Source organism: Nansenia antarctica (assembly GCF_963989245.1).
Source record: "Nansenia antarctica genome assembly, chromosome: 14".
Taxonomy (NCBI): Eukaryota; Metazoa; Chordata; class Actinopteri; order Argentiniformes; family Microstomatidae; genus Nansenia; species Nansenia antarctica.
In genome coordinates, this window is record NC_137684.1 from 12,614,546 (window position 1) to 12,684,310 (window position 69,765).

The 69,765-nt window shown below is 44.4% G+C and overlaps 4 protein-coding genes and 1 pseudogene across 5 annotated transcripts; 4 read left to right on the top strand and 1 right to left on the bottom strand.

The window, feature by feature from the left end:
• The first annotated feature begins 4,844 nt into the window (after positions 1-4,844).
• LOC308169851 (hepatic leukemia factor-like) lies at positions 4,845-5,550 on the top strand (annotated as a pseudogene). The gene is made up of 2 exons: positions 4,845-5,031; positions 5,132-5,550. The product of its transcript is annotated as a hepatic leukemia factor-like (transcript).
• A 23,082-nt stretch (positions 5,551-28,632) lies between these two features.
• Positions 28,633-32,212, top strand: rccd1 (RCC1 domain containing 1; the record flags this gene model as incomplete). The annotated part of the gene is made up of 8 exons (XM_080544587.1): positions 28,633-28,840; positions 29,666-29,878; positions 30,325-30,490; positions 30,757-30,878; positions 31,141-31,242; positions 31,420-31,575; positions 31,706-31,735; positions 31,930-32,212. The coding sequence occupies 8 exons, from the start codon at positions 28,633-28,635 to the stop codon at positions 32,085-32,087; spliced, it is 1,155 nt and encodes a 384-aa protein (XP_080400713.1). The 3' UTR covers positions 32,088-32,212.
• Positions 32,213-32,325: 113 nt separating this feature from the next.
• On the bottom strand, positions 32,326-37,518 carry cib1 (calcium and integrin binding 1 (calmyrin)). The gene is made up of 7 exons (XM_080544933.1): positions 37,385-37,518; positions 36,146-36,180; positions 35,010-35,109; positions 34,509-34,662; positions 34,296-34,414; positions 32,691-32,779; positions 32,326-32,607 (listed from the first exon to the last, which is right to left on the bottom strand). The coding sequence occupies exons 1-7, from the start codon at positions 37,433-37,435 to the stop codon at positions 32,586-32,588; spliced, it is 570 nt and encodes a 189-aa protein (XP_080401059.1). The 5' UTR covers positions 37,436-37,518; the 3' UTR covers positions 32,326-32,585.
• Positions 37,519-38,890: 1,372 nt separating this feature from the next.
• On the top strand, positions 38,891-39,910 carry gdpgp1 (GDP-D-glucose phosphorylase 1; the record flags this gene model as incomplete). The annotated part of the gene is made up of 1 exon (XM_080544588.1): positions 38,891-39,910. One exon carries the CDS (start codon positions 38,891-38,893, stop codon positions 39,908-39,910), a length of 1,020 nt encoding a protein of 339 aa, XP_080400714.1.
• An 8,491-nt stretch (positions 39,911-48,401) lies between these two features.
• rhcgb (Rh family, C glycoprotein b) lies at positions 48,402-60,038 on the top strand (the record flags this gene model as incomplete). The annotated part of the gene is made up of 11 exons (XM_080544589.1): positions 48,402-48,418; positions 48,569-48,624; positions 52,988-53,180; positions 54,856-55,006; positions 55,137-55,284; positions 55,689-55,855; positions 56,397-56,534; positions 57,833-57,969; positions 58,504-58,628; positions 59,012-59,085; positions 59,967-60,038. 11 exons carry the CDS (start codon positions 48,402-48,404, stop codon positions 60,036-60,038), a joined length of 1,278 nt encoding a protein of 425 aa, XP_080400715.1.
• Between the last annotated feature and the right edge of the window lie 9,727 nt (positions 60,039-69,765).

Here is a 69,765-nt window from a genome sequence, read left to right on the forward strand (position 1 = left end):
ATGGTAGGGTGGAGCAACAACTCCAACCGTTGCCACTGGGGGCACGCTACTCTCGGTCGTGAACTGTCCCTGTCATTATAAAGTTTTAACATATTAAGATGACAGACGCGAGTTTTTCTCTTTCGATCGGGAGTTCTGATTACATAATCAGTTTCACTCAACTGCTTTTCAACAGTATACGGACCTGAAAACCGTGCAGACATGGAAGACCCCTGAATAGGCAATAGGGCTGGGGGAGGCAGTGACGTGATGTCGGAATGGGGACGAGGTCATTCACAATGCCCCGGAACACAGTTCTATGAGAGGCGGCCGACCAGGGAGCTGCAGCCTCTGGAAGAAACTCCCCAGGAACCCGCAGTGGCTGGCCATACACCAGCTCGGCGGACGAGGCCTGGAGATCCTCTTTGGGGGCAGAGCGAAGACCGAGCATGACCCACGGGAGGCGGTCCACCCAGCCACTGTCCATCAGGCTGGCCCGAAGAGCGGCCTTCATGTCCCGATGGAACCGCTCACAAAGTCCATTGCCCTGCGGGTGGTACGCCGTAGTGCGGTGGATCTTCACCCCCAGGTGCTCAGCAACCGTAGTCCAGAGCTCCGAGGTGAACTGGGGGCCCCTGTCGCTCGTGATGTCACCTGGTGTGCCAAAGCGGGCCACCCAGCACCCAATGAACGCCCGGGCCACCTCCGCTGCCGTAGTAGAGGCCAGGGGAACAGCTTCTGGCCACCTGGTGGTCCGGTCCACCATGGTGAGGAGGTAGGTATATCCGTGAGACGGGGGCAGGGGGCCTACCAGGTCCACATGCACGTGGTCAAAACGCCTCTCTGGCACGACAAACGGTGCCAAAGGGGCTTTGGTATGGCGGTGCACCTTAGCGCGCTGACATGCCACACACGAGCCAGCCCAGGTTCTAACGTCCCTCCGGAGGCCAGGCCAAACAAACTTAATCCCCACCAATTTAGCCGAGGCTTTCACCCCCGGGTGGGAAAGGCCGTGGATGGTGTTGAAAACCCTGCGCCGCCAGGCAGCCGGCACCATAGGACGTGGTTGGCCGGTGGAGACGTCGCAGAGGAGAGTGGCTTTGGCCGCGTCGAACACCACGTCCTCCAGCTGCAGTGCAGTAGGAGCGACCCGGTAGGCCTGAATGTCAGAGTCTGCGGCTTGGTCCGCCGCCATGGCGGCATAGTCGAGTCCTAAGTGAACAGACCCGACGACCGCCCGTGAGAGGCAGTCGGCGACGAAGTTGTCCTTGCCCGCCAAGTGCTGGATGTCCGTGGTGAACTCGGAGATCGCCGAGAGCTGACGCCCAGACCATGGCTCCGAGGTCTTGGCCATGGAGAATGTCAGTGGCTTGTGGTCCACGAAGGCGGTGAACTGGCGGCCCTCTAACAGGAATCTAAAGTGTCTGGTGGCCAGGAAAAGACCCAGCAGTTCCCTGTCAAAGGTGCTGTACTTGCGCTCGTTGTCGCGGAGCTGTTTGCTGAAGAAGGCCAGCGGCTGCCAAGCCCCGTTCACCCACTGCTCGCACACCGCCCCCACTGCATAGTCAGAGGCGTCCGTCGTGAGGGCGACCGGGGCCGTGGGAGACGGGTGCGCCAGTAGAGCAGCGTTAGCCAGCGCGTTCTTAGCAGCCCCGAAAGCCTTGTCCATCTCCGGGGACCAGTCCAACACGTCCTTGGGCCCTTTTCCCCGCAGGGTCTCGTACAAGGGACGCATGAGGTGGGCGGCATGGGGAATAAAACGGTTGTAAAAATTCACCATGCCCAGGAACTCTTGTAGAGACTGTATCGTGCGGGGACGGGGGAAACTGGTGATGGCCTCCACTCTGGCGGGAAGAGGGGCGGCTCCCTGCGGAGCGACATGGTGTCCGAGGAAGGTGATGGATGACTGCCCGAACTGGCACTTGGCTGGGTTTACAATGAGGCCGTGGGCCCTGAGCCGCTCAAACAACTGCCGGAGATGTGTCATGTGCTCCTCCATGGACACGCTGGCCACCAGAATGTCATCCAGGTAAACAAACATGAATGGCATGTCTCGGAGCACAGAGTCCATCAGGCGCTGAAACGTCTGCGCCGCCCCTTTGAGGCCAAAAGGCATTCGCAGAAACTCAAAAAGTCCAAAGGGTGTGATGACAGCCGTCTTTGGCACATCCTGCGGATGGACCGGCACCTGGTGGTACCCGCGCACCAGGTCCACCTTGGAAAAAATGACGGCCCCCGCCAGGTGGGCAGAGAAGTCCTGTATGTGTGGAACGGGGTACCGGTCGGGGGTTGTGGCGTTATTCAGGCGACGGAAATCGCCGCAGGGGCGCCAACCCCCGTCGGCCTTAGTCACCATATGTAGGGGGGAAGCCCACGGGCTCTTTGAGCGGCGCACGATGCCGAGTCGCTCCATGGTCGAAAACTCCCCTCTGGCGATTGCAAGCTTGGCCGCGTCGAGGCGTCGGGCCCGGGCATAGACTGGGGGGCCCACGGTGGTAATATGGTGCTCTACGCCGTGCTTAGCCACCTCCGCTGAGAACGTGGGTGTAGTGAGGTCAGGGAAACCGGCGAGCAGGCGTTGATATGGATCCCCGGTGGCCAGCGTGTTTGCCAGGAAAAGCGCTCCCGCCCCCCCCAGCGTACAGGGGTACGAAGCAAAAGAGAGGGCATCGATCAGGCGACAGTTCTTAATATCCACCAGCAGGTTAAAAGCACAGAGGAAGTCCGCGCCCAGAAGTGGCGTGGATACAGCAGCCATAACAAAGTCCCAGCCGAAACGGCGCCCGCCAAAACACACTTCCACATACCTGATGCCAAATGTTCGTATGGGTGTGCCATTAGCGGCGTCCATCTGGGGGCCGTGTCCGCCGGCCATGGTGTCCACTGCCTGCGCTGGCAGGATGCTGCGTTGAGCGCCTGAGTCGACCAGCAACCGCCGGCCAGATAAGGAGTCGGCGACGAACAACAGCTTGCAGTCACGGCCGGCGCCCATAGCCGCTAATGAGCGCCGGCCCTGGCGTTTCCCTGTACCCTGAAACTGCATGGCTTGCGACACTGCTTGGCCTTGGACCCAAACCTTGCATGGTAGTAACAGAGCCCGTCGTCGGCTTGGCGGCGGGCCGTCACCGCGGCCGCGGTGTCTGTATAGTCCTCCAGGGGTGGAGGTGGGGTCAAGTGGTCTGGGTGGGGCAGCAGCGCATGGATAAACTGCTGCCGGTTAGCGAGGTACACCCTGTCGGCCTCCGCAGCCAGAGAACGATAATCCTTGGTGGAGGAGAGGGGGGAACTGGCCAGTGCTGTGCGCACAGGCGCCGGGAGCTGCCGCAGGAAAATGTGTGTAAACAAGAACGAGGGATCAGCTGATCCCAGCACAGACAACATTCTCTCCATCAACTCCGACGGTTTGCCGTCGCCGAGGCCATTGAGTGACAGCAGGCGGTCTGCTTTCTCTAATTCTGACAGCTCATCTCGTTCGCTTTCGTCAGGGTCACCAATGTGGGAGTTGCAACAAAGAGACGACAGACGTAGGTTGGAGTCGAGGATGTTTACTTCTCTCACTTTCTGCTACATGCTAACATACACTCTCAGTGACAACAACAATAACCTCACACGGAACCGGCAACCCTTGCCCCTTTAACCCCCACTCTTAAAGGTACAAACCCTTCTTGGTGAATGTCTCTTAATGTGAATCACCACAAAACTATACAATAAAAATAAAAATAAATAAAAAAGCACCCATAGATTACATTCATCACTCATCCAATTTGGATCAATCTAATTTAATCCAAATTCTTACTAAGTACTTACTAAGTGCCCTACCTCTCGAACTCTGTAACCGACTAAAAGAAAATGAAAGAGAACAAAAGAGAACATCAAAAAGGTTAACAAAAAGGGAATCAAACAAACTATAACCAGCAACATAAGTTTACATACCAAACATATTAAGAGCTGCCACCTCTTGTCCTGCAGGGACTCCTCCTTCCCAATTTGGTAGTTGAGTTTGCTGAGCTCGGCCTCCAGCTTCTCTCTGTGTTTCTTAACAGCCTGGAAAGCCTCCTGGTCCTTCTTTTTTTGTAATCAGTATTTTATTGAATTTTTCAATTAACACATTTCTTGACTTATACAACTTTTGTATAAAATGGTAACAATATCACTGAATAAGTCTTGCTGTCATCAAACAGAAATAATACAGAAAAAATAACAAACTATAAAATAAAAATAAAAATGAATAAAAAAGCACCCATAGATTACATTCATCACTCATCCAATTTGTCAACTTAAGTCTTACAACCGACTAGCAATATATCTCAAGTAGCCTCCCCATTTTGCTGTGTATTGTTCAGTTCTGTCCATAGTACTGAAGGACATTTGTTCGTATGCTGCCACCTTTGCCAACTCCATAAGCCATTCCTGGAAAGACGGCTCCCCTGCGTTCCTCCAGTGTCTCATAATTATTTGTTTTCCAACCATTATACTGGTCTCAATAAATTCTGCAGCTCCACATAGAGACGTCATTTGTGGATCACTGAGAACATACAGTCTCGGACAAAACTCAAAGTTGTCCTGGGTAATGTTTTGCACCCATTCGTGGATCTTTCGCCAGTAATTTTGAATCATAGGACATTCCCAAAGTAAGTGAACCAGGGTCCCTTCCGGCCTGCAACATTTCCAGCAATCAGAATTGTCCTTGTACATTTTCCCTGCTTTTATTGAGTGTGGGACTTGTATATTATTTCGCTTCCAACACCTGACACATGACTTGAGTCGACTGTATGAAAACACAGAGACTGGGCGGGACTGCCAGAGGAAGAGAAGTTAGAATCGTACTGGCTGTGGACAGCAGCATCATTGACTTTGGTACCCACATGGTCGGCCAGACCATTTCACAGGCGTTCACCCTGACCAACCGGGGGGCCCTGGGCACCCGCTTCACCCTGGTGCCCTCCACCTGGCCCAGCCCAGCGCCCCCCCAGTCCCCAGGTCTGTCCCCTGCCTCCTCCGGCAGCTCAGAGCTCCCACAGGAGAGCAGTAGTTCAGCAGCAGCCTCTGCAGGTGAGGAGAGTCCAGCATCACGGCACTCGGGAGACCTGCAGTCAGACAGAGAGAGTCGGGTACCCCCCCCTGGGCTCAGAGCAGTCAGGACTGCTCTCAGCTCGTAACACACCCAGCCCCATTGACCCAGACTCCATCCAGGTCCCTGTGGGCTACGAGCCAGACCCGGCGGACCTGGCCCTGTCCAGCGTGCCAGGCTAGGAGATGTTTGACCCCGGCAAACGCAAGTTCTCCTACGAGGAGCTAAAGCCTCAGCCCATGATCAAAAAGTCACGCAAGATCTTCATCCCGGAGGGCCTCAAGGACGACAGGTACTGGGCCAGGCGCAGGAAGAACAATGTGGCAGCCAAGAGGTCACGGGACGCCCGGCGACTGAAGAAGAACCAGATCGCCATCCGGGCCAGCTTCCTGGAGAAGGAGAACTCGGCGCTGCGCATGGAGGTGGCAGACTTGCGGAAGGAGCTGGGTCGCACCAAGAACATTGTGGCCAAATACGAGGCCCGGCAAGGGCCACTGTGATTCTCCCAACCCCACCCCCCTCCAACCTCCCCCCCTCTGGAAGCACCCAGCCCCCCCCCCCCCCTTATCTCAATCCCTCACCCAACAGTTTGAGTGGCACCACCCCACCACAACATCCCCAGCCCCTCCTCTCCCCCATAAACTATCCGATATGATTCTGTCTCTTTAATTCTATCAATGGCTTAATTCTGTCATTGGTTTCTGTTCCTTCTCTTTTTTGCCCACTCTTCATTTATGTATGTATAAACACTAGGGGTGCAACGGTTCTCGGTTTTTTTACGGACGGTACGGTTTGCGTTCCACGGCTCAATTCACTAGTGAACCGTGACGGTTTTCGGTTTATGCTGCGATTTGGCTGCGTTCGTAAATTAGCTCTGAGAGCGCCGCAACAGTTTGAGGAAGCCCCGGATTCCTACAAGTCTGCGGTGTGGGGTCATTCAGCTTTTCCCGTTGAATACGACAATAAGGGGGGGGAAACAGTGGACAGAAATATTACTGTCTGCAAGCTCTGCTTAAAGCGTGTGCCATATGCAAATGGTTGCACCTCTAACATGAACCAGCATATTCGCCGCTACCACTCAACGATAACACTGACTGGGAGCAGGAAAGCCAGTCAGGTAGCGTCAGTGAGCAGACAGCAGTCTCTCTCTGATGCGTTCGGACAGACGTACACTACCACTTCAGAGAAACACAAAAAAATAACCAATGCAGTGGGGATGTTCATTGCAAAGGATGTGCAGCCCTTTTCGGTGGTTGGAGATTTGGGTTTTCGAAATCTGATAAAAACTCTCGAGCCCCGTTACAGTGTCCCCTCCCGTACATCATTCAGCACCAAAATAATCCCCGGTATTTACCAAACAACGCGCAGAGGCATTGAAGACGATTTGGCAAAAACTTTGCACTGACTACGGAGGGTTGTACCTCCCGGGCAACGGAGAGTTACCTCACTGTCACGGTCCACTACATGTCACCGGATTGTGAGATGAAGAGCGCAGTACTGCAAACTCGTCCACTATACGAAAGCCATACCAGCGCGCACCTGGCAGAGGAACTAACAAATGCAGTGACTGAGTGGAAGTTGGAGAGGCCAAACATAACAATTCCCGTAACAACAGACAACGCAGCAAATATCGTAAATGCGATCCATGAAGCTGGTGGACTGGGGCCACAGATCGGCTGCTTTGCGCACGTCGTAAATCTCGCCGCCAAGAAGGCAGTGGCAATAACCCCGGTGTCCCGCCTCCTGGGTAAGATCAGACATGCAGTCACTTTCTTCCACAAAAGCACCACAGCCCACCATATTCTGACAATTAAACAAGATATGTTAGACTTACCAAAACACAAATTAATCCACGATGTCGCAACTCGTTGGAATACAACACATGACATGTTGGAACGCTATGTGGAAAGTGTTACTTTTGTAGTGTGAACTTGTTTTCCTCCTGTTTGTATACGGGCTACCAGCTGTCAAGGCTAAAGTGCACTTTTACTTTCGAAAGTGTTTATTTATTTTTGGACATTTGAAAGTGTTTTTTGTTTATATACAATGATATATACATTATATACATAACATATACATGTGTATGTTAAAGTTCCATATTATGTATAAGCAAAATAAAGTAAAGTAACAGTTTGTAAATAAATAGTAGCATTTGTTTCTGAACCGAACCGTACCGAAAACCGTGACCCAAAATACCGAACCGTACCGAACCGTGGGCCAACTGAACCGTTGCACCCCTAATAAACACACACACACACACACACACACACACACACACACACACACACCCTTCCCTCTTTCAACTGCTACCTTCAAATGGTAATGAGCCAACCTACCAGCCGAGTCCCCACCTTCTCCCCTCCTTCCATAATTCATTTTGGAAATGATGCCATGGTGTCCTGCTCTTTCTTACCAGTTGATGATTACCTTACGTGATGATCAAGACTGAGACGTGTTGTAACTTGTCCTCCCTAACCGTATGTTATTCTACTGCTCTTTCCACAGTGATTATCCTACCTAATACCTACCCTTCCTCTCTTTGTTCTGTCCTGGAGAATGTCAGTCTGTATTTCGTGTTGTCTAGTATCTGTCTTTAGCTTCTATTCTCAAACAGAGGCATGCAGCATATTTCCCCAACAATTTTTAAGCTAGTCAATTCAAATGTTTTTATTTTTTATTTGTATTATTATTATTATTATTATTATTGTATTTCAGTTCATTTTCTAAATATCTCTGCAAGTGCAGTGCTGTAACACTAGGTTCATCAAATTAAGTTGTCTTGCTACTCTGTGCTTCATTGACTGCTTCATTTGTGCATTAGTACTTAAACATGCTCTCTCTCTCTCTCTCTAACCTAAACCTCTCTCTAACTATATAGGACAACTTTGAAATGGAAAACCAGCATTTCTTTGCCATCACCCTGACATTAAGCAATAATCCTGTCGAATCGTACCTTCATTAATGCATGCACCTTGTTGTCTCTTACTTGTATTTCCTATGGAAGCCTCCCTCTTGGTCCCCAGCTAACCCCAGACCCCAGGCTTATTGTATAATCATGAGTGACGCTAACATCCTTCCCCGTCACCCCCTGCCAGTCGTGAATGGTCTCTGTGTTGCAGGCCACTATCCTCCACACACCTCTCAGCTTAACCCTACTCTGCACTAATGCGTGACTCACAATGTTGCAATGTTTCTACTTCCTCACGCTAATCTTATCTGCCTGATATTAGTGTACCTTTGTTTTGGATGGAAGATATATTTTAGAAATATTCAATTGTTAATTATTATTATTACTATTATTGTCGGTATTGTTGTAGTTATTGTTATTATCATCCTCATTTTTAATGAACATTTTAGCTTGATTTCTTTCAGAACACAAACCTTAAGCTGATTGCAAAACAGTTTGCAAAGTGGTTAATTCTCTCCTTTATTTTCTTCCTTTTTTTCTTAGCATGATTAACATGAGTGGTTATTTCAAAAATCAATACAGATATCTGTAGTTTATTTTGTAGCTTTGTGTTTGCCTTGTTCGAAGATGGCTGTATGAATGTAAAAGATGTTGGGGACAAAAAGTTGGATGGTGTTGTCCGATACTGTGGTTAACCCAATCATTTTGTTTACTACAGACTCAGTACAGAAATGATATATTGGTTATAAGAGATATGTTTATATAAAAGCTATTCTATAAGTTGTTTTTTGTACAGTATTTTTCCTATACATTACTGGCTATGAATTTTAAAGGTACAGCAGATCCAGAATATTGTTAAAGAATACATATATTACTCAAAGAAAGATAGATATATTATTGTTTTGATATATTACCTATAGTAGTTTTACAGATTCATTGCAGCAGCACCTGATCCTTTGGGCATTATTGTAAAGACACTCCTGGTTGTATAGATGTAGCCTTTAGTTTTTCATGTCATGGAATCTTGCGTTCAGCTCAAGTTTCACCAATGTTCACATGAAATAAAGTTCTGAATACGGAAGATAAAAAATAAAAAAAAGAAGCAAGAGCAAAGCTTATGATGAGAGGAGTATCACTCAGAGGAAAGCATGTTACCTTTAAAGAAAACAACCCCTTCAGCCTGAAGTCTCGCATGGCTGATCAGAACACTCTTCAAATCACAATAAAAGAGCTACCTGAATCTGTGGATGACAATGTTGTGGTAGAATTCCTGACTACTGTAAAGCTGGCTGCAAGCTAGTTGAAAAAAAAAAAAACGGAAGTCCCTTCAGATTCTACGGAGCCCCTCTGGGGTCACCTAGGAGAAGAAAAAAAAAAAGAGTAATCCGTGCGCACAGTTTAGTAAACTGTGGCCTCAGATTCATAAACTGTGCGCACGGTTTAGTAAACTGTGGCCTCAGATTCAAAAACTGTGCGCACGGTTTAGTAAACTGTGGCCTCAGATTCATAAACCGTGCCCTGCCCTCAGTTTCATAATCACTCCGCACTTGCGTAAACCGGTCTCGCCTTCATTTCCCTGTATTCAACTGCAGCTGATAGCCTGGACCGCAATGGGTAAGCCAACTTCTTTGATAGTGATATAAGTTAGATAGTAAGCTTTGTGCTTTTATAATTTCCACGTTTTACTGTGCATTGTTTGCGTTTTTCATGCAAAAACCTCAGCGTTGCCAGCCACCCGTCCGGCACGATAGCCTACATAGCTTTCATCGGCGGTGTAGTCAGTTATGGGTTGCGCTGTTCTATTGTGCTTCAGTTCTTATGTTATACCGTTATTATAGTTCTTGAATTGATTGTTTGGGTCTGCTGTAGGCGCGTGGCAGATTGCACAGGGGGCCCATAGGTTTGAAATAATTTCAACATTTTAGGATTTAAAATGTAGGCCTACCCTACCCCCTCCCAAATCTGTGACTGAATCGCATATGCGCATCCACTGCGCGCTCGTACCTAGTTAGGTTTGGTATCGTTTGCAAGTGTGACGGGGTGTATCTTTTCATGAATCACTCTCAGCTGGATGGCTCACGTTCATTTATTCTGCAGAACAACAGTGCATCAATTTCTGGACACGGGACTTGCAGGGTCATCGAGCTACATTCGTCTCAGTGGTTAAGAATGCACTGCTGGAGATCACGTTACGTCCCGTGCAATTGCACTGTCCAGCTATATTTACACAGCATCCGGGTCACGGACACAGCATCCGGGTCACGGACACAGCATCCGGGTCACGGACACACCCCGGGTATACCACGTCATTAAACCCCTAGAAGGCGCAGTTTATACCTATTTTAGCTATAATTGAACTTGCCCTTTCTACTCCGTTACATACACCCCCCTTAAATTATACTAAAATGGGGCAACAGCATGAAAACCGGAGGCCAGTAAAAAAAAAACAGGAGCGAAAAAACAAACAAATGACAAAACAAAAAAACAACGTGGATCTCGAGCACTGATGTACCAAAACTCAACATTATAAATTCTTCCATAAGAAGTGTGTAAGGACAGATTGGTACCAAAACCCGTACTTATCACAGAGGAGAAAGAGATGCCATCTACATCCCACAGTTGTACATAACTTTGCCCTTACAAGAGGATCTCATGACTCTAGGTCACGACTCAGACCGGAAGCAAAATAAATAAAGAAAAAAAACTGGATGCACTACGCCCCTACATAGACGCCGCAATGAAACTAAATGCAGAACTTATGAAAGGCTCAGTACTCCCTTTAAGCATCTGCCCTGACATCTCACAAATAAGCCTATTTGGGTTCCTAACACTCCTCCCACATCTCGTGACAACTGATGGAACTTGAGCACTCTGTGAACGTGTGCAAACTACCTGCTCCGGCTCAACCTCAACTAGAATTGGAAGGTCACCATGGGCATCACATCTAGCTTCAGGTGAGTGTACTGTGTCACATACTGTGTCAGGGGGATAATCAGTGTGGCAGTCAGGTACAGAGTCATCAGGAACACTATCCAGCAACTCATCTGGTCGGTCTTCCTTCGAGGCACTCGGCACGGGCATAGTCCCTCCGTTGACTTCTTCCTCATGGATGCTCTCTGCCCCCGCGTGCTCAGGCGACTCCAAGACCCAGTCCCTGGTGCGCAACCGAGAGGCCTCTTCAACATCAGAGGTGACAGAGCCCTGAACACTGGCACAGGAAGCTATAGACTGCGACTCCTCTAGGGATGCCGGGTTCCCATCTTGTTCCTGAACTGTCAAGAAGTCAACCGGAAGCAGCATGTTCCTGTGTACAACCTTCTCTCTATTCGTGACAACATCTCTGATCCTGTACACGTTGATGTCCGATCTCACAGACACCACATCGAAAGGAGTTGATTCCCACCGGTCTGCGATCTTCCTCTTCCCTCTCTCACCTCGATTGGCAAGTAGCACTTTGTCACCAACACCCAACGGCAGTCCTCTGACCTTCCGGTTGTACAGTTTGGCGTGACGATCTTGTTCCCTGATGGCATTCCTTTGAGCGATCTGTGCTGCTTCAGAAAGATCTCTCCTCAGATGTTGCACAAACTCATGACGACTGACAACGGCATCATCCTCCAGCACATGATGAAACATGACATCCACGGGCAGCCGTGGGACCCGTCCGAACATCAGGTAGAATGGCGCGAAGCCCGTGGTCTCATGCACAGTGGAGTTGTAGCAGAAGGTCAGTGTCTGGAGCATCTGTGGCCACCTGGACTTGCTCAGTGGAGGGAGGGCCCTTATCATGCCCCCGAGGGTCCTGTTGAACCTCTCTGTGACGCCGTTGCCCATGGGGTGGTATGGAGTCGTATGGGACTTATGCACACCTGCCATCTCTAGTAGATCTTTTAGAAGCCGACTCTCAAAGTTAGCTCCCTGATCCGAATGGATTCTTTTGGGGAACCCATATATGCAAAAAAACTTGTCCCATAGACAGCGGGCAACTTGTTTCGCAGTCTGGTTCCGACAGGGGAAGGCAAGAGCTACTTTAGAAAAATGGTCCGTAACAACAAGAACATCAATGGTCTTCTTGTCGCTCTGCTCTGCGGTCCAAAAATCTATGCACACTAAGTCCATAGGAGCTGAAGTGCGGATGCTCTCAAGAGGTGCTCGGGCGTGTGGTTCAGGAGTCTTCCCCAAAATACATCTCTGACAGTGCTTCACGTGATTCTCAACATCCCTCTGCATGCCTGTCCAGAAGAATCGTTCACTGGCCAGAGAGGATGATCTTGAGCGACCCTGGTGGCCAGCAGCATCGTGGACTCCATGCAAGACTTGTCGCTTCAGAGCTTCTGGAGTGACGAACTGAAAGATCCTCTTGTCCCTGATGCGGTCTCTCTTCACACGGTAGAGGAGTCCACTACGCACTCTCAACTTCTTCCAGTGTTTCAACAGCCTGAGCACACAGCTAGACTCAGCTGTTCTCTCGTGTGCATTTGGTTTCCTATGTCGCTGCATATAAAAGAGAACCCTGCTCACTACAGCATCTTGTTGCTGGAGATTGTGTAATTGACTCTGTGGGATGGCGATGGAAGGGTCTTCCTCGGGCAATTGCAAATACTCCGGATTAATGTAGGGCAGCTGAGAAACACCCCCAGTACGGTGGACGTCCATGACAGCAGACACCTCCTCAGCACTAATGGCACCTCCAGAAGACTCAGGACTCAGGACCTCATCTGTGTCGACATCAGTGTGCTGAACACCTTGACAGTTGGTAGTCAGCCGGAAAGCGTCCTGCACCGTACCAGCCACTACTCCATTCACCTGATCCAGCAAGGACAGGTAAGGCTCCCTCACCAGGCGATGGCTCACACAGGACTTAACAAATGGCTCACGGCTCAGCGCATCAGCGACTATGTTCCTAGGCCCTGGGATATAATTCAGATCGAAATCATATGCAGCAAGTTTGGCCACCCACCTCTGTTCGCATGCATCTAACTTGGGCTTCGTTAGGATGTAGGTCAAGGGGTTGTTATCCGACCACGCTGTGAAATGCACTCCCTTCAGCCAGTGGGAAAACTTCTCGCATACAGCCCACTTCAATGCCAGGAACTCAAGTCGGTGAGCTGGATAGTTCAACTGAGCATGTGACAGCGTCCTACTAGCGAAGGCAACTGGTCTTGCAACTTTATCACCAGGCTGGAGCTGAGAGATGACGGCGCCAATCCCATCGAATGAAGCATCCACTGCTAGGATAAATGGCTTTGCGAAATCAGGATGGGCCAGGGTTACAGAATGCAGGAGATCGCGCTTCAATGTCTCGAAAGCATCCCTACACTCGGGCGTCCAGTCAGCTGGTTTGAGCTTTACAAGATTGTGACATTTCTTCACTGGTTTTCTCCCTCTGCGTGCCTTTTCTCCAGCGTTCTGTCCAGAGAGAAGCTTGAATAGGGGTCTGGCCTTAGAGGAACAATCTTCAATGAAGTGCTGATAGTAAAGCATCATGCCCAAGAAGGACCTAATCTTCTTCTGTGAAGGAGACACCCCATCACTGTCCATCAGATCGGATACCTGTACTTGGCTAATGGCTTCAACCTTTCCAGGGTCCGTCTGCACTCCTGACTCATTGATGATATGGCCGAGAAACCGTACTGATTTCCGCAGAAGATAGCACTTCTTTGGAGCCAATTTGAGATTGTTGTACTTCAAACGAGAGAAAACCATCTCTAGACGCTCGAGTGCCAGCTGTTCTGTAGGAGCGAAGACCATAACATCGTCTAGGTAGCACAATAGACTGGTGAAATTCTGATCCCCAAAGATCGAGAGCATCATCCGCATGAACGTAGCCGGGCTGTTGGACAACCCTTGAGGCATCCGGTTATATTCATGCAGGCCAAAGGGAGAGGAGAACGCAGTGTATTTCTTGTGGTCCTCATGTAAAGGCACGTTGCAGAAACCAGAGGTAAGGTCCATTGTGGAGAAGTAGGCATTACCACCTAGTGCAGCCAGCGCGTCAGCCTGATGAGGCAGCGGATGTGCGTCTTTCGTTGTCCTCGCATTAAGCCATCTGAAGTCCGTACAGATGCGCAATCCTCCATCCTTCTTCCACACAAGAACCAAGGGCGAGGCATATTCGCTGTTGGACTTACGAATTATGCCCTTCTCCTCCATGTCGTTGATGGCAGACCTCAGCTTCTCGTAGTGGTTCGGTGGCACTCTGCGGTAGGGCAGGCGAAATGGCCTCTCGTCCACCAGATGTATCTTGTGCACGAAGTCAGACGCCTCACCACAGTCCAACTTGTGGCGTGAAAAGATTGACTCGTATTTCACAACAAGCTGACAAAGCTTCTCTCTCCACAGGTCAGAGACTTCACACGCGTCCAAGTCTAGGTCGCGTAGACCAAGTTCCTCCAGTGCCTTTCTGATGTCTTCTTTGGGCCTTGCTACAGACTCACCAGTCACGGATTGTGGGGAAGACTGAATGTGGTCGGGCGGGGACAGATCTTCAGCGGCAATGCAGGGGAACACGTCCGCCAATTTGGTGTTTCGCTTCAGCACTACCGGCTCACCGGTGGGATTCACAACCTTCATAGGCAGCCATCGGTCGCCCCACATCGGCGTAACAACTCTGCCAACCAGAACTTTATTCGGTCTGCATCTGGACTGAGTTGGTTCCACAACCACCGTACTGCCCTCTGATATAGGTGCCGACACAGGGAGTCTGCCCCATACAAGATGCTCACTATTTGGCTGTAGCACCACACACTGTTGTAGCTTCAGTGTGCCAACCTTCTCAGGCACTGTCTCACCCCTCCATCTCTCTGTATTGGAAAGGAGAGAGAAGAAGTGATGACAGTCCCCATCACTGCCACCACCATGTTCAGATATCAGCCGCCAATAGCTGTCAGTCTTCCTCATCAACTCTAGGATTTTCTTGATGGCATTACTGCCTAGTATCATGTCATCGGTCTGTCCAGGCACCACAAGCATTGGGATGACCATCTTGCAGTCATACACCACCACATCGACATTGTATATTGCCTTAGGTACAACTCGGTGACCACCACATCCTATGATAATGACATCATCAGCGGGGCATCCTCTCAGATCAGGGTTACGCTGCAAGAGACGCGCCTCCGCAGCCTCGCTAAGCGTGCATGCCATAGAACCACTGTCTATCATCGCTCTAAGAGAGACATCTGCAGCGGAGACAGTGGTGTAGAATAAACTATCAGACCTTTGGACTCTGTGTAGACCTTGAAATACTACTGTCTTGTTCGAAGGCGCTCTGGAGATGAATGACTTGTACGTTGACTCACAATCAGCCATTTCATCATTTGGGGAGATATCAACAGGATCTGCACAGTCCTCCCTTGAATGCAGATCTATAAGTTTCCCTGCTGCGCCGACTGGGCACGTCCCTGCATCGGACACTTGGATCTGGGGTGTCCAGGCGAATGGCACTGGAAGCAGAGCCTCTGGTCACGGCAGTGAGTCCAAGCAGAGTGTCTAGCGTCGCCACACACAGCACACGGCAGGTTATTCAGACCCTCAATCCTGGGGGGGCTGGGTCTATACTGCTTGTTTGACATGTCCTTAGCAGGAGCAGACTTCTCCAATAGGACTTTCTCTAGCATTGAAATGATACGTTCAAAAGCCTCTGCCCCCTTGTCTGGGCGAGTATCCTGCTTTTCAGGTGAACACATATCAGTGCCTGACATCTCAACTCTGTTCACTAGCACACCCTCACTGGGCCTTTTACTCACGGCTGCGGCAGCACCGTTCGAGCACACCTGAGTGTGGAACTCGTCAAGTACATCTTGGACCTCTACAGCAGTCCACTTATCGATCGTCTTTGATCTGAAAGTCATGGCAAGCTCTTTGGATGGACAGTTCCTGATGAACATACGTGTCACCTCCAGGAGAGGGCACTCAAGTGTTTTACCTTGTTCTTTGAGGCGATCAGTGGCAACATCTGCAGCTTGATTGAGGCGTAGCCAGTAGTCATACGCATCCTCACCACTCTTCGGCAGCGTGGTGTAGAAGTCGGCTAGGGGGATAGGTGAACAGGGAACAGCAGCAAAATGCTTACGTAGAAGACCATAGATGGCCTCTGGGTTTTCAGCGACATTAATGCCACTGCTCCTCGTCCCATACTTCACTACATCCTTAGCCCTGCCCCTGAGATGGGTGAATATTTCTTCCGCCTGCTGATCTGCTCTGATGTTCGCCTTTTTCACATAACTCCTCATTATGTCTTCCCACTCACGCACATTCACTGCGTCCTTATCATCCCCTCTGAACGTTGGAGGCTCCTTCACCCTCCTGTGAGGTACCAACTGGACTTGGGACAGGTCTAGACTCTGGGTGGATGTATCAGTGGGCGTGGTCTGTACATGCGCAGTGCTAAGAGGAGGTAGCGTTGAGTCAAGGCGTGCAAGTATGCTATCTGCCAGCTGTAGACCAACATCTCTAATTATGTCACTCATCTGGCTCACTACATTAGGTAACTGGAAAGCAGAGATTGGGGATGGGGCATCACTGACCCGTGTGCTCGGTGCATGATCAATGTCGTGGCTCTGAGAAGGAACTGTGTCCCCACTAACTGAAAGGGCCCCAGCAGCATCCTGACTACCCACAACATGAACATCACCCCCCTGAACAGGACTATCATAACTCAACACTGGAATCCCCCTACCTCCACTGAGGAGGATCGCTCTACCCCTCCCAATGCTACTGCTTAGTGGCGTACTGAAACATCCTGGTCTGTGGCTCATGTTGAATTACAATTCAAGAAAACAGTACTATACAGACTAATCAGATAAAAGACCAGTAAAGAAAAATGTCACCAAAACAGCAATAAAACTAAAATAAATCACAGATCACATTCATTAATTCAACAATCCATTTGTGCATAACATCACCGAATGAACTGAGTGAAACCATACGCCGCCCACCAGACAGCACGCAGGAGCGGTCCAGCAGAGTGATCCAGTAGAGTGGTCCCGGTCAAGGTGAAGAGTTGACTTCAGGTCCACAGGTCACGGCGCCAATGTGACGGGGTGTATCTTTTCATGAATCACTCTCAGCTGGATGGCTCACGTTCATTTATTCTGCAGAACAACAGTGCATCAATTTCTGGACACGGGTCATCGAGCTACATTCGTCTCAGTGGTTAAGAATGCACTGCTGGAGATCACGTTACGTCCCGTGCAATTGCACTGTCCAGCTATATTTACACAGCATCCGGGTCACGGACACAGCATCCGGGTCACGGACACAGCGTCCGGGTCACGGACACACCCCGGGTATACCACGTCATTAAACCCCTAGAAGGCGCAGTTTATACCTATTTTAGCTATAATTGAACTTGCCCTTTCTACTCCGTTACACAAGCATACAAATGAGGCTTTGCCGTGATATCAAGCATGCAATGACTTGAAATAGCCAGCTCTTGTCAGTGCCACAATAAACACCAAGCCAAACCTTAGAAGTGTGTGCATATGTCACATGACTGCCAGCGCGATTGTCATGAAACGCAACCTAGTTTGATGCCTTGTCCATTTCGAGGTAATAGATTGGCCATCCAAACTGGGGGCGTTCATTATGAGCCGCTTGATAGTAGCCTGAGGCAGAGCCTACTCAATCCAGTATTTGCGGTGATTTGCTTTGTCTTAGTGGGAGTTTGGTGGTAGTCGGCTACACTTAAGACTACTGTAGCCTATAAAATAATGGAGTTATAAGTTATTTATAGGGGGGGGGGGGGGTCATTTGGTTTTTGTTTTTAATTAATTTTAAACTGTGCCCAATGGTAGAATTTGCCAATACACTGATAGATGTCATGGGGAAAGACTTTGTCTTCACAAAGCCTCATGTAGTGGAAATCGGTAGTATTGTATTGCCAGGTGTCATATTCAGGAGGTAAAACACAGTTTGGGTACTTGGGGTCCCTGGAGTCTCCATTCAAGGCAGAACCGCCTAGTCCTATCAATACCAAAATCTTTGTTGAGTGTACTGTATGTGCTTTGTGATATTAATATTATTATCTTCTTTGAGTATCTTCTAGTACATGTTGAGATATTGAAGAACTGATTCAATATATATATATATATATATATATATATATATATATATATACAGGGGTGCACATAACTGGTGCGCCAGTGCGCATGCGTCGCCAAAATGCATGCTGCGCGGCAGATCAGCCGCATGAGGGCGCTTTTGCGCACCAAAAAAAAATAAAATAATTGATCACAAAAAAAACATCCTCTACCATGGTTGAAATTGAGGACAGTGATAATTTACAGCAGTCAAGAGAGCAGTGATGATGACGATTAAGCTTGTAGTATTTATAAATACATGCTTAGGCTGTAACTTTTTGTTGAAAAGTTGATTTCAGTGTTTACAGAACAGAGCAGTGCTTAAAGAGATCAGTTGATTTCATTGTGTTTAAAGGAGTCTGACAGACTTTCATGCTTAAAGAGCAGTCATTTGATTTTGCATTTGTTTTGCACACAATCATTTGTTCGTTCATCTTTATTTATGAATAAATGTCGTTTTGCGTTATCCATGTATCCCTTTTTCATCCATCCTGTGGGACGGGTCGTGACTCGCGAGCTCGGGGAGCACCAAGCAGCATCCCTAGGTGCTCCTCTGAGCACTGGCCCCAAAAAGTTATGTGCACCCCTGTATATATATATATATATATATATATATATATATATATATATATATATATATATAGGCAACGGTAATATATATGTGTACTTTATATATGTGTATTATCTTCAGGTAAAATGTATACCTGTAGTTCCTGTACTTGTGGAATAACACTTATTTAAACCCCCCCAAGTTAGATTTTATTTATTGCAGCATGAATAAGCATTGTTCATCTTCCCTCTTCTTTGTGCTTCTCTCTAGGCAATATTTGAGTGAAAAGCTGGACGAATCAACTCCCTCCACCCTAAGTTCTCATCAGCAGTATTTTTTCATCCTCCTATGGATAAGCTGGAGTTAATAAAACTATACTTTAACCTGGGCCTGAACTACAAGGACATTGTTCATATTTTGAGCACAAAACACAGGATTGTTCTCAGCTTGAAAACCCTCAAACGAATCCTGAAGAAGAATGGACTGTTTCATCGACATTTTGACAGCTTAACAGAAACGCTACAGTTCATAAGGGAGGAGCTCCAAGGCTCAGGGTCTCTGCATGGGTACAGGTGGATGTTCACTAAATGCAAAGAAAGGGGGTTGCGTGTACGGAAAGAAGATGTCCGCTTAATTCTCTCCACTCTTGACCCAGAGGGCACAACACTCAGAAGAAAAAGAAGATTGAGCAGACGAGCATACTTTGCCAAAGGGCCCAATTTTGTATGGCATGTTGATTCTTATGACAAATTGAAGCCTTTCGGTATATGCATCAATGGAGCTATAGACGGATTCTCCCGAAGAATGTTGTGGTTGAATGCATATTGTACCAGCAGTGACCCCAAAGTTATAGGAGGTTATTACCTGGAGACAGTAGAGGAGCTTGGTGGATGCCCCCGTATCCTGAGGGCAGATATGGGAACAGAAAACGGTACGATCCGGGATATACAACGTTACCTACGTCGCAATGATGATGATGCTCATGGTGGTAACAAAAGCTTTATATATGGTAAAAGCACGAGCAATAAAAGAATAGAGAGCTGGTGGGGCTTTCTTCGTAAAGAGTGTGTGGAGTTTTGGCTCCAACATCTTCACAGACTCAAAGATGAAGGTCAGTTTGATGGTGACTTCTTGGACAAGAACCTTATCTTATTCTGCTTCCTTGGTTTGATTCAGGTAAGTGGCATCAACAATGGATGGTGTAGACATGTATAGCCTAAAATACTCTAACCAACAGGCCTATGATTATACTTTAATAAAAGGCCTAAACTTTTCCCAGTAATCAATTTTGTAATTTGATTTGGTATTACTCTGATCATGTCCGCAGGATGAATTGGATTCAGTTAAGGAGACCTGGAACAGCCATCTGATTCGTCCATCAAGGAATGAGCTTGTTCCCCACGGTCGCCCGGATGTCATGTATACCATACCTGAATTGTATGGCACAGGCGATTATCTGTGTCAAGTGTCGGAGGAAAATCGTACCAACTGTGAAGGCGACTGTATCCACCGCCATGACATAGCTTGTGATGAGGACGTTTTCACCCTGTGCACCCACATAATGGCACAAAACTATCTCCATGTTCCTGTGGATGCATTCATGGCAATTGACCTCTACATTTCCTTGAGGGAAGAATTGTCTGCACTTGTAAATGTTGAGTGAGTGAGATTCATATGAGGACCATCACCAGGCTCTGGAATACATTCACATGGGCCAGCTCCAAGCAGCCTCTTACTCAGACTCTTATTATTTTGAAAGGGTGATGGACAAACCTGGGATGTCAGTATCTTGAGTAAAACTACAGAATAGAATGCATTTACCTTAGCAGTGGAAATTATCAAATAAATGGCAAAACAAAATTAAAGTCAAAACATTTTTGTTTAATAAATTGACTAATGTGCATGTTATTTGAGAACTCTGATATACTGTTAATATCATAACATGAAAGAAACTCAGGGTAAGCTGAACCTTAGCACTGGAAATAATCAAATAAATGACAAAGAATAATGCCACGTTTTTGTTGAATAATTGACTTGTGCATGTTATTTGAGCACCCTGATATACTGTTAATCAGAACCCTGATATGCTGTTAAACATGAAACTAACCCAGGGTAAACTGAATCCTGGCAGTGGAAATAATAAAATGAATGTACAAAAATAAATAGTCCCCATTTTTGTTGAATAATTGACGAATGTGCATGCTGTTTGAGGACCCTGATATACTGTTAATAACATAACATGAAAGAAACTCAGGGTAAGCAGAATTACGGAAAGAGAGAGAATGAAGGTGCCATTCTGCCACAACAACACCGTTTCCTGGGGACCTCCAGAGAGATGGTGAATTACCTACAGTAGAATAGAGAAGCATAACATGAGCTACATGCAGTTGTAGATGTACATACCCAATCATGTACATTGAACTCACACACCTGACACTTACCACTAAATAATGTCCATCACCCACACGTTTGCATCAAGGACGCTGGTGAACTCTTCTGCCAATTCAAGGTATGATCCATAGTTGTTTGGGACTTCTAACACACACCCACATGTGTGGGACTGGGGGCTTCTTGTAAAGGTACTCTTAGGCTCAACAAATCGGATGTGGATTTCCTTGGCAACCAGGAGGTCTGCACCTATTAAAGACAACACAAAATGGTATGGATGCCACCCATTAGTCAATTAATTGACTGATTAGTATTAGTCAATACATTTTTACAGCACTGAACAGACTTCAAAGGAATAGGTTAATACTATCAAATAACTGAAACTTTCTTGCAGAATTACCGGTGCAAAATCTGAGAAATTTCCTGAGCCGAGCTTCGCTACAGGTCCTGATGAACTTCTTCAGGAAATCCAGAATCCCCTGTTCTCTTTTGTTGAGGTTCTCATACTGTAGCTTGGCTACAACCTTCCTGCTTGTAGGAGTGAGGCTGGTCATCACTTCATCCAGTTTCAGCCCTTTCAACACAGTGCTCCAACAGTCAGCTATATATGCTGGATCCTGCACTATTTCTTTGTGTGCCACTTCAAGTAACGTCTTCCTGACATTCTCCTCGGTGACAAGACGTTTTACATGATGTGCCTCTAGGAAATCCATCCATTCCTCTGTTCCAGAAATTGATTTCAAGTCCTTCATTGCTTGCTCAGAAACGTCCTTTTCTTCAGTGGGAACTGTTTCTAAAAACTGGGTCATCATCCATGATTTTTTGTCCAAGACAGTAGAAGAGGAAGGGCTTGGCCAGTACTACAGGGAAATAATTGGCAATCTTGTAGCCTATGACCATTACTTAAGCTATGTTTTCCCATTCATCTGTCATGTCATGTCTTGTCATAGGTATTCTCACAGCGTTTCCGCAAGTGCATTTCATAACAAAGGTCTCCCAGTATTCACTTAAAGCATCACGCAGGACTCCACCAGTGTCTTCTCCCTTCTCTGTGGTACCATTGGGTAGAACCATCGCCACCTCCAAGAGAGTGTCATCAACAGATAGACGACCATCCTTACAGGCAGCATTTAACTCTTCAAACACATTTCCCCTGTGAAGCCTTAGCTTTGTGACCTTGGGAGGTTCAACTGTTGCACTTTCCAGAGGGTATGATATATTATCTAGTGGTAGGGTATCATCCAGACTGATGGTGTCATCCATGAAGGAGTAGCCTATCTGTATTTCCTCATCAACTATAATGGGGTGCCTGCTCCCTGTGGAAGCAGCTGTAGAGGTAGAAGCAGATGGAGGTGAAGAAGCAAGTCTAGGCCGAGAAGCAGTTGCAGGTGGCGATTCAAATCCAGGTAGAAAAGCAGGTAGAGAATCAAACCCTGGTGGAGAAGCAGGAGCAGAACCAAATCCAAGTGGAGAAGTAGGTGGAGAGCCAAATCCAGGTAAAAAAGCAGGTAGAGAATCGAACTCTGGTGGAGAAGCAGGAGCAGAACCAAATCCAGTTGGAGTTGCAGGCGGAGAGGCAGCTGGAGGCGGAGAAACAGCTGCAGGCGGGGAAACAGCTGCAGGCGGAGAAGGTGTTCCAGTGTCAGACCTTGCTTTACAAGATAGGTAGACTCTCAACATTTTTACTTTTAGACTTTCATACAGTTGACCCAGACTCAGCAATGGATCAAGCTCCACTTCGGTGAAGTCCCTAATTGTGAAATCAAATTCATTCAAATCACCAAGCTTACTTTTCCCGTGAGGGAAAAAAAGGGCTTTTCCTACTTCAACCAACAATGCCATTGTGGTGTTCTTTTCTGCTTTTAGGTGTCTAGTGCCGCCTCCTCTTTTCCCTTTCACTTGATTGAAAGAGCCCCCAACTTCTTCAAACAACCCCATTTGGTAAGTGCGCTTCACTTTGGAAGCATTTTTGTTCCCCCACATTTTTCCAGCGCGATCATCCCCTTCAGTGTTTTTGGTTTTGCAGGCCCGTTTTCCAGAATAAACATCTTCAGTGTTTTTAGTGCCCCGTCTTTGTTTTAGTTTGGACATCAACCTTTCTGTAGCTTTGGAGACAGTTGTGGTGGTTCCTTCAAGTGCAGCTACTTCTCTTCTGCAGTACTGCCGAATAGCTATCCGGTCTCCAATCTTGGGTACATAACTCATTAGCTCGTCATCTGTCATCCCATGGACAGCATAGCAGTCAATCTGAAAAACAAAAACATTATGGAACTTGTGCCTCTCACCCTCTTTGCATGCCCTCACCCTCTTTCCAAAGTCCTGTGTGTGTGCCCCAATCCCTTTTCCAGTCTGGAAACTACAATATTCCAACTAGAAATACTGCTTTGTGGATGTATGCCCCGCCAACAAGAGTCAGGTTGTTGTTTAGGCCTACATCCTCTGTCTAGACTCAAAAAAGTATGTTGTGAAGGCTTAATGTATTTTATTAAATGAGTCCCAAGTAGCCAATTGTGAAAACAATTCCTCAAGCCGTTCCTGAAATGTCACATTGACAAGGCCAAAAGTGAGGTCACGGTGACCTTAATCTATACCTCCTTTATAGCTAGCTAACATTGCATACCTTTTCATTGATGAACGTTGAGATAACCCTCTCATCCAACCTCCGTTGCTCACGTAAAAAGGTGATCCACTCTTTATCCAACTCATCCATTCTATCAAAGAATACAATTCAGTGACTAAAAAAAGGTATGGCATCATCACTAGCTGTAGATGGACTCAGACCTCTCCTCACCTCAACAATGTATTTGAATACCTACAGTAATAGCCTACTGTAGATTTCTGAGTTACAAAACTGAACAGTAGTGAAAAGTGAATAAACAGAGGGAAAGACAAATGGTGAGGGGTAGGGAGGCATCAGCTAAGATGGATGAGATGAGAGGAAGAATCAAAGAAACACACTTCTGACTTACAGAGCGGAAGGCTACTGGCACAAGTTCGCTGGGAACCAATTTCTGGGGAGGAAAAACAGACAAACTGCATAAGTAACCATGCAAAAGGTACAGTTAAGTGATCATCAGTTATTTTAACGTTGATTTATAATCCTAGCAACACTAAATTCAATTCCACTCAATTATATTATTCTATTTTCTCCCTATATACATAACTTAAGTAATCTTAATTTATTCAAAAATATCTAGCCCAGTCTAAGTAGCCTACATGAAATAAACATCTGTGTAGCCTAATGCAATATATTGGTAAAAATGTCTACAGAATTTCTGTGTGTCATCTATAAACGTTGCTGCTTGGGAGCTGGTAGCTAGCCAGACAATTGTCCAGACAATTATGCAACAACCTAACACTCAATGTTCTAAAGCCAGCATGTCGAAATGGCAGCATGTCGGAATGGCGAGATGTCGGAATGGCGGCATGTCGGATAGCCGACATGTAACCATTTATAGCTAACTCCCCATTTTCACTCAAAGTTTAGACTCATAAATCAATGACAGTCTACAACTAGCTACTCTTTACTCTATGATTTAGAGCACTATACCGTCGGGCTTAGATATGACATTTACAGTACCGTAGGCTACAGCTAAGCGTTGGCAGGCTGTCGGCTAACATTATCCTAGGCTAGGCTATCAACACTGCTAAAATGTCAGTGTAGGCTTGCTTCAGATTTCGGTATTCGGTTACAGTAATAGAATCCTGGATGAATGTAAATATGTGTAATTTATGTAGGTTATAACATTAGTCTACTTACCAGTTACAACAACGTGAATTTTGGGAAAGTGGGATGCTGACTGTATGAACTTGCCGAACATGCGCAGCGGACGGGCAGGAGTAGGGAGCCCTCAGTTTACGTCAGGTGCGGAGTGATTATGAAACTGAGCGCAGGGCACGGTTTATGAATCTGAGGCCACAGTTTACTAAACCGTGCGCACAGTTTATGAATCTGAGGCCACAGTTTACTAAACCGTGCGCACAGTTTATGAATCTGAGGCCACAGTTTACTAAACCGTGCGCACAGTTTATGAATCTGAGGCCACAGTTTACTAAACCGTGCGCACAGTTTATGAATCTGAGGCCACAGTTTACTCTTTTTTTTTCTTCTTCTCCTAGGTGACCCCAGAGGGGCTCCGTAAGATTCTTCAGTTCCTCCCTGTATGGATGATAAATAAGTATGGGTTCAGGCACTGGCAGACTCATGGGGGGGGAAATGGGTACTAAAATGGGCTCTACACTGAAATGCAGAAACGCTAGTGTGGTGTTGTTGATGTCAGTAGAGGGTGTGAGCTCTAGCCATTGGTAACCAAGTTAAAAAGCAGGACCAAAGAGTTAGCCCGCTGACACCACAGAATATTCAAAAATACTGTAATATATACATAAGAACTGAAATTTCAATGTGGTCCAAGAACTATGTACATTTAGCGGTTAGGCCTTCAACATGTAATTTGTACCCGCAGTAAATGTGGAGTGGTGGTCTAGTGGATAGTGAGTTGGACTTGGGATCGGAAGGTTGTGAGTTCAAATCCCGCCTGAAGCCACACCACTACTAGTGCGCCCTTGAGTAAGGCACTTAGCCCTCAGTTACTCCAGGGGGAATGTCCCTGTAATTCGTAATTGTAAGTCGCTTTGGATAAAAGCGTCTGCTAAATGGCAAAATTAAAATTAAAATTAGTAAATCTATGAGGTTCTAACCTGGGTGTACCCTGCCCACTCTCCTGAAACCCCTGTGTCTCCTGCTCAGGACCATCCAGACGGTTCCACAGGCATCTGGCTCGTTCCTTCAGATCCTCCAGGGACTTCATCAGGGATTCCTTCTTTACCTCCATCTTAAGACAGGAGGAAGCAGGCTCAGCCTGGGGGCCTGGGCCAGAGCTGGGGTCAGGACTGAGACAGGAGCTGAAACACTTGCGGTGCTGCTGTCGGAGTCATTGTCGGACTGGTAGTACCCACGCAATTCCAGGCGGGCACTACGATGCGGCATGACTGATAGGAGAGAGAGGGATGGTGGGGGGCATCAAGAGAGCGATAGAGAAACACAAGGTCGTGTTGATTTCACACACTGTTTGTATCCCCAACCACTTGGGGGTTCACTTCAGTCAGCAATTGGTTTAGAAATCCAATCACAAGTGTCTGCTGCTCATTAAAGCGTGGTACATCTAGCAAGCGCCAAGACTTAGGCCCAATCCCAATTCCCTTTTCTACCCCTATGGCTCGTTTTCGAGTGTGACTCAATTTCGAGCCAAGGCCTTCGAACAGAGCCACAAGCCGTCGGGGTTGAAATCTACCCCTGTGAAATGGGACAACCCTTCAAGACTGATACGTCATCAGTAGTATCGTAGAAAAGCATTGACGCTCGCGACTCATTCACAACTTCACTTTTACGCTATCAATCGATCAAACAAGTCATCAAATAAAAAAGATCAATGCTTCATTATCAGACCATGACAGAATAACGGCGCTCTAACCTGTATGAAACCTGTGCTTCTACCCTGCCAGTCTGCACTGATTTAGGACAACAGTGCAACAACTTCGCGGCTGAACTTTAGTTACATTTACGGCGTCATATATACCATCAATGGGAAACATGGAAAATGCATGACTTACAGCACCGATGTATTTCTATGGGGAAGGCTGTGCTTGACGATTCCATTGGACTGACGCCGGGGCAGAGGAACATGGTGACTGTCTGTCACCCTGTGACAAACGCGCAGATATGAGTGTCCTGCTTTGGTAGTCTAATAATGGAAGTGATCAGGTAGGCTACAGTCCTCTACTGCTAAACCCGAGCGCGCTGGTCTGTGGAACTTTCTATGTTAAGCATAGGCACAAGCGTAAGCACCTCGGCATAACAGCGATTGTTTTGTTATGCTTGTTAAATGTCTATAATGCATTGAAATGACATTAGTACATCAGACATGGAAATATGTCATATGCGCGACTGTCCACAAATCAGCCTGTAACGTTAGACACAGCACCTCGACATAAAAGCGATTTTTTTGGTTATGCTTGTTATAAAGAAAAGGTCTATAATGCATTGTAATGACATTAAACTAAGATAATAAGATGGTTATCATCATTTTTCAAATCTTTATTAATAAGTAATTACAGAGAAAGTAATGACATTTCCGCATTGAATAGAGCGACATAACATTTCTGTAGATGATTTGCAATGCATGCTGGAATCAAGGGGTACGGCTTCAAAGCTAGTCTGGTCCTCAAATCGCTCGAAACGAAGTCATAGCTAGCCCTCCGACGAAGTCATAGCTAGCCCTTCCCCTCTGTGAAATATGAATTGGGACACCCTACCCTAAACGTGAACGAAAGCAAAACGAAGCCATAGGGGTGAAAACGAAGCCGTAGGGGTGAATTGGGATTGGCCCTTAATACACAGTATAATGGAAGTACATTCAAGGGTAGTGAAGCAAGGAATTGTGGTCACATTAATTTGGGTCCCTGTACATACGGGCATCATGGGCAATGAGAGAGTACACAAACTAGCCAAACAAGCTGTTAAAAAAGGAAACAGACACAGAAATTCAAATATTAAAATCAGAGGGAAAGAGTATTGTGTGGAGGGAAGCCAATAGAAAGTGGCAGCAACAGTGGGATCAGGAGACAAGACAGGGTTCCCACAGGAAATCCTTGCAAGTTTGTGAATTTGAGAAAAAAAATCAAGGCCTTAAAAGTTTTGGAAAATAGACATGGGTCATTGAAAGTGCTTGAATTCCTCTCTCTCTCTCTCTCTCTCTCTCTCTCTCTCTCTCTCTCTAAAAAAAATGTTTTACGTAATTATAGTAGATAAGATATTGCTTAACATTAACTTTACACATATTTCACAATGTATTGTTTTGCTGTGCTGTGGTAGAGAGGGCAAGAGACCATCTATTCATCACATTCAAGCCTCTCTTTTTAATTGTTGCCTGTGAGCGGATAGTTCCTATTATATCAATTCTCATCTAGAATTGTCTCAAACTATGCCGTGTTGGGTCCTTGAATTTGAGGGAATTGAGTCTTGAAAGTCCTTGAAAAGTGCTTGAATTTGATGTTTCAGAAGGTGTAGGAACCCTGCAAGAGGAAGACAATTATATGCAATACAAAACAGAGTGGGTAGTGTGATAAACAGAGTGGGTAGTGTGATAAACAGAGTGGGTAGTGTGATAAACAGAGTGGGTAGTGTGATAACATCCGACGGGATTATGTGACTATTGTCATGTAAAAGAAACAGTAGAACATGTACTTGTTAACTGCAGGAAATATGCGTCAGAAAGACAGGAAATTATGGAGGGACTGAACAGATGGGGACTGACAAGAGAAGGTTTGGAGGTATTGGAGTGTGGTGGGAGTGGACAGGGCAGGAGGTGTCTGGTCAGCTTTCTCAAGAGAACTGGCCTGATAGGGAGGCTGTGACGAGATGGACAATGTAGTAACTGGATCAATCCAGCAGATGGCAGTAGTGCAACGCGAAGGATGCAAGCTGCCGTTAAACCCAACAGAAGAAGAAGAGGAAGAAGTGTTTTGATAATTTGTACCCATTTCTGACCCAATAATCTGACCCACGTGTCACCAAATAACGGTACATAAATGTATGGGTGATTTGAGCCTATTCGCGTTCATCTAGTTAGTGGGCCGCCACCCTCGAGTTGTGCCAATGAACTGGTTCGGATTTGGCTTCAATGGCTTTGGACAGATACGAGCTAACGAAAGACTGAAGGGTGAAGGAGGAAGTATTGGAGAAGATGTTCGAGTGACCAGCCCAACCCCTTTAGAAGAACCTGGACCGACCCAGGCCCGTGTCCCACACGACAACACGAGAATCAGGACAAGTTGGAGTCAAAGAGCTCGCCTGGATGGGGAAGGTAACGTTCACCCCACACGGTTCACTACAGAGCTATGGTGGCAGGGAATTCATTGCCACGCTTTTTAGTTTCAGATAGTAACAGAAGTTGCTTTAACAAAAAAAAAAATCAAGATGTATCTGTTTACATATGGGACACCCTCCCTGAAAACAATGCAGTGTTTCTCACTGGTGAATTGAGCTACCTTGTGATCCCAAAGGTAAGGAGAGTTATGTTTGTTTTTGTCTCCACTTTTCTTCCTGTATTATTTTTCTTTATTTCGTTATTAAGTTGTCTTCAACTAAAAAGTAATTAATAGAGCTACTGTATGTATGTATGTGTGTGTGTGTGTGTGTGTGTGTGTGTGTGTGTGTGTGTGTGTGTGTGTGTGTGTGTGTGTGTGTGTGTGTGTGTGTGTGTGTGTGTGTGTGTGTGTGTGTGTGTGTGTGTGTGTGTGTGTGTGTGTGCGTGCGTGCGTGCATGCGTGTGTGTATGTATGAATGTTATGGAAGTGTATTGTGTTTAAGATGAAAAACCCTAACCCCAGGAATAATAGCTACTGCATATTTGCTGTATCTAATGTGGATCCAAATAACCAAACCAAACCCTCGAGACCTCAATGAACACCAGTTAATGAAACCACGTGCATCATGTGTACCAACAATTCAAACAATTCATAGGAGTTGCAACAATGAATCAGTGATTGATTGACAGTAAGCCTATTGTAGCCTAACTAGTTACTTTCTTTCCATAGTGTGATGTAGTTGACAACGCCCTCTGCTGTGTAATAACAGTATTAAACAGGACACATCACAGACTGTATCACATAAATGTTCACCTTTTTAGGTGATGGACGGGTGTGCCTGTCCGGTTTTAGGGCAGAGCCCGGTCATGAAGGCTGTGACGGGTATGTACGGGAAAGCCGCGGGTGTCTGGATGCATACGTCACCGAGAGACACCTCATCCTGGCTTTCCCTGACAAAGTGGAGTGCTGGACCTCTGAGAGAGATGAGAAGAAACCCGTCTGGAGCAGGGAAATAACCTCCACAGAGCAAGCTGGTAGGCCTACTGTCTTGTGATTGTAAATAATAAAAAGTAAAAAATAAAAAGTCTAGGTTTAGAAGAAGGTGATAGAAGAAGGTTGTTCCTTCTATCACTGAGACTGCCAATGGCCCCGGGCCTGAGCTGGATTACTCTTCCTGCTACGCCTGGTGGATTGATGATTCACTTGCTTATTCAAATGTATTGATTGTAAGTCGTTATTTTTTTTTACATTTTTGGCATTTAGCAGACGCCTTATTCCAAAGCGACTTACAATCAATACATTTGACTAAGCAAGTGAGTCATCAATCCACCAGTCGTAGCAGGAAGAGTAATCTAGCTCAGGCCGCTTTGGAATAAGGCGTCTGCTAAATGCCAAAAATGTACATGTAATGTCGCTCTCATTATAGTTGAATATCAACAACAATGTCCTCATCTTTCTCTTTTGTCTCTGTGCATTGTAGGGCCCCCACTTGCATTCCCGTTAGTTCCAGGGGGGTACATAGCCTCCAAACCTCCTTTCTACCGTTCCCTTTCACCACAGTTGCAGGCTGTGAGCTTGGTGCTAGGGACTGACCACGCCGTCCTCCTGACCGCCTCTGGGGTTGTCTACACCTGGGGCTCTGGCAGGTAAACAGAACTGAAACTCAACTCTTCTAGGGAGTCTATTCTCTTCACCTGGCCAGTCATTTAAAAAAAGACTCAGTGTATAGTTAAATAACAATTTAAGAGATGTCAATCTTTTTCGGAACATTTGGCACATCATCAGGGAAGTAATGGAGTGTAATCAGAGCATACTGCATCAAAGGCACAGCTGACAGAACATGAGCATCGGTGCTCTCCACACAGTCAAGTCTCCATCGAATTGTCTTCTTGTGTTGATTTGGTGTTGTCAGCCATGGCCAGCTAGGACACGGGGACCTGAGTAACGAGGAGGAGCCCAGAGCAGTGGAGGCGCTGTGTGGGCTGCCTATGGGCAGCGTGGCGGCCGGGGGCTGGCACTCGGTCTGCATCAGTGGTAAGACTTTCTATGAAAGGATTCCACTTTTAAATCCCACCTCAAAACCTACCTGCTCTCCCATGCTTACAACCTCCCCTACCCCTAACCATCTCCCCTAACCCTTGTGAAACTTTATCTAGTTATCTATGGTGTCAGTTTAGTTTGTAACAAAGCAGCAGCATATGCATAGGTTATCTATCATCTACCCCACCCCTATATCATCTGAGAAAGACCCTTTCTTTCAAATGGTGCTTGTGATGATCACTAGTATTGTCCACAGCCGGAGGAGACATGTACGTGTGGGGCTGGAACGAGAGTGGCCAGCTGGGGCTTCCATCACGAGCCCTGAGAAGGGAGCAGCAGCACAAGAGCCAACACACAGGTCTGTCAAACCCTGAAGTTACAATAGATTCAAGATTCCATTAGTTAAATAGGTGTGAAAACAATTGGGGTAGCTGTGTATTTAACAGTTGAATATTGAGGGAGCATCTGTCATCATCTATCAAATGGATATTTACTCCTACATACATATTCTGAATTGCTCTAATATGGTGCTTAGATGCCAGCACATCCACGTGTGAGGAGACACAAGAGGGGGAGAGAAGTGAAGAGGTGTTCATAACCATCCAGGCCTTTCCTGCCCTGATGGACGTCACTGAGTCATGTGAGGTCAGCAAGGTCAGCTGTGGGTCGCGCCATACTGCAGCAGTCACAAGTAAGTCCCTCACCTGCAGGCCTATAATACTGCATTATATAAATAATTGATTACAAAAATAATAATAATACTGCATTATATGATGAGTGATATTCGTCAGGTGATACCAGGTGACTTGTTTATATTTCAGGCAGAGGTGATCTCTACACTTGGGGTTGGGGTAAGACCGTTATAATACTCTTAATAATCATCTATTTGTGGCTCTATAGCATTAACAGAACCATTAATTCCTAATCGATAGATATGATTTATCCCATTATAACAAGACTGTTACAATACCCTATCATCATGAGAATGAATACATCCATGCTCTTTCTTTCTTTCTTTCTTTTTTTTTTTAAATCACTGTTTCAGGTGAATATGGCCAGCTAGGACAGGGGACTGTGATCAGTTCAGATGAGCCAAGACAAGTTGAGTTCTTCAGAGATCAGCACCTGCAGGTGGTGGATGTGGCATGTGGACCATGGAACACATTTGTATCTGCAGTCAAAGTTCAACCAGCCCCACCCTAACACACATCATACCTCTGTAACCAAGGACTACATGGAGCCCACCCTAACACACATCATACCTCCGTAACCAAGGACTACATGGAGCCCACCCTAACACACATCATACCTCCGTAACCAAGGACTACATGGAATGGAAATACTGCACAGTTTTGATTCCTTGGGAGTTTGGAATGGACATATTTTGTATGATTTTTTTAAGACATATAATAGATAATAAAAAAGGCAGGTTAAGACTTGATTACTTTTATTTGAACTATTGATACAAACTTACATCTTCAAACTGTTTTTAAAAAAAAAGAAAAAAAGAAGAAAGATCTTATTGCACAGGTATTATGTATAAATACATTTTTCAAACACATTTAGAAAATCTACAGAGACACATAATTGAAACATAAAATACATAATTAAGGCACAATCTCTTAAAATATTCTTATTAAGATGAAAGTCTTCTGAGAATCAAGTGGACTTCAGAGCATCTTTTTATTCTGGTAATGGGCCTCACAGCACGATCTTAAAAGAACTGGAGAAGAATCCAAACATTAGGGGGAAGGTCATAAGCAAACACAGATGGTTGAGGCATATTCTAGTGAAACTCCCACTCACCTGACAAAGTCTGGTGATCTGGAAATGACATGTTGGAACTCTGAGAGATTCACTGTCCCATCTTTGTCAATGTCTGACTCCTCAAGAATCTGCCATTTATGGGAAGAAAACAAAAACAGCTGAGCAAGCAGATACTTTACTTACATGTTTAATAACTTGCACAGATAACTTAAACATTGTTTCTGTAACCTCTGAGATTTTACACGTGTAAATATGTGTAAATGATCTGGCTCTAAAGATATACGTATATATATATATTTTTTTTAATAGTTTCAATAGTTTTTATGTGTGTTTTCCATACTTTACCAGGTCTGGAAATGGTCAATATTATATGGGTCATTCTTTTTTATACGGTGCCATTTGGACTTCATTACTTGATGAAAAATAAATGGTTGATTTATCTATATTTTAATGTTCTATTAGATAAAGGACATATCTAGCTTGCTGAAAAACATAGTGGTCGAGCTCAGGCACCTAAATTGTATTTTATTTAGAATACCCTCTGTAGTTGAATAGGGCGAGTGTCTCCAGAACAGAGTGGACACATAACAGGGTGGACACTAACAGGGTGGACATTTTGAGTTAAAGTTAGCCTTTAGCCTGCCTGTGTTAGCATAATGGCTAGAATGACCATGAATACTTGATGAGGAATCTAATTTGCACTAAATAGTTTTTTTGAAATTATTCAATTTGATTGATCTCCTCAATATTTAGGCATAACAGGGTGGACACGTTATGGTCAACCACATTAAACTCACTGGATAAAAACATAAAAATCAGATGGTAAAAGAGGTAGAAAATCACACAGCTTACAACATTTGAAATCCCCTCCACTGATGTGATTGAGAAATATGGTTTTCTTTTAAAAGGGACATTAACACAGCATAACAGGGTGGACAGTGATCGCAGGGACAAACATACAACCTTAATTTTTGGTACAAAATTTAAAAATAATGGATAAAAACGATATTTGATTTCAATAGATATTGATCAGGAAAATGAAATAATAATAATAACATATTTGGAAATGTATATGTTTTTAATAGTTATTTTTGGGATTGAAGTTGAATGAACAACAATTGAAGTTGAATGGACATCCCAAACCCCATGCAAAATCTCATTTACATCTTTAACCAAAGCTTTTAAAATGTAGAAAACAACAACTTAGAAGCCCATATCATTGTATTCATAATAAATAACAATCGACTATACATGTCGAAAAACCTAATGGAATTAGTATGTCCAAATTTAGACAAAATACAACATGATTTGTACTGGGGACGGAAAAGGCACCGTATAAAAAAATTACCCATATACCATACTCTTCCAGACTTAATTTTAATTTTAATTTAATTTTGCCATTTAGCAGACGCTTTTATCCAAAGCGACTTACAATTACGAATTACAGGGACATTCCCCCTGGAGTAACTGAGGGCTAAGTGCCTTACCCAAGGGCACACTAGTAGTGGTGTGGCTTCAGGCGGGATTTGAACTCACAACCTTCCGATCCCAAGTCCAACTCACTATCCACTAGACCACCACTACCCCCTTCACAGACCTGACTTCACAGACCTGCGTAGGAACCCTGTAATACTGTGAACTCACGTTGTTTATGAGTTGTCTCATCTCTTCAGGGGTCAGTCTTGTGTCCTCTGTCTCACCAGTCAAGCAGTTCACCAGCTTCTCTAGGTCTCCACCATCCAGAGTGCCATCATCATCAAAGTCTAAGAAGATAAAACAATCAATGTGTAACCAGCTAAAACACTGACAACCATAAAAACCATTTAAAAAAAAAAGTATCCTCAGCAAACATAATACCGAAAATACGGAATGCGTAGTGGGATTTGATTTCCAGGGTGGCTGAATCGCTGAAGGCACTCAAGAGATCCAAAAAGTCCTCAAAGGTCAGGCTTCCGTCTTTCATGTCAGAGGTTGAGAACACGTTGCAGATCCTTTTCCTGAATGGATTAGACTAGAAGGAGGAGGTGGGTACAGAACATGACGTATCAGGAATTGTTACACTTATGTCTGTGAAGTAATGGTGTGATTACCTCTGATGACAATAGTAACAGGCCCCTTTCCACTTGTATAATAACATAAACAGCTTAACTCCACTAGACCAATACAAAGCACATAGACATACTAGGCTATATTTCCATATTACATGTTGATACAACATTAGTACAAGCATGGGCTTATTGCAGTTTTACCACAGAGAGAGATCAGGACCAAAGTGAACATACAAGTACTTTCCCTTTACCATTTTGCAACCGATTACTGAATAATACTGAGTGATAATTTAATTGGAAATATTGTCACCTTGAGCTCCGGCAGTGTCAGGATTTTATCCATTGGTATTCTGGGAGTGGGGAGGTTCCTGTCCTCTTTAGACAGAAGCTCACTGAACTTCTTGTGTGCACTAAACACGAGTGAGACAACCATTGAATGAATGAATGAATGAATGCATTTATTTCGAACATGTGTAGAGAGAAATAGTTATAACAACAAAAGACAAAACAAAAACAAGAAAAACAAAAAAAACAAAAAACACTATTTACTTCACATGTCCGAAAAGGAGTAGGAAGAAGCATAAGCTTATTTAATCCTACCCCTTCTCCAATACTCAGAGATTAATAATTAATAATCAGCAGTTGACTTCAATATAAATATATATAATTTTTTATTTTATTTTATTAAATCAAATTTATTTACTTATTTACATATTGACCAACAATAGAAAACAGATCATGTAAATAAACAAATAATCTGTGAAAACAACAACTATCAAAGCCCTTCTTCCTCCTCGTACCTGGTGAAAACCATGTTTTTATACCGCTTTTTGAACTGGGCCATTCAAAAACATTTTTAAAAAACAGCTAAAGACTGTCCTGTATAGACAGGCTTTTGGCTAACCCCAAAAGCCTGTCTTTCTGTGTCCTGTTGATATTGTTGTACACTTGTTGTTTGTTACTTGTTCTTATTTTCACTTGTTTGCCTATTTTAACCTGCTATGACTTTTGCTCGTCTATTATGTTTCTTGTATTTGTAAAGCACTTTGTGACCCCTGGTCTGCTATAGAAATACATTTTACTTTTACTTATCTTAATCTATGTTCTTAAGCAATGTATGAAAGTCCAATTTACAAGGAAGTTTGGCCAGAGTAAATACTTTGGTATGACTGGTGTAATTCCTGCACTGTTATAAACGGGTGAGCTGTCATCTTGCCAATATTGCCTTTAAATTACAAAATAATTAAATTAAGATTATAAAAACCCATCCTTTTAATATTGCATTTAAGTTACAAAATAATTAAATTAATATAATATATAATGATTAAAGCACTTTGAGCTGCAACTTTGCAGGAAAATCGCTATACAAATAAAGTTATTATTATTATTATTATGATTATCTTGTTAGAAAAGCAATAAATAACATTTAGCAATACAGCTACTTACAGTAGAATCTCTTGCTTTGTCAAAAATGTCAGCTCCTGCAGGGAGAACAAATACATGTTACTTTCAATAAACCAGTTACACGCATATCAAATAATCATAACTGTCTTATAGTCTAGCAGCAAGTCCTCAAAAAAGGCTTTAGTTTTTGAGATACCCCTACCCGAGGTAGAGCAAATGACAACAATGATTTTTCTTATCTTTAGGGTCTCCCATTAATGAAATTGATTGTTGTCAAATTTTATTTTGGGGGGGAAATATGTTTTTTGGGTTGTTCTTTAGAGCTACCCCAATCCCTGAAAAAGAGCCAAATTAGACCAGGCCGAATATGGGGAAGGTGACAAAAAAGCCCCTAACTTGAGAATGATCACTCTTTTCCTCTTCAGATTTGCTGAGGTATGAACCAGGTGGTTGTCCTACATCACCAAATAGTCAGACAACTATTTACCTAAATAAATACTGAATTATAGTCCTGTAAACTTAGCTTCAGTTTAGACGGAAATTGTACTTTTTGGTGACAGGAACATAGGACTCCATCACTTTTCTCTCATTTATCAGAAAAACAGAAATCCCTGAAAAATATATAATTATTGAATTGTCTAGGGTGCTATTGAACACTAACCAGTAGTTGTATGGAAATATCTCATACAGTTCTATTGCAAATGAGATTTCTTTAGACATAGGCCTACCTCTTACAGCCTCTTACAGATACAGTCAAATTCCGAATGGGGGATAAGTGGCATAATAGCCTATAAGTTAAGAATGCTCACTCTGATGGTCATCATATTTGGAGAGGGAAATACCAGGTGGTTGAACTACATCACCAAATAGTCAGAATAAGAGTAACCCAATAAAATAAAGTTTAGTTCTAAATTGCAAGCCTCTAAAACATAGGTGTAAATAGTACAGGTTTAATTAAAACTGGAACCTTAATTCAAAGTACAATTAAATAAAGTCCTCAAACATTAGGGGACACGTTTTGACATTCTGCACAGCAGGTGCAGAACTCTGTACAGGGAAGGCCAACAGAGAGGCACTGGCACTTTCCACTCTCTCCACACTTTGCATCTTTGCAATATACGTGAGTGATGTCTCACTTCTGTAGGTGTCATGTTCACAGTTCACAGGATCATTTTATCTTAGAAGTTATATCAAGGACGTCTCGTTGAGATTAAACAAACTCGCTTGTAAGTAAAGACTCCATTAACTCAATTCGGGAGAAGTTGATCCCCTTACACTGACCTGGTACTCTGAGAGCAGGTCCTTCCGTAACTGGCTTGCCGTCGTTCCCATGTTGCGTTTCGATGTGTAAACGTACTTCTGTTTAAGTTCTTTATGTTCAACTTGGGCGAAAACAAACAAACTTTCTGCTACGATCAACTTTTCTCACTACTTCCCCTTCCTGTACTAACTAGCTACGTCACGTTTCCATAGTAACCAGATTAGCATATAATAATAATAACTTTATATTTGTATAGCGCTTTTCCTGCAAACGTTGCATCTCTAAGTGCTCCAATCATTATATAATCATCATGTAATTATTTAGTCATTTAAAGGCAATATTAAAAAGATGGGTTTTTAGTCTTGACTTGAACACATTTCCTGAGGTTGCATTCCTAATGTAATATATGCATATAGCGCACCAGAAACACAAGAATACCTTTACACTACTTTTTTTTGGCACTCTAAAAAACATTGTTTTGAGTCTCACCAATCATCTGATATTAGAGAGAGATAACAGTGGGGGAACGTTATTCAAGTAAGGAACGTGCTGCTGTTGTATCGTTGTATGAGAAAGCTAACCAGTAACCCACGACGTGTATTTTAAATGACATAGGAAGTGTCACATGTTTAACTTTGTCCAATTGTAGAAGGAATGAACTACTTTTGTAATCCACAAGTTCACACAATTTCACAGTCCACATTTAACATGTGGAAGAAGTTGGGGGAAAAAAATAACACCACCTGCACATTGCCACTCCACGTCAGCAGGGGGCGACATACGTGCCTCCCAGTCCCTAAACGACGCTCTGGAAGAAGAAGTCACTCTGTGCCATCCACATGGACATCAATGGTCAGGGATCGTTTGGGATCTAATGTCGTGGCTGAAAACAAACAAACAAACAAACAAACGGTGACATTTACATGTTTGGCATTCAGCAGACGCCTTATTCCAAAGCGACTTACAATCAATACATTTGACTAAGCAAGTGAGTCATCTATCCACCAGTCGTAGCAGGAGACCTAATGTCATTTGTATATACTGTCATTTAACCGGTAAGGCTTGAGCGTACTATCCATTAACTGAAACATTCGGCATGAATGAATGAATGGTCTTTATTGTCATTAATACAGTACAGGTACCATACAACGACATTTGGGAGGGGGGGCTCCCCTGGTGCTTGGAAAAAAAATACTAAAAACAAGAAGGGAAAAGGTTTACATAAATAAAGGCTATGTACACTATCCACTATACTATACTATACTACACTATCCACTATACTATACTATACAAATAAAACACTGTGCTGTACTCTATGCTATGCTATAAATATCCTAACATTATTTCCTATCATTTCTGCCCACGTGTCTCCCGTCAACTCGTCTCCCAGCAAGCCAAACGTCTACAATCAAATGGAGATGTGCAAGTCCCCAATAGGTTTCTCGTATCGAAGGCAGGATTTTGTTGAACGTGTCCATCGTTCCATAATGAGGAGGGATGATGGAGTTGATCGAGCAACAATACCCATGCCGTCTATATTTGACACTGCGTTGAGAGCCGGCTGGACAGACAGGATGGGCAGAGGTCTCTTCAGATACCACCTGGGTGAGCTGCAGACACGGGTCTTACCCGGCCCGTCTGGATACGTTGCCCAATTGAACATCCAAAGAGGGATAGAGAGAAGAAAACCACAGGAAATATTGAGCATCAAACAGCCCTTTGACGCCAAACAGTTCAACTTCAACAAAATCAACCCAGAAGAAATCCTATTTGAGATGAGTAAGCAACATGAAGTCACAGCAACACAGGAGGACCCCTGCATTGAAAATGGAAAGGCAAGGGAACTTTGTAAAATGATAGTGTTGATCAACGTGAGCCCCTTGGAGTTTGGACATTGTTTACTGGTCCCCGAGCCAACCCACTGCTCTCCACAGGTCCTGACACCCTTTGCCATCCAAACCGGTATCGAATCCGTTCTCCTGAGCTCTGAACCGGGCTTTCGGGTGGGATTCAACAGTCTCGGAGCTTTTGCATCTGTCAATCATTTGCACCTCCATGGCTATTACATGGACCACCAGCTGCATGTAGAATGTGCTGCGGCCCGACCCCTGGTTCCTGAGAAGGGATTTTTCCGTATGACAGCCTTTCCCAACGGTTTTCTGTTTTACACAGAAATAGAGGACCTGGAGAAAGTCGCCCGTACAATTTGTCAGGTCACAGACTTCATGGTGGGTGGAAATAAGGCGCACAACCTGTTCTTCACGAGAGGCTGCCCCCCCGGGGAAACGCATGAGCAGTCGAGCAGCAGATGTGGGGTGCGTGTGATAGTATGGCCCAGGGTGTCCAGCTTTGGTGCCAAAGAGGAATCTGGCTTCAATGTGGCTCTGTGTGAGCTGGCCGGACATTTGCCGTTCAAGAACCAAAAGGATTATGATAACAGTACTGAAAAGGACGTGATGTCAATTATTCAGAGGTATCTTCTGCCAGATGAAGAATTTCTTCAATTGGAAAAGCAACTTGTTGCACATTTACAATATGACTTATAAGTCCATAACAACCACTTATACACGTTTGAATGCAACCGTGCCATAATATCAGATTTTGCTATAATATAAAAATCTGAAATCGCAGTAGTATTACATTCAATTCAATTCAACTTTATTGGCCATGTGCAGTGCACTAGGAACATGACTTGGTATTCTGCCATGCTGAACAAGCTACAGTAAATACAACATACAACAGCAAGACGACAATACTCAAGACAAAATATACAGTACCAATATTGAGTGAATATTATGAATAAATATACTGTACAACTAAGTGCAAGAATATGTAAAGTGCAAGGTGCAATGATCAGGAGTTATTGAGGAGGGCTATGACCATGGTGACGTGGCATCTTCTGCAAACTTATGTGCATTTTTATTTTACTGGACATTATCAAGAGTATAGCAAAGGCTTGTCAAATGTGATGTTGGTGTTGCTGATTGACTATGTTTAACAGATAAAATGCTATACACGAATGCTAATTGTTTGTTTGTTTGTTAATTTCTCACAAATCAGCTCAGTGGCCTTGCGGTTAGAGTGTCCGCCCTGAGATTGGGAGGTTGTGAGTTCCATCCCAGGCCGAGTCAAACCAAAGATAGTTGGGTAGGAAGTAGACAGATAATAATGAGGTAGGCTACTCCTGCAAGATAAAGCCTAGTGCCAGGATGTTGAATGACTCAACAGAAACATTAAAACATTATTTAGAGACAGACTGGGCGAATACTTCTTGTCCCAACGGACATAAGCATACCGACAGTGATGAAGAACGCCTTTCATCTGATTAAAAAAAAGATACAGAGGTCAAGGTTTTTCACATGTGAAATTATGTATACACACTCAGGCAATGTTAAGGTCATATTTACTCATACCCATTCATCACTTTGAAATGTACTCTTCAAAATGTGGTATTTTGCCTGTTTGTTTCCATTGCTAGGCCACCTGGAATACACCTCATAAACTGCAAGTATGAGAGTGTGGTAAGATCTATAACAGGAGGACTCTCCACACAGCTTACTCTCCACACACCTTACTCATTCCATCATCCCAGTTATACAAAGAAATGGTTGTAGAATTCCAAGCATGTCATTCTGAATACATTCCACAGTCAAGGGCTTGCAATATCGTGAGCTTAGAATTATAAGGTTCTATCTCCATTTAGGGTAGTTCAGAGATATTGAGCGTCAAAGTTTTTACATTCCATTATAGAATAGAATAGACTATTGTCGTTGTACAGTTGCCTATACAATGAAATTGTAGTGGTTCTTCTGAAGGTGCAAAAACAGAAAACATTCACATATTCACAAACATATACACATATAACATATCACAAATATTACACACTAGACAATTAAAAAGCGAAAATGCTATAAAACAAGCTAAGAGACAATGAGGTCCGTGGTGTCAAGTGCAAATAAAGACAACAATCTTAAGAAAAAGAAAAACAACTATAAAAGCAAGCTAAAAGACATGAGGTCAGTGGCGTTATAATACTGTAAAAATATATACATGTATAAATAGGCACTTAGAATAGAGTTATTGCACATTTCTATTGCACTTTTTCCCCTGAAGATAAACATTTATGAACATGTCTTATGTCTATTGTTCAGTGTTCTGATGGTCCATGGGTAGAAACTGTTGGACAGCCTGTTTGTTCTAGCCTTTATGCTCCTGTACCTCACTCCAGAGTGCATCAGGCTGAACAGGTGGTGACCAGGGTGGAGGTGGTCTTGTGTTTTGTGAGATGGAACCTTTGTATTTTATTAATTACTAACTAAAAAATGTCTACATTTTAAAAATAACACCACACAGGCATTAATAAACACCTAATCGATCAGATTATGTAAAAAACTCAATTTCGACCAAAAATGGAGATAGAACCTTATAATTCTAATGTCACGATATTCTGATTGGTATGTTATGGCCCCTGTGATAGTTTTGTGTGGCCAGTGAGTAAAACATCCCTGGCTGTGGGTCTCAGAGAGGTGGGGAAGACTGAGGACTGGGTTGGCTACTGGACAGACTTCTTTGTTCATGGACCGCATCACGGACGTGAAGAGGTACCAGGTGCGAGGTGTTCCTGTGTCATCCTTTCAGCACACCTGGCCAAAGTTAAATGGGTCCCTCTGATAGTGGACAGGTGTGATTATGGCCGGTCTGCAGAAACAGAATTTCCCATGGCCTTAGCAATTCATTGGATTTAGAAGAAAAAAGGATCTGCATGTTTTTGTATTCAATTAATCATTTAAAAACTATTTTATTTTGTTTTTCGATCCTATTGATTCCAAAGAATGAGGCTAAAATATTTGTCTGAGAACACACTGGTATTCACAAACATGTCACGTCCTCTGACTGTAGAAAATCAACCACTTCCCAGGAATCCCATGAATGAGATCTGTAGGAAAGATCTGCTGGCCAGGGACATGAACAGGATGCTGAGACTCTTTCCCAAAGAGTGCATCATCTTCCCCCAAACCTGGCGTCTCCCTGCAGAGTAAGAACTCTCCTAGAAAGGCCTCAATGCTTGAATTTAAACATACCGGTACACATACAGTACCCATTTTCAAAGACCACTGTACTAGCACCATATTCATGATGTTCGGTGGAAAGATTGGGCATAATAAAATGTGATCATTAAATGTGTAATACAAAATAGCTGGGATAGTGTAGAAGGTGAAATTACAATCACACAACATACCTTGCAGCTACATTGAATTCCAAGATTACTGTCGGGTGTGGAAACACAAGACCTTCATATGCAAGCCTGGCAACAGTTGCCAGGGCCGAGGGATCAACCCTGAGGAGCATATCATCTGCCAGAACTACATCTCCAAGGTAACCATGACAAGGCAAGCACCGATGAGCATGGCTACCTGTTCATCCATAATGAATGGCCCTGCTGACCTGGCAGTCACTGGAGTGGAACGAAAAAATACATTCTCTTAAGGAGGTCCTTAGTTGATTTGTTTGTTAAAAGTCACTGAGTTAGATTGCTTTTAGTGGTTCACTCTGCAGTGTAGTTACTAGTTACTAGTAATTTTCCCTAGGAGGACATCTGCATGCATCTCACCAATTACGCCATAAACAAGTAAGGCAAGGCAAGTTTATTTGTATAGCACATTTCATACAACAGGGGCAATTCAAAATGCGTTACATACATAATTTTAAAATACAGCAAGAGCAGCATAGTAAGAAAATAAAAATGACAATGAATAAACGCAAATATAAGAAGCAAATAGATCAAACATTTAAGACAATAGTTAATGGGAAAAAGCCATTGATAGAAGTGTTTGTGTTTAATCATAACTGCTGCAAAACAGGAAGGTTTTTTAGCTTGGATTTAAATATGTTAAGGGTTTGGGCCTGTTTGAAGCATAACAACAACTTTGACTGTGATGGAGAGACTGGCAGTAAAGAGTAATCTCACAGGCCAGTCATTCATATTTCATCAGCAGGCTGTCCTGTCTAAAGGGCTCTAGTCTATGTGTCTGCTGTTCCAATCTCCTCTGAACCAGTGGACCACTCTCAGCCTTCAGGTCCTGGCTGAGCCACCATGAATATCACCCCCAGGCAGTGTGGAGAGACATGAGTAAAGATGCCGGTGGAGAGAGGACGCCCAGTCAGTTAAATCTAAGTCTACGTCCACTCCTCAGTATTACTGGTGTACAATTAGTAATACAGGTATTACTGTCATAGCTAATACAATATGACAAATGATAGTGCGTTTACATTCGCTTTAATGTTTTCCATTCCTTTTTAATCACTTGTCATGCATAGTGTGCATATTTTAGATCATTCTTCTGTGCTTGTTTTCAGCCAAAGAGTGTAGACCTGCCTAATAAGTCTTGTTGGGCACATTCCCTGTCTTGACCACAGGGGGGAGCAGTTGCAAGACAGCCAGGCGTCCTGGATGGCTCAGCTGGAGAGGGATGAGCAGAAGCACTGTGGGGGCTTCCTCAGGATCTACCCCCGAGATGACTCCCACAAATACCACAAGTTTCTCTAAGACTGGGAAGAGGAGTTGAAAATATATCCAGTAACAGAGGTGCCACAAGAGCTAATTCATCTTTTGTGTCATCTTTTTCCACAAGTTTGACTGAGTGAGGAGCTGTGTGTGCCACAAGGAGCTCCGTGTGATACAGGAGCAGTTAGAGACTATCCCAGGGGGATACTGCCTTATAAGGACTTGGGGATACTGGGGGATGCTGCCTTATAAGGACTGCGCCAAATTAGGAGATGTACAGAGTTGATACTTGATACCATACTTTTCTAAATAAGTCACTGGATATTCTTCAGAATATGATTTAGTTTAGTTAGTTTAGTTAATCAAATCAAATCAAATTTTATTTGTATAGCGCATTTCTTACAAGATGCAACTCAATGCGCTTCACACAATGAAAATGTTCAGTCAATCAGTCAATCAATCAATCAATACTGACAGAGCCGCGAGCAGGCAAAAGTAAAAAACCTGTATACTATGTAGCCAGGAAAAATTCCCTTGCAGCCCTCTACCAATAGAGCGACTAATAGCCAGTTTGCTTACCAGTACCCAGCGGTCCCCCAGGGGAGGCCAAGGACCACCGGCACAAAGCAAGCAAGCAAGGGCAAAAACCTGTACACCATGTATCCAGGAAAAATTCCTTGCATATTATCGGCGTACACACTGTCCATAAATTTAGTGTTGTATTTGCATCGTTCTGCATCCAGTATGGTCACAGGTCCTGCCAAAAGAGAAACTTAAGCACAGTTATGATGCAACAACACAATAGAGACAATAAAGATGACAGCAATACAACCTGATGGTGGTCCTGGTACACCCTTGTACCGGTTCCAGTACTGCTCTAGGTGCTATTTGGAGCTGACAGTGCCTCATCAGCACCCGGGTCCATTTTCCTGTCAACACAAATCTTAAAACACGAGTATGGTGTAATGGCCTAGTGATCCTAGTTCTATAATGTCCAATGTCTCCCTTAGTATCAAAAGGCGACATTGAATAAGTAGGTTTTGAGGTCACGCTTAAAAATGTCCTGAGTTTTAGACAACCTCAGGCCCTCAGGTAGGGTGTTCCACAATCTAGGAGCATATATGCTAAAAGCTGATCCTCCAAATCTCTTTGTCCTAGCCTCTGGCACTATTTAAAAGTTCCGTGCCACTAGACCGTAGGGGTCTAGCTGGTGTGTATCTTATGAGCATGTCCACCATGTAATTGGGTGCATCACAGTGAAGTGATTTATAAACTAGTAAAAGGATCTTAAAGTCTATTCTATGACTGACAGGGAGCCAGTGTGGTGATCTCAAGACAGGTGTGATGTGCGCTCTCCGTTTGGTCCTAGTAAGGACACGAGCAGCAGCATTTTGAACCATTTGTAGTCTATTTATCATTTTTTTGGGGAGACCTGTCAGGAGAGCATTACAGTAATCTAGCCTACTAGTAACAAACGCATGCATTAATTTTTCAGTGTCTGCCTGGGAGAGAAATGATTGTACCTTAGTGATGTTTCTTAGATGGTAGAAGGATGTTTTAATAGTGTTATTAATATGAGTTTCAAAATTTAGATCTGGGTCAATTATGACACCAAGATTCCTGGCCTGACACTTAGTGTTAAGAGCTAGTGTTTTCAAGTGTGCAGATAATTTCTCTCTCCCAGTTTTCTCGCCAATGATCAATACCTCTGTTTTTTCTTGATTGAGTTGGAGAAAGTTTTGTGTCATCCAAATATTAATATCGGCAATACAGTCTATCAGGTGGTCGATCATCTTGTAGTCGTTGGGAGTTACTGAGATATAAAGCTGAGTGTCGTCAGCATAGCTGTGGTAGTTAACGCTATGCTTCTTGATAACAGAACTGAGGGGTAGCATGTATAGGCTAAAAAGCAACGGTCCTAAAATGGACCCCTGGGGAACTCCACAGGTTGTGCTATAATTTTTTGACTTATGGTCACCAAGGGCTACAAAGTAGTCTCGGTCAGCCAGGTAAGTCCTGAACCAGTTTAAGACCGGACCTGAGAGGCCAACCCAGTTTTCAAGTCTCTCAATAAGTATGGAGTGGTCTACCGTATCAAAGGCTGCACTTAAGTCTAAGAGTACAAGAATCAAGAGTTTTTTCGAGTCTGCATTTATCCTAAGGTCATTAGTTACCTTAAGCAAAGCGGTTTCTGTGCTGTGGTATGATCGGAAACCTGACTGAAGTGGGTCATACCTATTATTTAGGACTAAGAATTCATGAAGCTGTCTATACGCTGCCTTTTCTAAAATGTTGCTTAGAATAGTGAGATTGGATATTGGTCTACAGTTTTTTGGATCAGAAGGATCTAGGTTACTTTTCTTCAGGGTGGGTCTAACCAGGGCAGTTTTAAGCGCCGCTGGAAATATCCCTTTAAGTAGGGAGTGATTTACAATGCCTAGTATGTCATCAGACACAGATTCAAAAATGTCCTTAAAAAAGGTGGTAGGAATAGGGTCAAGAGGACACGTAGACGGTTTAATTTTACCTAATGTTTCCGTACTAATCATGGTGAACATGCTCATAGTCATGTTCTGTGGTGGCGGATCTGTGGTGCTACACAAACCTAGTCTTTCCTGAGTAATACACATTCTAATATTTGTTATCTTATCCCTGAAGTGGGCTGCAAATTCCTCGCATTTGGTGACAGAGGCTGCGCCGTCTAGAGTTCTAGGAGCAGGGTTTACAAGGCAATCAATTGTCGAGAACAAGACCCTGGGGTTATTCTTGTTTGTAGATATTATCTTTGAGAAGTGATTTTTTTCTAGCATTTCGCATTGCCAAGTTAAAGGCAGATAGATGTTCTTTAAAAATATTCTGATCAATCTGTAATTTGCTCTTTCTCCATCTGCGCTCAGCTTTCCTACATGTTCTCTTTAGGAGATTTATTTCACTGTTTCGCCATGGTGCTCTCCTCTTGTCCTCTAGTTAGTAGTTCTGTGTGACTCATCAGGTCTTGATTCTTATTTTGGTCCACACAACACAAGGCCACTGATTTTTCACTGTGCATTCATTAATGGCTCAATGATCCGGTGGCTGTCGATCATTCAGTAAATGTTAACTGACTTCCAGCCAGCCAGTGTGTCTTGGTTTCATCACCATATTCATTTACATTTACATTTTTGGCATTTAGCAGACGCCTTATTCCAAAGCGACTTACAATCGATACATTTGACTAAGCAAGTGAATCGTCAATTCACCAGTTGTAGCAGGAAGAGTAATCTAGCTCAGGCCAGGGCCCATTGGCAGTCGTTGTGATTGAAGAAAAAAAAGAAAAAAGAATGTATAGACACTGGAGAAACAGTAGGGGCGCAGTAGAAGTATTCTCACACCAAAGTCACCTGTGTTACTGAAGGGCATATTTACAAATGTCTGTTACCGTAACCCCTCATAGTTCTGTGCTTATAGCTATAGTACAGTAGAACCTTGCTCCCTGACGCTTGACTGAATTAAACCTGTCTTGCACCTTTCTAATACCTCAAGTGGCCCCTAAGCACACACAGGCATTATTTACAGTTAATGCTTGAGAGAGCAGTGCCATCTCCAATCACAAACCGACTGTAGAGGACCTTTCTTTATAGTCAGTGCTTGGGTACACACTGTATGCTGAAGGATTGGTTGTCCTCTTTAAATATGAACAAGCTTTGGTTTTCTTCTGATAGACAATGGGCCGGTTTCACAGTGACATCCGACAGCCGCCCTATTACATAGGAAGAGAACCTACTACTTCACTGCTTACTAGTCTAGCACGTGAGGAGACTGCACTCAATGTGCGTTTACCTGACTGCCCTACTGTTGTCCCCCCACCTTCTCCATACAGCCAATGACATGAAACAAATGGTCACACAGGGGAGACACACAACCACACAACCACACACACACACACACAAACGCACACACACACACACACACACACACACAACCACACACACACACACACAGAGGTGAAATGTGAGCTGTGTACCTCACATAGCTTTCATTGTGATGCCTTTTCATCATAGTCACTTTTGTGAAAGGTTAGATATTGAAATCAATATGTTACATAATGAATAACCCTAACCCTATATATAGTATAAAGAAGGAAAGACTGTCAGAGGCTTTTCCATTGTGTTGGCCTTCGACAGTGCCCTAGTGTGCATACATACATTGAGAAAACCTAGTTAAAAATGTACAGTATTCAGTGATTTGTCCTAAACATGAAACATGTGTTGCATAGCAGGCCTAAACATTTTCTGGAGAAAAAGATTATACTGAATTGTACCACGTGGGAAAGATTCTCATCCAACACCATTGATGTGCGAGGAGTGTATTCGGATCCCAAGGACACAGGCCTCCAGGGACACACCTCCACACCTGAGATGCTCCCCGTCCCTTAAAGATCCTGCCATCAGCGCTTCACTGTAATTAATTAGGCCTATGTTTAGTAGTTTGGCACTTTCTCCTATATACAGCATCAGAGGCAGCGGGACCATTGTCATTCCATCTCAACCGCAATGGGCTGTATTCAAAGGTGCAGGGAATATTGTGACCGCCCTAAAAATACCAATGTTCGATTAAGTCTTTCAGTATTATGTATTTCTTGGCAAACTGTCATCATTATTTTATTCGGTATTTTTGTCCGTTATGACAAGGAAACCGACACACGTTGGATAGGATATAGAAGATCTCAAAACATATCGAGTGACGCGGAGAACGAATTCTATTTCAGGTATCCAAGTAAGTAAGTGACCGAAAGGTGCTCTGTTTTAAACATTACAATTAACATTCTTAGACCTCTTCTTTTTCTCTTAGATCACTGAATACATGTATGATATTTACCGTTTGCTCATCTATTTATGCCTATACTGTCTTTCAGTCTACTAGTTATAATTTAGTTTAATTAAAAACATGGGTCATGTTGGGTCTTTATCAATATGTTACTCTTTTTTAACTCATAATGCATAAATATTTTGATGAGCGAAATCGCCTGTTGCTTTTGGTGATGCTACTTCACTTGACCAAAGAACTTTACTTGATTGATAAAATCATGTTTGACTAGCCTAGAGTTGCTGACTTATCAGAGGTAGTAGGCTTGTATTTCTCTCCCAATAATTTCACACCAGTTGCTGATAACAAGGGTCTGTCACACACACACACCTCATTCTCATGTTGTTTTTACTTGAGTGTTGAGTGTGGTTATCGTAGGGGAGAAAATAATTTCACACACCAGTTGCTGTCAAGGGTCTGACACACACACACACACACACACACACACACACACACACACACACACACACACACACACGTATGCAAACACACACATACCTCATTCTCATGTTGTTTTTCCTTGAATGTTAAGAGGTTATCATAGGGGACATCAGAGATGATGTAACACAGGATATCAGGAACAAGTTAGAATGATGTCACTGTGCATGTTTGGGCCTAACTGTCCTGAAACCGTGTACAAGCAGCAGGGTAAACAACTGGACATATTGGCAAAAATCCGTTTTTGAGGTGGAAAGGTTTTGGGGAGAATTTGTTTTTCTGAAGGCACTGGCTGTGTTCTAGTTAGCATCACCAAACGTATATCAGCTGTATCACTTTTTATATATGTACTGTAATATATAATTGTAACTGTATGTAACTGTATTGTTAAGTTGCAGGTTATGATTTACTTTCTGAAACTGTTACATTTCACCCAAAGCAGTGTTACAACTAACTACAACTAACATTGTTACGAGCTACCTGGGGTAAACTGTAACAGTTCCCTCCTTGTATTTGAGGCAACATCACATTTTGTTTGTTAGCTTTTTATTGGGATAATGTCTATTATAGGCCTATAGCAGTTCAAACAATCTTTGAGAAATTTACAAAATGTGAAAAGTGTTTCAACCATCCTCGGTCTCCCCTACTCCTATGACATACAGTAATATACTGTAGTTGATTTCTTGCCTCATTAAACCACATAATCATTAGTTTAAGAAATTAAAAACATTTGCATACTAGGCATTGGGGTTAAAGTTTTCACCTTTTTACCAATGAGATCAATTCTGGGCATTATTTTTATTTTTATTATTTATTGACTATTTAGGGTTTAGAGCCTTTTGGCTCAAGAGCACCCCCAGAGGCCACAGCCTCCATTATGTAACTTTAATTTACAAAACAGCAAGTGTCACGTTGAAGGTGTGAAGGTGTGTCTGTGTTCGTGTGTGTGTCTGTGTGCCCGTGTGTGTCATTTGAGTACCTTGAGGCACGTGGAGGAGGAGGGTACTTGCATTCCAAGGCGACACACCTCCACACGTGGGATGCTGAGGGCCGCTGAAGGTCCTGTCATCCCTCTATAAGTAGGCGATGCTGTGTGTGATCTGTCCCCCTGCGGTATCAGAGGTAACGGGACAGTAGTAACAATGGGCTGTGTTCAGAGCTTCAGGGATTTGTGTGACCGGCCTAAAAATACCAATATTCGACCAAGTCTCCCGGCGGTGTGTTTCGTTTGGGAGATTTCCATGATTATTTTATTTGGTGTGTTTATCCGTTATGACGAGGAATCCGACACACATTGGATAGAACATAGACATGCTCACAACATAACGAGTGACATTGAGAACGACTTCTATTTCAGATATCCAAGTAAGTGACTGAGAAATTACGTGCTCTTCTATAACTTTTAAACGTTGATGAACAGGCCGATTATTTTTCTTGTACCTTACTGAATGACATTTCAGATCTATTTTAAGCTAATTGATGTAGCCTAGATGTATATTTCAAACTACTAGGCTAGTACTTTCAATTAAAACGTCTCCTTGCTTTGATCAAATTAAATGTTACTTCAGAACTATTCAAACTATACTAATCTCTGTCTGTCTCTATCTCTATATTGTGATATTTGTGTTGTTTGTTATCGTTTTAGCCTTATAACCTATATGTTCATCACGTATTTGCATGTAAATGAAATCAAATGAACTTGAATTTAAACTTTTGAACTTTTCTTTTTCTACTTTTTAACTTTTTACTCAATGTAACGTGCGTGTGTGTGTGTGTGTGTGTGTGTGTGTGTGTGTGTGTGTGTGTGTGTGTGTGTGTGTGTGCAAGCATGTGTGTGCATAGATTAGCTTGAGTTGTGAAGCTTTTATATAATTCCTATGGGTGTGGTTGAATTGAGTTCATTACAACATCCTGCAGTGTCTGTGTCAGTCAGAAGGCCATTATGGTGTTGAATGTCAGGTGTTGAATGTATTGACAGGTGATGAATGTATTCCTTGGCCCAGACTGTTACCAAGGAATAGGTGACCCTATTTCCACCTGTTTGACATTAGTGCCAGTATGAGGACAACCGGAACTGGATGGAGTGTTTCGTTCAAAGGCCATATTGTTTACAGTAGTATACCGTTGGCCAGACTGGTTCAAATAGATGCAGCATTTGTTAAAGCTGAAGTGATCTCAGGAAGGAACACAGCAAGCAGGAGATACTGGTGACCTTCTACCGCGGCGCAGTGGAGAGCATCCTCACCTACGGCATCTGCAACTGGTTCTCCAGCTGCACAACCGCGGAGAGAAATGCGCTACAGAGAGTCGTGAGAACAGCCCAGAAGATCACCGGCGCCCCCCTCCCCTCTCTGGAAGAGCTGTACAACACACGCTGTCTCAGGAAGGCCTCCAAGATCTCCAGAGACCCAACCCACCCTGGGTACGAACACTTTACCCGGCTGCCCTCGAAAAGGCGGTACAGGACCATGGCCGCAAGGACAAACAGACTGAAGAACAGCTTCTACCCCAGGGCCATCCAGGCCCTGAACACAGCAAAGACCTAGGTTCTGGGCCCTGGACAGTCTGGACAGATTGATGGCAGCTGCTGGACTGAAAAAATCAGGTGTAGTGCTGAGGCACAAATATGTACATTTCAAGCCTGCAAACTGCGACACTTTAAATGAATGTGCAATAACACTATGTGCAATATGACAACCCTAGTCGTCTATCTGTACAGTATAGTATAGTGGATAGTGTACATAGCCTTTATTTATGTAAACCAGCTCCTTCCCTTCTTGTGCTTTTTTTAGTTTTTTTTTTCTTTCCTAACACCAGGGGAGCCACCCCTCCTAAATTTCGTTGTTTGGTACCTGTACTATAGCAATGACAATAAAGACCATTCATTCATTCATTCATACATCAGACTATTGTTGCGTATCCTTTTATGTTTAAATCTAATCTTTCACAGCCAGAAGGCGACCTCTGTCACATTGTCCTCTGGAATTTGCCAGACCGTCATGGCTGGCATACTTGTAAATTATACAGGCGGGTTGATGCTGGTATGGATTCATAGTAGTTTGTCCCACGTGTACGAGTACTACGTGACTTGTACTTCTACACTTTACTGTAAATAATGGTTGACATAGTTGATTGATAATTTCCATGTGTCATAACATGTGTCATCCCCCAAAACATTTTTAAAGAGTTTCAAAGTTTCCAATTGAGGCCTCCACCAAGATCTGGCCTGGAGGATGTGTTGTAAAGAAAGAGCTACCAGCATGCATGGATGTCTACTGAAAAGTGCCATAGTCTCATTACAAACCAAAAGTATTTTTAGCACTGTTTGTATTGATTTATTTGCAGCACATTTTTCAGCATTGCGCGTGGAAAGTGTTCGAGCAGGTTCACAGAAAGGATAGGGCTTAATTATTTGAAATTGGCATCTCAGTCACAAAGCCCTACAACAATGTGATTTGGAATCCCACCGTTTAACTGAAAATCTCGATTATATTTGGGGACGGTTTCCCGGAAGAAAAAATGTATACCGCCCAAGCCTACGATACAGTGAATCCAATTCACAAATGATAAGAAATCACTTTTCGGTCATTTGCGCAACTTGAGAATTGCCGGCATGCGGACATTTTTACCAGAACGTGTCACATTAGCCTTTGTTCAACTACTCCCCTTGGAGACAAACTGTACAGGTTACAGTGTGGACATTTTCTCGTTCAAATTCTGATGAAAGTGTATGGCCTCAAGTTGACCTTGCCTCAAGTGTCATGGAACTTAACTCAACTCAGGACCTCTAGCTCATGTCTCATCCCTCCCTCCCTCCCTCCCTCCCCTCCCTCAGGTTTCCAGGATGTCCATGTCATGATCTTTGTGGGCTTTGGCTTCCTGATGACCTTCTTAAAGCGCTACAGCTTCGGAGCCGTGGGCTTCAACTTCCTCATCGCTGCGTTCGGCCTGCAGTGGGCTCTGCTGATGCAGGGCTGGTTCCACGCTCTGGACCCCACCGACGGCAAGATCAAGATAGGCGTTGAGAGGTGAGGCTTTGTTCTAACAGTGTTAAACCAATATGAGTGTCCTCCATAAGTATTGACAAGAGGAAACATTTAGTCTTCTTTTAGCTCTATACTCCAACAGTTTTGGTTTTAAATCAAAGGTTAACAAGATTAAAATAGAGATTATCTGATTCCAGGTTAGTTTTAATATTTTGAAATGTATACATATTCCCCCTATTTCAGAGAGCCAGTTGTATTGGGAAGTTGCCTTGACAGGTGTTTCTGGTTCGTTCCATCACATATCTTGTGCAAGGAAGCCATTATTGGGCTGACATATTCAGAAAGAAAACATAAATCATAAACATAAACATATTATTTCTTAAAAGATGACCAAATGCTTCCTCTTTCCAATACTTATGGACGGCACGGTATGTCCCCTTCCTTGTTGTTACAACATCCAGTCCAGTAGTTGCATGTCATTGGTTGTTTAGTAAGACAACAGGGAAACCCATGTGTCACCGTATGTGTCATACCTGTATGGTTTCTGTGCCAGTTAGACTGTCTGGGGATGAAGGGAAAGTAGAGAAACTGGTCTGTGTGATTATCCCACAGATGGGTCTCTCGCTACTGTTGATACTGTTACCCTCCTCTCTTTTACTGTATGTGGACAGTCATGGTAGGGCAAACCAAAACACATTACAAAGCAGGATGATACTGTTGAAATGTCACTGTCCTGTATAAACAGGTGTGTGTGTGTGTGTGTCTGTGTGTCTGTGTGTCTGTGTGTCTGTGTGTGTGTGTGTGTGTGTGTGTGTGTGTGTGCGTGTGTGTGTGCGTGTGCGTATGTGTGTGTGTGTGTGTGTGTATGTGTGTGTGTGTGTGTGTGTGTGTGTGTGTGTGTGTGTGTGTGTGTGTGCGTAAGCAGGCCTGTGCCTGTTTGCTTATGTAATCCCACTCATGCCATAATAAGTTTGCCAAAGGAAAATAACTATATAGCCGTTCTGTTTCCTAGCAGAGATGCCTGCTATAAAGTAGGAAGGATTGCAATTAAATAGTTGATGTGAGGCGTACAGAGTTCAGTGGTTTATGTAACATCATAGACATTAGATACAAAGAAGGACATTCATGGTCCTCAATGATGTTTGTTCCAAAATGTTTCTTAGATAATGATTTGTTCCCCCAAAATCACCATCCTCATGATCAACAATTACAGTGTAATTCTGCTCAGTTGCTGTAAGTCAGAACTGCAGAGTCACTACCCATCTTCCGTCGGAGACTGAAGACCTCCATCTCTTCAGGTTACACCTTAACTGCTCCTCCCGAGACATCTACTGACCCCCAGCACTGCGTCTCCTGAGACACTCTTTATATGTAAAGCACCCTGTGCATTCGTGCTGAGAAGGGTGCTATATAAATAAAGTTTTACTTACTTACTTACTCGCTTTTCCCCTTTATTGTTTCCCCTATGACTTCTACTGCCCCCCTTGTACTGTTTCTCTGTCCTCCAGTGTCTATATATAAAAATAAAAATAAAAAACGTTTTCCTTCTATCACTGAGACTGCCAATGGCCCCTGGCCTGAGCTAGATTATTCATCCTGCTACGACTGGTGGATTGATGATTCGCTTTCTTAGTCAAATGTATCGATTGTAAGTCGCTTTGGAATAAGGCGTCTGCTAAATGCCAAACATGTAAGATGTATTTGTTCTGACCCCCAGCCTGATCAACGCAGACTTCTGTGTGGCGGGCTGCTTGATAGCATACGGGGCGGTGCTGGGCAAGGTGAGCCCGGTACAGCTGCTGGTTCTGACGTTGTTCGGGATCACCCTGTTTGCTGTGGAGGAGTACATCATCCTGGACCTCATCCACGTGAGTCTCGCCAATGGAACACAGTGGAAAAATAGTCTTTTACACTTCTCGCATATCACATTTCACTTCTTCATACACACACATCCACGTCCACATCCACGTTAGTGGTTTCTATCATTCTCCCTTGTAGGCCAAAGATGCTGGAGGCTCCATGATTATCCACACATTTGGAGCTTATTATGGTCTGTCTATATCATGGATGCTCTATCGACCAAATCTGGACCAGAGCGAGCGTCTGCAGGGGTCTGGTTACCACTCGGATGTGTTCGCCATGATAGGTGAGCCTGAGTCACTCTGCTGGACAGTTCAGAGCGTGGCCAATAATAATAATAATAATAATAATAATAATAATAATACATTAGACTTATATAGCGCTTTTCTAGACACTCAAAGACGTCTTACAAACTGAAAAGATCGAGTAGTAATGCTTTGCTGGGGACACATGGGAAGGGGAGGGGGAGAGGGTTAGCTGGTGAAGGCGAGCTTGAAGAGGTGGGTTTTGAGGGCCCATGGAATCAAACTCACCAGCATGGTTTTGACATTGACAACATACTCCGACCAACTGAGCCGTTTGAACTACTATATACAGTACTGCAGGTTTCCATGGTGATATAACTGCACCAGGATGGACTATGGTTTAATGCCAGTCTTATACACCCCCCCCCCACCCTCTGCCCTGTAGGAACCCTGTTCTTGTGGATGTTCTGGCCCAGCTTCAACTCGGCCATCACGGACCACGGGGACGGCCAGCACCGCGCCGCCATCAACACCTACCTGGCCTTGGCCTCCACCGTGCTCACCACCGTCGCCATCTCCAGCCTGCACCAGAAGACCGGCAAGCTGGACATGGTAATGATATTGGTGACATGGTAATGATATTGGTGACATGGTAATGATATTGGTGACATGGTAATGATGTTGGTGACATGGTAATGATATTGGTGACATGGTAATGTGGGGCGGCTGTGGCGCAGGAGGTAGAGCCACAGTCTAATAACCGCAAGGTTGGCAGATTGGCGGTTCGAGCCCCGGCTGGCCACATGTCGAAGTGTCCTTGGGCAAGACACTGAACCCCAAATTGCTCCCAGTGAGCGGGCCGGCGCCTTGCATGGTAGCTTGCTGCCATTGGTGTGTGAATGGGTGAATGAGAGGCCGTTGTAAAGCGCTTTGGATAAAGGTGCTATATAAGTGCAGCCCATTTCCATATAATGACCCCTTGTTTGTAAAACGTTGACATTTGCATATTATGACACCTTCTACCTGCTTGGTTTTCCAGTTTTCCTGATGATCAGGTTTTCTCATATAACCAGATTTTCAACGGTAATATCATAGGTCTCTTGTTGGCTAACGGCTAACTGCTCACTGTGCTGTTACTGTGTTCCACTTCCAGGTTCACATCCAGAACTCCACCCTGGCTGGGGGTGTTGCCGTGGGAACGGCGGCAGAGTTCATGCTGATGCCGTACGGGTCGCTGATCGTAGGGTTCTGCTGTGGCATCCTCTCCACGCTGGGATACATCTACCTCACGGTAACTGTCTCTGTCCCTGTCCCTGTCCTTATCCCTGTCTCTGTCCCTGTCTGCTGTGGCATCCTCTCCACGCTGGGATACATCTACCTCACGGTAACAGTAACAATAATAATAATAACATCCTCTCCACGCTGGGATACATCTACCTCACGGTAACAATAACATCCTCTCCACGCTGGGATACATCTACCTCACGGTAACAATAACATCCTCTCCACGCTGGGATACATCTACCTCACGGTAACAATAATCATAATAATAATAATAATAATAATAATAATACATTAGACTTATATAGCGCTTTTCTAGACACTCAAAGACGCTTTACAAAACTGAAAAGATCGAGTAGTAAAATAAAAAGAAACAAGAAATAAAGAAAAGTATAGGGGTCTAATTAATTTTTAGATTACTAAATCTAAATCTAAGTGTCTTTGTAGGACAATCTACTCTGTATACTGCAAGTATATCTACATTTCGGGCGGAGAAGCGGCGAACAAGCAACGGCAGCGTCCTCTCTCGACCGGCATTTTTTGTAAAGTGATCCAGCAGCTCACTGGCTTCACTGTTTACCAGATGTTAAGGGCTTTCTCTTCAGTTACAGCATATTGTAATGGGTAGAGTAGAACCCTCAACCTGTATGCCTCCCCTCACCCTAGCTGTGGGGTGTGTGTAGCTCTTTTACATTGTGTTTGTCATATAGTGCTAACTCACCACTGTCCATTCACCCTAATGTGCAGTCCACTGCTGTGTGATTCATGTTCAAGTTCAAGTTCAAGTTTATTGTCATATGTATTAATACAATGAAATTCTTCAGCCTCGTCTCTCTCTGTAGTATCACACACAACAAACATAGTCCACAATACAAACAAAACAACAATACAGTACAAGGTCTTAGTGCAGGGTGTAAAGTGCCAAGTGCAGTGCGCATGGTTCAGCTGTTCAGCAACCTGACTGCCTGTGGGAAGAAACTATTTCTGAGGCGGGTGGTGGTGTGTGAGTTGATACAGATAGCGTTTTTGGGATGGGAGGAGTGTGAATAGTGCATAGGCAGGGTGGCTGGTGTGTTTAATGATGTTTTGAGCTTTCTTTATACAGCGGGTGTTGTCGATGTTATTGAGTTGTGGCAGTTCTGTGGTGATTATTTTGGCTGCAGTCTTCACTGTCCTCTGTAAGCGTCTACAGTCCTGGGCAGTCAGGCTGCCCAACCACACTGTGATGCATCCTGTCAGAACAGCTTCTATGGTGCTGCGATAGAAGTTCACAAGAGATTTGGTGCTCTGTACGTGTCTGCCCCCTAGCCATTCATGGAGAAGCATCTGAAGATCCAGGACACGTGTGGCGTCCACAACCTCCACGCCATGCCTGGGGTCATAGGGGGCATCGTGGGCGCCATCACCGCCGCTGCTGCCACTGAATCTGTCTATGGCAAGGAGGGGTGAGTGTCTGCCTGGTTCCCTGTGTATGTATGGTCTTTTACTGAAGCTGAGGGGGAAAAGGAAACAATTGACCATGAGAGGAAGGGGGTTGTGGACTCATTTACCACTGGTACAGGGTTGTGGCACGAGGCAAAGCCGAGTAGGAAAACCCTGTACAGTGGTAAATGAGTCCACAACCCCCGCCCTCCAATGGTCAATTGCTTTTCTACAATAGCCACCACATAATATAAAACATAAATACACAGTTGTAACATTAAATTCATGTATTTACAATCATTAATCGTTTCAGAATACATATATGCTCCCTCCACAGAATAATAGTCCCATAAACCAGATCAACCATTGCATTGTAAGTCAGCACAGGTGTTCTTAATCAGATTGATTGGGAGGCGCATTGATACTGGAAATGCGGTCTGAACTGTGGGTTGTTGGGATATTTACCACCGTTGCTAGCCAATCAGAATCCAGTATCCAAACATGCTGTTGTAGAATGTGTGTTTTATTACTGACTCATCTGAACCTTTGTTGTGAAGGTTGATAAACACCTTTGACTTTGAGGGGCCGTTCAAAGACATGGTGCCCACCACGCAGGGAGGACGCCAGGCGGCAGGCCTCTGTGTGGCCATCTGCTTCGGAATAGGAGGAGGAACCCTTGTCGGTGAGAGAACCTGCTTTCTCTGTGTGTGTGTGTGTGTGTGTGTGTGTGTGTGTGTGTGTGTGTGTGTGTGTGTGTGTGTGTGTGTGTGCGTGCGTGTGCCTGTGCGTGTGCGTGTGCGTGTGCATATGCGCGCGTGTGCATTGATTCGCTTGAGTTAAGCTTTTATATAATTCCTATGGGTGTGGTGCGGGAATGCATGCCTTTTTGTGTCTGTGTGTTTGTGTACTGTGGTATTATGATATCAGTGGTAGAAGGTGTGTGTGGTATGTGAATAACTAGGGCATGGTTGTATAGCATATGTATGTTATGTTTTGTAGTAAAAGCAAGATGAGGATGATTTGTTTAGGGGTTACCGTTATCTGAACCGCCTCTGGGGTCCACAGGTTGCATTCTGAGGTTGCCTATCTGGGGGGACCCCCCCGATGACGGCTGCTTTGATGACGAACACTACTGGGAGGTAGGTACCATTTTTGTGTCAATAAAATCTATTAAAAATATGTTTTTTACAGGAGCTTGTTGAGTATAAAGTATTTGAAATTACATTTTCATTTTTTTCTTTTTTTTTTACTGTAAGCGGTAGGATGTGTTTGACTTCCTGATCACCTCAGCTGTATATATCCCTCATACCTTCACCTCCGTCATGGAACGCTCAACACCACTATTTATTAGCTTGGCATACGGTTAAGATTTCCAGTCCATGGGTGTGCTTATTGTTCAGGGTTCCCACACGTCCTTAAAATCCTTGAAAGTTTGTGAATTTGAGGAAAAGAAATCAAGGTCTTAAAAAGTTTTGGAAAATAGACATGGGTCATTGAAAGGGCTTGAATTCCCCCCTCTCTCTCTCTCTTTCTCTCTCTCTCTCAAAAAAAAAATCTATATTCAAAAATGTTTTATTTAGCTCGTCAACTAGTAAATGAGTCTCTGTATTGCTTAACTTTACACATATTTCACAATATATTGTTTTCCTGTGCTGTGGTAGAGAAGGCAAGAGACCATCTAGTGTTCACACATTCAAGCCTCTCTTTTTAATTGTTGTCTGTGAGCGGATAGTTCCTATTATATAAATTCTCATCTAGGTCTGTCTCAAACTGTGCCGTTGTTGGGTCCTTGAATTTGAGGGAATTGAGTCTTGAAAGTCCCTGAAAGGTGCTTGAATTTGATGTTTCAGAAGGTGTGGGAACCCTGATTGTTGTGACTGAATAGTTGTTGACATGAGCAGCCCGAGGAAGGTTATTACTGTGACATATTGTTATTATTGCTGTTGGAAAGCCTTTGTATGGTTGGATGATGAAGATGATGATGATGATGATGATGATGATGATGATGTGTTCTACATAGTTACCTGAGGATGAAGAGAGCATTCCACCTGTCCTGGAGTACAACAACCACATGCGGAACAAAGACATGTAAGTATATATCCCCTTTATAACCTGTAGAGCTGGAGGTTTCCTGGTTGTAAGTATCCCCTTTATAACCTGTAGAGCTGGAGGTTTCCTGGTTGTAAGTATCCCCTTTATAACCTGTAGAGCTGGAGGTTCCTGGTTTGTTTCTCATGCCTCATGGTCTCTCATTTGACCTAATGACTTGTAATGGTGTATAGATCAGTGCTTTTACCACATTCATGGGTACATGGGAAATGCCTTTGTTCTACTAATAAAGATGTCTTATGTCAAATGTCCTCTAGATGGCAGCAGAACACTGTGCATTTGCAATGTAAGATCCACTGTCTGGATTAATCTCCTTATAGGGGACCACACAATAATAAGATCTAAGGACACCGCCGTAACATTATAAACAGGCTGTACGCTTTACAGTATAGAGTAGGGCGCCTTCACATCTCATTTTGTTTAAGTGTTGACTTTGAAATGTTGAGTTGAATAGCCACGAGGCTTTCTGTCCAAAGGATGCTTGCCAGTTTCTATATTGATAGGGGTGTCTCTGTCTCATAGCCTTGCACGTGTGGTTTTTGAAAGTGACCTTAAACATAAACAGAGACTGTTGTGGTTTGATTATGAAAGTGATACTGCTATGATAATAGGGGAGTTTCATGATATCATCTGAAGGATCCCAGAGTGCAGAGTGTGATAGCTCCAGTAGAACTCGTCCACTGTCGCTCTGTGAGATAAACCCATGTAGGAAGAATGATATTATGGGTCCAGATTATCTCTCAATTCCTTTAAAGTGAGGCCATTTCGTGACGTTAGAATTATAAGGTTCTATCTCAATTTCGGGTCAATTTTTTTTATTTGTATTAATTTTTTAGTTAGTAATGAATAAAATACAACGATTCCATCTCACAAAACATAATGGGATGTAAACACTTTGACACTCAATATCTCTGAACTGCCCTTTAAACGGAGATAGAACCTTATCATTCTAAGCTCACGAGTTGTAAAAAGAGTGTATGGAACTTAAACACTGTCTATGTGAAGCCTTTGTATGAAACAACATCACAGAAGCTGTGACTATGTGCTTTAAACCAGATGGTGACATGTATCTGTATCAGTTTCACTATGTTTAAATAACATCTCTGTCATTCACAGAACGGAAACAAATTTCTCTGTGGAACAGCACTGATACTAGAGCTGGGTGTCCCCTTCTCCCCCCCACCCACCACTGACGGCTCTACCCTACGCTGCCCCCTGCTGGACAGAAACACACATCCACCACTGACGGCTCTACCCTACGCTGCCCCGTACTGGACAGAAACACACATCCTTCACTACTGACGGCTCTACCCTACGCTGACCCCTACTGGACAGAAACACACGTCCTTCACTACTCCTCCCCTCCCTACAACCAATCCAAATGACAGCCAATCCCTACTGCTGTACATGTAATGACAGCCAACCATAACTACCGTCTTTACTACTTAAAATATTTCCTTACTACTGTACATCGAATCCCATTCAGCAGGGCCAAGAAATTCAATGAAAGGAAGCCAATTCTGGACTGTAATTGCAAGTGGTCAACCTCACATCAAATCACAACTAGTTAATCCGACATGACGGATCTGAGGCCAATGAATGAAGTCCAAAGCCCAGGCCCCATCACACACATTCCCTCCATTTTGGCAGTTATAGGCAGTACTCAAGTTGTAACAGAAACTGACTTCAGTGTCAGAGACTTCAAACTAAATGTTGAAATAGCAGTAATACCACGTTCGTTGATAAAATGACATAAGGGATGGAAAGGGGGGATGCCAGTTTTAGAATAGGGATGATTTTGACCGTTTCTATTGCAGGGGGGATGCCATCCCCCCTCAACTCGAGTGCTGCTTATAGGCTTATAGAGTCATGTGTGTTTATATCTGACAGTAGGTTCATGTTTGATCCCAATTGCACTTTATTGATTTTCAAGGTAATCTTTTCTAGTTTAGTTATTGACTCTGATTAAATCTGTGTCAGTGCTCAAGGATGTGTATTTCAGAAGAAGAGAAGTGTAGCTTACTGATGCTTAAAGTGAAATCATCTTCATATCATCTGACTAAATCGAGGCAAATAATTTGCCTTGATTGTATTTAGAGAGCATTCACTCTACATTTGTGGATTTTATTTTATTCATATTTCTCGCTCATTCTATATATTGTTGTGTTAAAAGTTTTATGGTGCAGGACTCCTGCTTTGTGGAAAATGTGAAAAACCTTTACACCAAGATGTTAGAAAGCCAGGTATATAAAATGATGTGTTTGTGAATGGTAACTAACTGTAATATTAATTTTTAACGCTATATAAAATCTAAATATAAAATACTATAACATTGTATTGTCAACTTTTGTCAACTGAATTTCATGCCATTAGAAAACAAATAAATACACATATTTTACAGTGCCAATGGAATGGCCATTTTATTAAAGCTGTCTGAATTAATCTATGAACTGTACTTGGAAATATAAATATTGACCTTATCTCCACCCAAATGTTGAACAGCTTTTGAGTTGTTTGTTGTTGTAATAGTTATTAGTTTATATGGACCCAGACTATGGGACAGACTCCCAAAGGATCTGAGTGTGACAGACACAATGGGCGTTCTTAAACATGTACCCCTTCAGTCTGGCTTTTAGTTCAAGATGCCACTTGTCACTGCGGTCTCTGTTTTATTAATTGTATATACTATGAATTTTATATAATGTTCTTTTATCTATTTTCATTTCACTTATTGTAATAATAATAATAATAATTCATTGTATTTATATAGCGCTTTTCCGGGGCTCAAAGACGCTGACAATATGGGAAAAACAGAAAACACAGAAACAACAAGCAACAGATAACATGAGCACATAGATCACAGAGTTAACCAACAGGCACAGGGAACAATTAACACAGCAATGTCCAGGGGGGGAGGGGTGTGGCAGGGTTAGGGGTAGGGAAGGTTGTATGTATGGGAGAACAGGTAGGTTTTGAGGTGGGATTTAAAAGTGGAGAGTGAGGGTGAGTCTCTGAGTGGCTGAGGGAGAGAGTTCCAGAGGCAGCTCGTGAAAAAGCACGGTCTCCGAAGCCTTTGAGTTTCGAGGGTGGGACAGTATGGGGAACAGTGGATGAGGATCGGAGGGTACGGGTAGGGCGATGGGGGAGAAGGAGGTCAGTCAGGTAAGGGGGGGCCAAGCTACGGAGGGCTTTGTATGTGAGGAGGAGTACTTTGAATTTGTTCTTTGATGGGGAGCCAGTGGAGAGAGTGGAGGACAGGAGTGATGTGGTCACGGGACCGGGTGTTTGAGAGCAGGCAGGTGGCTGAGTTTTTTTTTTTTTTTTTTTTTATTTGTTTTTCAGATTTTATCCCTTTTTCACCCAATTTGGTAGTCAATTTAACCCAACTTTAGCATCCAATTATCCCCTGCCTATTGCATTGGATCCGCCGCCCGACCCCGTGGCCGGCAGTCCCAGAGGAGGGCGCCAGGCAGACTAGGCTGACTGGCTCCTCGAGCCCAGTACCGTTATTCCGGCACCCCAGGGGGCGGTGTTGCGCGACGGATCCTAGTCCAGAAATACTCCTATACCCCCCCTCGGAAGCGGCCGGCCAATATGCCGCTTCCCGTGTGCCTCGGCCATATCTGGATCTGGCGAGCCGGGATACGAACCCCGGCCCCGGTGGGCAGCATGCACTAGCGGCCAGTGCGTAGACCGCTACACCACCGCGGGGCGGTGGCTGAGTTTTTAACCATCTGGAGACTGTGGAGGGAGCGGGAGGTGATGCCGGTGAGTAGGGAGTTGCATTAGTCAAGGCGGGACGAGATGAAGGCGTGGATGAGGGATTCAGCAGCGGGGGGGGGGAGGCAGTGTCTAATTTTGGTGGAGTGTGGATTTGGTGCAGATTAGAATGAGTTCTGTCTTGTCACTTGAGTTTGAGGAAGTTGTGGGTTAGCCAGGTTTTTATTGCAGATATGCAGTTTTCAATGTGACTGAGGCGTGGGTTCTGGGTGGATTTTGTGCTGATGTAGGTCTGGGTGTCGTCAGCGTAACAGTGGAAGGTTGAATTCCAGGTTGAATTGGCGGATGATGTGACCGAGGGGGAGTGTGTAGCAGAGGAAGAGCAGGGGGCCGAGGACTGAGCCTTGGGGGACCCCCTGTGTGACAGAGGAGGAGGTGGAGGTGTGACCGGAGAGGTGTTGTACACAGTTAACTACACCTCCCTATATGAAATGTGCTATAATAATAATAACAACAACAATAATGATAATAATAATAATAATAATAATAATAATAATAATAATAATGATGATGATGATGATGATGATGATGTTTGTATTATATATACTTTTTCTTTACAGGATTCAAGTTTATACAAACATAATGCAACATGCAGAATTTCCTGTTTGGAACGTCCTCACCCAGACCAGAGTGTGTAGAATGTTCTAGTAAATAGAGACTCTGACCCAGGCCCTCCAGAGGGGTCACACACAGGTCCTACCCCCATGCTCCTCTGGTCCACCGGCAGGGACAAACACATCAGGCCCCAGCCCCTACCATCAGCCCTACCACCAGCCATTACCTGACCTTGGGTCAGATTAGTCAAAGATGAAGTTATGCTGTAGACGCTCAGGGCTCCTAAGGTAGAATCACAGGAGTGGTTGCATACGGAAGCAATTGACCATGAGAGGAAGGGGGTTGTGGACTCATTTACCACTGGTACAGGGTTGTGGCACGAGGCGAAGCCGAGTAGGAAAACCCTGTACAGTGGTAAATGAGTCCACAACCCCCGCCCTCCAATGGTCAATTGCTTTTCTACAACAGCCACCACATAATATAAAAAAGAAATACACAGTTGTAACATTAAATTCATGTATTTACAATCAATTAATCGTTTCAGAATACATATATCCTCCCTCCACAGAATAATAGTCCCATAAACAAGATCAACCGTTGCATTGTAGGTCAGCACAGGTGTTCTTAATCAGATTGATTGGGAGGCGCATTGATACTGGAAATGCGGTCTGAACTGTGGGTTGTTGGGGGTATTTACCACTGTTGCTAGCCAATCAGAATCCAGTATCCAAACATGCTGTTGTATACTCCTCCATAATCCATCCTCAAAGCCCAATGAGTAGGATGGACAGGGTGGATCAGGGTAGTGTAGATATGACCTGCACTGCTACATGGAGAGAGAAGAGGTGTCCATTTCTGCTTCATGTCTTTTGGGTCCTGTGTTTCACTTTTGGATATGGTCTTTAGGCCTCCACTTGCCACTTGAACTATATTATGTTATAATGGTTATATATTCAGTTTGGTTGGTTGATTTACATGGTCCATTACAGTGTTAGGGTAAGCCGTTGGTCATGCTTGCAGACAGGGGGAGATGTCCAATGTCAGTTCTTCCCAGTCTATATTTGTACATTTTAAATATTTTCAACATAGCTTTGCATAACAACAAGCAACATCAACAACACTACACAACAGCACATTACCTCATGATTTCTTTCTGGTAATTCAATACTCATGACCCAACTCTCTGTATTTGCCAGTGTTGGAGTTATAATGGTATAAACATGTAATTTGGCCCTAAGGCTATGGGTTCGAGTTTCTAGACACTGTCTAACTGACTAACTGACTTTCTGCAGGCAGGAGTGGGAATTATGGGAAATGTTTGCCTGCATCGCACTGACTAAACAATGGAAATCGACAATATTGAAACAAATGAATGAGACAAATGTAATAACTAAAGATCCCCTTTCTTGCCATGCATTGGTGTTTTAGTTTTACATCGCTACAATACACAGTAACATCCACCCGTTCTCTCTTAGGTTTTCTCTGCATCGATACATACTACTGCTGCTACATTATTTTCGATGTAATTCAGCTCGCCTGGCGTTGACGTTCCACTGGCCTCTGAGTGTAACTGGTTGTGTGTGTGTGTGATTCCCACACACCAGCAGAAGAGAGGAATCCATCTCCTGGTCTCTCCTCTCCTCACAAAGGCCGGCTTAGCTGCTCAGAGCTGTTGTCTTTTGTCATCAGTAAGGCGTTTGAGTAAAGGAGGTAATGGTGCCACAAGTGCTCCAATTAAAGGAGATGCCGTCCTGCTGGGAAGAAAGGCAGTGCCCCCCCCCCCCCCCCTTCAGAGGCGGCGCCCCCCCCCCCCCCCTTCAGAGGCAGACCCTTCCCCCAGCAACATACACACACACATACACACACACACGCACACATATGCACACGCACATATGCACACACACACACATATGCACACGCACGCACACACACACACACACATACATACACACACACACACACGCACACTCACATACGCACACACACATACGTACACACACATACACACTCACACACACACACACACATACACACTCACACACACACTCACACACACACACACACATACACACTCACACACACACACACACACACGCACACACACACACACTCACATACGCACACACACACACACACACACATACACACTCACACACACTCACACACACACACACACACACACACACACGCACACACACACAGAGACACACAACCATTCTTCATGACCCCCTCTCCCTCTCCTCAGTCCCCATCCCAAACTCTGCTCAATGAATATTCATCAGCCACTTACAGGGCGGATACAGCACCCTGTTAAAACTAAATCAGAGGCCTTTTTTTATGGTACAGGTCCTTCCCCCGGGGGGTTAGAGGGCCGGGTGCTGAGGGGGGCACGACCCCGGGGGTGGAAAGTTGAGGAGCAGGAGCAAGGACATCAAACTCGACCCCCCTCGGACCAGAGACATGTGACCTGAGAGACGGCTTGGACTGGGGAGGACAGGAGAGGACTGGAGAGGACAGGAGAGGACTGGGGAGGACAGGAGAGGACTGGAGAGCGGCGGTGGGAATGTCGAGGAGGGGATTGTGAGACCAGAGTCATTCATGTAAGGAGAGAGAAAATAAGGGAGAGGTAGAGAAGAGAGCACGGTGGAGGAGAGAGGGTGAGAGGGAGAGAGGGAGAGAGGGTGAGAGGGTGAGAGGGAGAGAGGGGGAGAGGGAGAGAGGGAGAGAGGGAGAGAGGGTGAGAGGGAGAGAGGGAGAGAGGGGAGAGGGGGAGAGGGAGAGAGGGAGAGAGGGAGAGAGGGTGAGAGGGAGAGAGGGAGAGCTTGTGGAGGCATGGGGCATGAAGGAGGGCGGGACAGCCAGGAGAGTGAGGCCTCTCTTTCAGAGCTGGTGACTGACTGCCTGCCTTGCAGGGTCAATCAGGACTTTTGATTGACAGGTATGGGGAGTGAGAGGGTGGGAGAGTTAAGAATGGAAGCCGAACAAAGCAAACTCTTACAAAGGGGCCCAGAAGGAGACGCTCATTAATGATAAAGACCATATCCTCAACTGCATATTTTCTCTTGATATGTTTGGTAGTGAACTATAGTCTGTCGGTAATCTGCGATATTGGGGAAAAACAGGACTGAGAAGCTATGAAAAATTGAAATATTTGAACAATGTGCCGTATACTTGTTAAGAATAATCTATAAATGCGTTGCTTGCCAATTTTCAGTTGGGATAACAACAATTGTTGAAGGACATAATGGACAATGATGACTGTATGGCTTAATACTTATCCAGTAAGAACTCTACGATCCGACTAGTGAGTTTACTGATCACCAGAGGCGGTCGGGGAACCTCCTAGTACACAGCGGCATTCAGGGCAGTGTGTTTAGCCCCTCATAAAGGGACTTGTAAAATCATCCAGTGAAAACATCCACAAGTCCATAAAAGTGTTCCAACTGTTCCTGCCCCACCTTCCCTTGTCCTCTCTCCTCGCATCAGCCTTAATATCTGTCTTGCGCTCGGACCAGACGCGATAGTGTAAATCGTGACGTTAGAATTATAAGGTTCTATCTCCATTTTTGTCAAAATTGAGGTTTTTTTACATAATCTGATCCATTAGGTGTTTATTAATGCCTGTGATGAGGCGACTGGTTGGCTCGGGCTGGGGCGCCGGCGCAAGGACCTTGCGCACGGCAGCCCTAGCCCTCGTTTATTCAACTAGTGAATACTGCGCCCCAGTATGGTGTCGCAGTGCCCACACCCGCCTCATCGACTCGCCTATAAACGAAGCCTTGCGCATTGTGACAGGATGCCTGCGTCCTACCCCCGTGGACAACCTTCCCATCCTAGCAGGCATCCAGCCCGCAGGCCTCCGCCGCATGGGAGCCACAGCACGTCTCGCCTGCCGGGCCGCGGAGCTTAATAACCATCTGCTCCATGATAGGCTCACTATAACAGCGGAGCCCTCCCGGCGTCTCAAGTCGAGACACCCATTTGTGCCTGCCGCACAGGATCTCAGGCAGCAATGCAGAGATCTCAACATCAGTGCGGCAGGATGGGCGGATTATATGTGGCGCGCGGAGTGGGAGGCTAACACCTCCAAACTCCGCGACCACATCCCAGTTGCCGGCGCTGAGCCCCTCGGGATGGACTTGCCAAGGCTATCCTGGGTGAGGCTCAATCGTCTCCGGACCGGCGTCGGGCGTTTCCGCTCATCAATGCACAGATGGGGCTTGGCCCCAAATGCGTCGTGCGAGTGTGGCGCAGAGGACCAAACCGCAGACCATATTATCCTGGATTGCCCGGTGTACCACCCACCCAACGGGATGCATGGTCTGTCGGTATTAGATGACGAGACGATGACGTGGCTTCTGGAGGGGTGTCCAGAAATATAGCCCGGGTGAGCCCCTCAACCAGGTCTCGGGGTGGTAAAAGGGTAGCCCCTCGGCCCCGAGCCTGGTGGAGTGGAGAGGAAAAACAACTACCCATACGCCGAAGAAGAAGAATGCCTGTGTGGTGTTATTTTTAAAATGTTGACATTTTTGAGTTTGTAATTCATAAAATACAAAGGTTCCATCTCACAAAACATAATGGAATGTAAAAACCTGGACGCTCAATATCTCTGAACTACCCTGAACGGAGATAGAACCTTACAATTCTAAGCTCACGAAATGGTAGTGATACTGTCAAGAAGTTTTATCGTCGCTCCGTCCAATTTCACTCTGGAGCATCAAGGACTTATCCCTTCCATACATCTTCCCTGTTGTAGTATATTTTGGCACACATACACGCACATAAACCATATAAACTGTATAAGAATGTATAAGCCTTTTGTTTTAAGGTTCCTCCTGAACTGGGGAGGATAGGATATTTACGACCCTTTGTTGGGGCCATGTGGGCATTATAAGATGGCTCCTTATGGCCTGGGCCCCCTGACCTATAACCCAGGTGACATCATGTAGGGTCTGCCTAGTTTTCACACCTAGGTCATTCCTACAGTAAATGTGATAGGACAATTATTTTAAACTGTATTTAACCTGTACTTTTGTTCAATAAATAGTCTTAAAACTCAGAAGCTTATTCGTGATCTATCTCAAACAAGTTACTTAAGAAGATACAACACTGTTTCTGCTCTGTCACAGCCCACTGACCACCAGTCCTGCCCTGCCCTGCCCTGCCTGCCCGGGGCCACTACCTGCCCACAGAGTTTGCTTAAGTGTCCCTATCGGCCCGCAGCAGAGAGGAACAGCAGATTAGCCGTGATCCTATCATGCTCACGGCCGGCCCCTTCATACGCTCCGTTACACGGCAGTCTAAAAGGAGGAGGAGGGGTCGGGCCATTCAAGCCGTCGTATGAATTCCAGACGCGGGGAACAAGACCAGCGCCT

What these genes read in the sequence shown, in the direction of transcription:
- cib1 (XM_080544933.1), bottom strand. Translation starts at nt 37,435, where the DNA reads ATGGGAACGACGGCAAGCCAGTTACGGAAGGACCTGCTCTCAGAGTAC. An exon ending in ACCTGCTCTCAGAGTACCAG is followed by an intron (nt 36,181 to 37,384) that starts GTCAGTGTAAGG and finishes TTCTCCCTGCAG; the next exon opens with GAGCTGACATTTTTGACAAA. An exon ending in CTACGCATTCCGTATTTTCG is followed by an intron (nt 34,415 to 34,508) that starts GTATTATGTTTG and finishes TTATCTTCTTAG; the next exon opens with ACTTTGATGATGATGGCACT.